The sequence below is a fragment of the Humulus lupulus genome, chromosome 6 (genome assembly GCF_963169125.1).
Source record: "Humulus lupulus chromosome 6, drHumLupu1.1, whole genome shotgun sequence".
Classification (NCBI taxonomy): Eukaryota; Viridiplantae; Streptophyta; class Magnoliopsida; order Rosales; family Cannabaceae; genus Humulus; species Humulus lupulus.
The window spans coordinates 187,782,498-187,854,586 of record NC_084798.1 but is presented as its reverse complement, the minus strand read 5'-3'; the positions used below and the strand labels follow the sequence as shown (position 1 = coordinate 187,854,586).

At 38.6% G+C, this 72,089-nt stretch overlaps 2 protein-coding genes across 2 annotated transcripts; one reads left to right on the top strand and one right to left on the bottom strand.

The window, feature by feature from the left end:
- Positions 1-61,606: 61,606 nt before the first annotated feature.
- On the top strand, positions 61,607-64,905 carry LOC133782841 (protein NUCLEAR FUSION DEFECTIVE 4-like). The gene is made up of 3 exons (XM_062222251.1): positions 61,607-62,110; positions 63,059-63,969; positions 64,082-64,905. Exons 1-3 carry the CDS (start codon positions 61,787-61,789, stop codon positions 64,566-64,568), a joined length of 1,722 nt encoding a protein of 573 aa, XP_062078235.1. The 5' UTR covers positions 61,607-61,786; the 3' UTR covers positions 64,569-64,905.
- A 1,464-nt stretch (positions 64,906-66,369) lies between these two features.
- LOC133782840 (uncharacterized) lies at positions 66,370-67,636 on the bottom strand. Its single transcript, XM_062222250.1, has one exon. The coding sequence runs from the start codon at positions 67,514-67,516 to the stop codon at positions 66,668-66,670; it is 849 nt and encodes a 282-aa protein (XP_062078234.1). The 5' UTR covers positions 67,517-67,636; the 3' UTR covers positions 66,370-66,667.
- Positions 67,637-72,089: the final 4,453 nt, after the last annotated feature.

Below are 72,089 nucleotides of genomic sequence, written 5' to 3'. Positions count from 1 at the left end.
AACCAAGCCCCAACCCCCACTGGAGACGAAGAAAAACCAAGCCCCAACCCCCATCGGAGACGAAGAAAAACCAAGCTCCAACCCCTCACCGGAGAAGAAAAACCGACACCCCATTGCGCAAAAATGTCTAGGGTATGTGTTTTTTTTAATCTCTTCTCCATTAAAAAATGTTATAGTATGTATTGTTGAATTTGACTGTGTTAAATCTGACTGTGTGACATCTGATAAACCGTAAAATTTTGAAAAAAATTTCTGGGTTTTTTTAGAGGTACGATAAGGTACGATAGTGGGTCGATATGGGTACGATAGTATTTGTGTTTCTCATAACTTCAGGTTGAAGATGAGTGTACGATAGGGGTACGATAGTGGTTCGATGGTGGTACGATAGGTTGTGTTTTCTGATAACTTGAGGTTGAAGATGGAGGTACGATAGGGTACGATGTTGGGTACGATGTGTGCCCGATAGTGGGAACAAATTGTTGTGTATGTTATAATACGATGGTGTACGATGTGAGGTACGATTGTGCACGATAATGTTATAGTTCCAGTTTTCCATTGGTGTCCGATATGGTGCGATAGATTCCGATAGTTGCTCGATAGTATATTGCAGAATATAAAATTTGATGTTTTTTTTTGTTATTCTATTTAATTGGGTATTTATTTGTTTTATGCAGAACTTAAGACCTCCACAACTGATAGTTCCAGTAGAGGAACATTTTACGGGACGTATCACTTGGCGCGGCAGTTGGTACTTTCCAAAGATTAAAGCAAAATTTATACAGTGTGGTTTATTGGATAGGGTGAAGGAATCCCCTTTCAAACAGTTCTTCATGGCGGAACCATTAAATTTTTCTGGTGCCTTAGTCCATCAATTGTTGTTGCACAAATTCAGAGGGGAGAAGACTGACGAAGTCCAGTTTTATATTGGGAAAAAAAGATGTAGATTTAGCCAATTGGAGTTCGCTTTAGTTACTGGTTTAAATTTTGAGGCCGGACCGTCTGAAGCTGAGATTAAAGCGAAGCCACTTCGGATCGGTTGATTCTTGAGTACTTCAATGGTCATTCCCCAGTGAGCATAGGGCAACTGCGCAGAACTTTTGAGAGTTGTCAAATAGTTGATGATGTGTACAAGATGGGTTTGTGCTTATTAGTTGAGGGTGTTTTGAAAGGTCGTGAGGAGAAGTTGATGGTTTGGACTGACATGCTGAAGATGGTAGACGACGTTGACTTCTTTTTCCAGTACCCGTGGGGGAAGATATCATACCAGAAGTTGTTACAAACTTGTCAAAAAGACTTTGTTGAAATGAAGAAGCATTTACAGAAGAAGATTGAGAAAGGAAAGACTCAGAAGGAGGCCAAGTACTCTATTTATGGGTATGCTGCAGCATTGCAGTATTGGGCTTTTGAGTCCATCATTGAGTTGGGTCAGGATCATGCTGTGAGATTGGGCCAAGGCATACGAAGAATGATCAACTGGCAGAGCAAGGAGAAAGTAGAGATACACAAAGAACAACTTATTAAGTTGTTTGCCAAAAAGGTGAGCTTTTACTTTACTTTTGAATGTTCTATATTTTTTTCTAGATATGCAATTTTATGGGTACTGCACGATAGGAATACGATAGAGTACGATTTGAGTACGATTATGGGGTTATTTTGTGGTTTTTTGTCAACTGTTTGAAAACTGACTAAGTGGTACGATTTGGTACGATGATGGTCCGATGGGGGTACGATATGTATTCTTTGTTAATGTAGTAGTAGAGGTACGATATTGGTACGATGTTGTACGATGATGGTACGATAGTTAGCAAGTAATTCTCACTTACGGGTACGATATTGTTATGTTATGGGTACGATATGGGTACGATAATTGCATGATATGGGTACGATATGGGTACGATTGGGGTACGATAGTTTACCATTTTTCACAGATGACAATTACTTATTTTTTATATTGTTTTACTTTCCAATCTAAATATGCATTGTTTTTTGTGGCAGTTGACAGTATACCCCTACCTGTGTGCCCGACCTGCTGAAGAACAGTATGTGAGGACCCTTACAGACAATGAAGCCCCATTGTATGTGGACATGGGGTTAGAGGAACTAGAGGTGGGTCCCGATGGACAGCCTACACAGGAAGCCTTACAGAGCCAGGCTGAAAAGCTTGCTGAAAAGTTAGCTGAGCAAGCAGAAGCAGCAAATATTTTTAAGGAGGTTCCACCAGCTCAACCTAAGGCACCTGAGGTTCCCCCATCAACACCTCATGCCAGCACCTCCTCCCAAGCTGAGCAACCAGGCTACTCTATGATTTTGGCTAGGTTGGAAAAGGTTGAAGGGCAACAAAGTGCCCTTATTAAAGGTCAGTCCGAGATCTTGGGTCAATTGCAGAAGCTTATGACAATGATGGAAGATCTTAGTAGGCCAGTTCCAGATCCACACCCTCAGTCCACTGAAGAAGGCCCTCAGTCTCCTGTAGATGAAGACATTCTCCCTAACGATTACAGACCTGATGATGTAGATGATCACATTTTTCGCACACCAGAGGATATGCAAATTACTGTAATCGGAGATACTGAAGATTCTGAAGTACAATTCTTAAACATAGCTCCACCAGCACCGGAGAAGAGGAGAGAAAGAAAGAGGCCTAGGTGGTTCGATGAGTACACTGCAATGAGGAAAAGGAATAAGAAATCGAAGACAGCAGTGAATGTGGATCCATTGAGGGTTGTTGATGGTAAATTACTTATGACCTTTCACAAGTGGTTGCTTGGCACCATTGGGAATAAATATCCGAGGGAATGCTTCTCAGGGACACACGATACTGCTTGGTTCCTGAAACTGCATACTCCGAGGACATGGTTTTCTGACTCTGTAAGTTTTCTATAACTTCATAATTAAATAATGTTGAAAATTTATTTAAATGTTTCTATATATAGTGGTACGATATGGGTACGATATGGTACGAATGTAGTACGATAATTATAAGTGTCAAATTATAAACTGTTTATATGTCAATGGTACGATGGTGGTACGACATTAGCACGATAGTGGTACGATATAATTTGTTAAGTAGTTACTATTACCATCATAATTTTAGAATTTGTAGTGGGACAATTTAGGTACGATGGTAGTACGATAATGTACGATGATGGTACGACAGTAGTGGGACGCTAGTGGGTACGATGGTGTATAATACTAGTTTTTGCCATAAAGGTACGATGATGGTACGACATTAACACGATATTGGTACGATAGAAGGTTTTATTGTTACTATATTCATGTACGATTGGGGTACGATAATGGTACGATTGGGGTACGATAGTTACTATATTCATGTCTGATAGTTTTTTGTTTGTTTATTTTGGTACGATATTGTGGTTACTGACTTAATTTTCTTTTAATGTAGCATTTAGATGCAGCATTCCATCTCATGAGGAGGCGTCTAGAATTTTATCCTAACGTGTACCCTCAGAAATGTGTTGTTATGCCTACAATTTTTCCCGAATCATTGAAGGGTCGGTGGGACGCTTTTCCAGGTTCTGACTACTCTAGATTTAGTTGGGATGACAGTATATTGGACCTGGTTAGGGGTGATGCAGTCCAGTTCTTACCGAGTTGGCAGAACAAGGAGTTCATTTATTTTGCCCTCTTCTTGAAAGACCAAATGCATTGGGTAGCTGTAGAGGCAGACCTGAATGGGTGGATGCTCAACATCTTTGACTCCAGTATTGGATCAATTTCCGAAAACGATTTGATCAGCTTGATGGTTGACTGGTGTACCATTTTCCCGTCGGTCTTGCGACAGTCCGGTTTATTTGAGAACCATGACGTTATACTCGCGCCTCAGTTGACAGCATCAGAGAGTCAGGTCAGACCCTTCGATTGGAAACTCATTCCACGTGAATTCGTACCATAAACAAAATCCAGGTGAACTTTATTAAATATCACATATTAATTATTATTTCTTAATTACAAAACTTTATTAAATTATTGTTTATTTTCTAATGCAGTGGCGATTGCGGATGTTACGTAATTGAGCATATTGAACATAAGCTTCTACAACTACCATTTGATAATGTAACTGACAATAATATGAAACTTTTTAGGCAAAGGTGGTGTGTAGACTTATTCTACCAAAACTTATGTTGAACGGTCTTAATTTTTTTGAATTGTATAATTTTTTTGATTGCTCTTTTTGTAATTACTACATTTTAATGTGCTTAATCTTTGCATCGTACTATCGTCGATCACTATCGTACTCTATCGTACCCTCACTTGCCTCACAAATTTCACGAACAGTACTGAAACCATACCATCGTACCATTATCGGACCAATATCGTACATTATCGTACCCTAATGTCGTACATTAACTATCGTACTACATCGAGCAACGTCGTACCATATTGTAAGATACATTTAAATAATCCTACAACAAACAATATCGTGCATTGTCGGTCCGGCATCGTGCACTATCGAACCAACACTGGATTATTACATATTTAAGAGTTTCATAATGGAGAAAAAAACCTGCAAAATCCAGCACATAACAAATATTACTAGTTCAAGCAGAAATAAAACATAATAGGTCAACTAGAATACAAACAAAACAAGTTAACCTCGGTACTTGCAAGACGCTTTGTTGTGCCCTTTACCACCACACTTGCTACAACATCGTTGTATCACAACCTTGTCTCCATTAGAAGGATATCGATTTTTCCTAATTCGTCCGACCTTTTGCTTCTTCGGTCGGCCTACAGGTTTCTTCTCAATCGGTACTCCAACTTGGATGTTCTTAATGTCTTCAGGCAATTCCCAATCATCCTCATCACCAACTGGCATAATTGTCCCCTCATATGTGCTCTTCCAACTCTCTCTTGTGTAATATTGAGAGCACAATGCGTACATGCTAATATTTCGTTCTTGAGCAGCAGCACATGCATGTGGACAAGGAATCTTCATGATTTGGAATAGGCCGCAACTGCATTGTCGTGCCTCCAAATCAACTATACCACCGCTCTGAACTGTTCCTCCGGGGTGGACATTAAATGTATAAGGTCCAGCTCTGTCGACGCTTAAGAACCGAGATTTCTCAAATTGACATGACAAGTCCCCCTCCATAACTGGTGATAGAGTCGTGCTACACTTTTCAGCGTTTTCCTTTCGAGTAGCAAACCATGTTTGAATAGTAAACCTGATGAATTCAACAAAATCAGTGATCGGGAAGGCTCTTGCGTCCTTAGTTTTGCTGTTGAAACTTTCAGCCCAATTACTTGTCATTACATTGTAACGGTCCCCTGGAAAGTACGCACGAACCCATCTTTCAAATCCAATGCCCTCAAGATATAGTGCAACTCGAACATCCATTGCTTTTATCTTTTCAAATTCTCTTTCAAAATCTGTCTTCTTATACGAGTATGCACAACTGTAAATATGATCCGTGAAGCAATCAGTCTTGAACTTGCTAGCCACGTTCATAATAATGTGGTGGTAGCATGCGCCATGGGGTGCATCAGGGAAGACAAGTTCCAAAGCATGAACAATGCTTTGATGCCTATCCGATACGAATGCTAAGTTCTCAACATCACCAATCGCTTGTTTCAACTTCCTCATGAAATAGGTCCAAGAGTCGTGGTTCTCACTGTCAACCATTGCGAAAGCAATCGGAAATATGTGGCTGTCTGAATCCAATGCCACGGCACACAACATTTGGCCACCATACCTAGTTTTCAAGAAGGACCCATCAATACATATAACAGGTCGACAAAACTTGAATCCCCGCCTACAAGCACCCAGAGAAAAAAAGCAATACTTGAAGCGACCCTCGTCTACCTTGAAATCAGTAATGGAATCGGGATTGTTCAACCGCAGCATGTGCAAGTACCCAGGTAACTTCGAATATGAAGCTTCAGGCGTACCCCTAACTATGTGGAGTGCTTTCTCTCTGCATCTCCAAGCCTTCTCATAACTCATTTCGATCCCGAAAGAATTCTTCATATCTTCTCTTATTTTGGAGGCTAAATAATCTGAACCGTTAACTGAGAATTTATCCTTGATCAGTTCGGCAACTACCAAAGGTGATGCTTGACGGTTATCTTTTTTTCGAACATCGAGGGAACATGTGTGTACATTTTCAAATGCTGTCACCTCGAACATGTTAGAAAGTTGCTTCTTCTTCCCTCTTAACCTCCACCCACAATCAGGATCCTTGCATGTAATATACCAAACATCAGTACCAGACTTCTTAACTATAAAGTCGAATCCCTTCTTCATTGCAAACAAGCCAGCAACCTTCTTTAAATGTTCCTTGTCTCTGAAAAACTTTCCTAAATGAATCTCCCCGCCCGATGTGCCACCCATAGATATATAGTGACTATTATCCTCAATGTCTTCTCTTGTAAACATCTGAGCTTTGAATTTACTATAATATGTCGAAGAAGAGAGTGGATCACTAAATTCTCTAGCATCATTTGTTCCGTCTGGACGACTACTACTAGTACCAGGTGTTTGGCGATCTTCTCTACGGGGTCTACTTCTACATGTTGTTTGCCTCGGTATTTGGTACGACAGTGGACTCAGGCTCAAAGCTTGAGAACGGACCTCTGTTTCTTGGTCGTCATTGCCCTCAAAATCATTTTCAGGGTCAGGACAATCAGGAAAATCATCATGAAATGGCATCTGTGCTACATGGTCAACTGTTGGTATGAAAGGGTTTGATTCAGGTATAGCAGTGGCTACCAGCACCTCCGGATTTGTTTCTGGAACATAAGTCCCAACCTCACTACGAGTATCCTTAACAGTACTTGGTGGAGGATTACGATCAACAATGATATTCTTCTCCACCAAAGTCACAAAAAGGGGAACAAATTCATCTGGCTTCTTCAAAAGCATTGACAAATATAAGCTTACACCCTTGTCATTCCTTATAAGTTCAGGCCGATACATTAACCCTTTCATGTACTTATAATTCACTTCTAATTTCAGGTCATACTGCACTTTGTCAACCTCCAGCTCTGAGTACAGAAGTTCAACAAGTTGTGAGTAAGTTATGTCCTTCTCCAACTCGAACGTTAAATTTTCGGCTCCATTAAAAACCCAATCTCTACCTTCACGCTCCCAAACACCATTATACATTAAGTACGCGAACAAAGTTGACCCTATCATGTACAAAGAAAAAAAATCAGTAAATGGCAACAAAATGTCGAAATTTAGTTCAAATGTTTGGGAATCGTACCAGTATCGGGCCATATCGGGCGGTATCGGGCAAAGTTTTATTTATGTTTTTTGATCACTTAAAACACTAATATCGGGCAAGTATCGGGTAACATCGAGTACCATCGTACTATTAGGTCAGCAGTAACTTAATAATAACTATCGGGCATATATCGGACTACTATCGATCCATTATCGTACTTAAAAGGATGTGTAGATTTAAAATAATAATCGGGGCAACCATCGGGTAGCCATCGTACCCTAATAACCATCGGGTAACCAAACTATCGGGCAACCATCGGGTTGCCATCGGACCTTCATCCCTAACCTTGAAACTCAACAACTATCGTGCCTGTATCGGGTCTCTATCGGACACTATCGGGCATTTAGAAAAAAACTCAGGGAACCCAAGAAAACGCAGATTTTCACATAACACGATTTTCACCCAAAAAAACAGCAAAAAATACCAACAAACTATAGATCCAACATATAAACAGCATTATGAATCATAAAAGCAACCAACAACAACAAGAATCAAAGAAAATCACTTACCCATTTAATATCTTCACTATGAGCAAAAATAACACAAAGCTTGGTGTTTCTCCTCAAACAATCCACAATGTCCGAATGTGTATCTTTCTTGCAAGATTTTAGTATAAAAATCTTGTGTGTAAAACGTATGGTGAAGAGAGAGTGAGAGAGAATGTATGGTGAAGAGAGGTAGAGAGGAAGAGGGAGAATAGAGAGGAAAGGTGTTATGAGAGGGGTATTTTTGGTATTAAATGAAAGATGAGCATTGATATCATATGGTGGTTAACTTTGGTTCAAATTTTAATTATTAAGCTAATGTAAGTATGATTAATCAAATTTCCCTAAAATTAATGGTCCATATTTATAGTTGTTAATTAATATTTCTAAAAATAAATTTTGATTTTTTCAAAGTTTTGAAAGGATTACCTGATGAAAAACATATCTTTATTTTGAAAATATAATATTGTAAACTTTTCATTTTTCAAATGTATGACAATTTCTAAATATATCTAGTGTTTCTCATTGGTTGGAAACACCATTAATTATGACAAAACAAAATAACTAAATAGAAAATTAATGTAAAAAAAAAATTTACTTGTTGGTGACTTGCTATACCAAGTTACTATGTTGCCACATTATCATAATTGTTAGTATCCATCTATGGATAGTAACCATTGAGAAGTCTTCCTATATCAATAATAGTTATCCACTAAAATAAGATGGACTAAAAATAAGTTAAAATTATGAATTATGTTCCTAACAAAAATATAATTTTTTCAAAATTTTATTTTAAATTAGATATTAATTTAAATATATGCATGCTTAGCTAATAACTATTAACAATATTCAATTATATTCCTCTATATATTTGTTTTCAGATACATTATATGTTTATGATATTGCAACTTAATTATTTTGGACAATTAAATTTTTTGTCTAAATCAAAATATTTTTTTAAGAAAAAAAGTGGGAGCACATGCCATGCATGTGCCTCACTACTAGTATATTTATATAATTGGAATCAAGGGCTTTATTTTCCTCAAGTTTTTTTTTTTCATATAATGACTCAAGGATATTTTTATTTTAGTACAAGCTAGGCCTAGCTATAGACTTCTAGTGTTTGTCTTTGAAACAATTATAGGTTTATATTATGTGATTGGTAGATATTTGTCTAATTAGCTAATAATAAATTATTTTAATTACTAGTCAACACTATCAAACAAAAGTTACGTGTTTTCCTTAAAAAGGTACCATATTTCAATTGTTCTTTGCTTCCTAGAAAATTCTCATAATCAGCCATCAAAAATGGAAAACTAAAATGGGAAGATACTATTTTAGTTCCTCATTTTATACAAAATACCATATAAACCACTTAGTTTTCATAAATACTAAAATAGTACCCTTTATTTGTTGTTTATACTAAAATAGTATACTGGACCTGTTTTTTGCCAAGTTTATTTTTTCAAAGACTATTTTACCTTTGCCTACCTATTTTGTCTATAATTGAAGTTATTTTAAATTCTTTTAATAAATTAATGATGCTTAAACTTTATTTTTAAAAACATATAAACTTGAAAAAAATAAAAAAAATGAGAATAAAAGACATACTTAAAATAAATACAATCAAGTATTACATTTTATTATTATTGAGTATTTGATTTTAACTTAAATAAACTTATATTATTATTATTTATTTAAATATATATTTAATTAAGTGTATAAATTTATTTAAGTTATTATTATTTACATTTTATTTAATTTATTAAAATAATTTTAATTATAAACAAAATATATAAGTGAGATGTAAAAGTGTCTTTGAAAAAATAACTTTCATCAAAAATAAGTTTCGAGTACCATTTTAGCATGAATAATAAAACAGATGATACCACTTTGGTATGAACAACAAAACATAAGATACCATTTTAGTATTTATGAAAATCAAGAAACATATTTGGTATTTTGTATAAACCCATAAAATAATTATGGGTTAGAAAAACTTATAACAAAAATAATTAAATATCATTAGTCTGTATACTTGTATTGGCAAATAGGTCCCTAACTTTATTATTTTTATTATATTTAAAAATTTTAATGTTAAACAATAGAATTGAAAATTATTGCAATAAATAAATAAAATATATAAATAATAATTTTTTTTAATAAGAATGTAAAATTATAATTAAATCAATAAAATAAATAAAAATATTTTAGACTTTTTTGAATAAAAAATAGATTTAAAAATTACTAAATAAAAAATAATATAATAAAAAACTCAATAAGATTTTAAAAATATATATTTTAATAAGGGTGCATTGAACCATTATTATGCATTACTTAATGTTCTAATTCATATGTAGTTAATAAATAAATGGTGGTGTCAGTCAGACTCAGTTTTTTTAACTGAAGGTGAAAATTTTGAATAAATATATTATTTATGTAAAAAAATATACATATTACTAAAAAAAAATATATAAATGACACAACACTGTAAGTATATAAATAAAACGCAAAATATAAATAGTATATGAAAAAAATTAAATATAAAGATTTATGTAAAAATGACTAGAATGTAATTGTATTAAATTGTAATTAAAAAAAAAAATCAATGGGCACTGCCAGTGGTGACATTAATATGAATGAATTAGTATTAACGTTAGAAATGGATGGAGAATTTGAATTACCATGAAGATGTATACTCGATTGAAGAGTTTTCTTTTAATGAGTATTTAGCAAGTATATATAAATAAATTTGGCAATTCTCAAAGTGAAATTTCAATGGTATATGCTTTATAATATAGTAAATTATTTTAAAATATCAACATAAGTTATTATTTTAAATATATGATAAATTTAACTTTTTGGATAAAAATACTTTTAATATTTAAATACTCCATCTCTCTCAGTCTGAATTCTCTCTCTCTAACGTGTCTTATTCTCTCACACTCTCACTCTCGCTCATTCTAATATAGTAGAATGAGCACTATATCTAAAAACATGTCAAATAATTTAAAATTAATAAACAATATCAAATAATTTTTTAAATAAAAATTATGATATTATTTATTTCTAAAATAGAAGTGTCTCTTACCGTAGCATGCTTTATACAAATTCATATTACAATTTTTTTTCTTCAAGTTTTAAAATCTTTTCTATGAAAAAATAAATATCTACTCTATGAAAAAGGAAACTTAAGAAGTTAAACTTATTATCAATTTACGGCCAAAACATAATCCCATCTTTTCCGGTCAATTACCTGAAACTACTCTTTTTGTCTATATAATTGACCTATGATGTAAATTAGGATTTTAAATATGGGACTTAAAAAAGTATCGAAGAAAAAATCCAACCAGAAAAATAACTATCCAAAATCACAACCTGTATAAAACGTTTGCAGTGTTTACACTCGTAACATCGAATCAATCTATACTAATCCCAACTACATCTATTTGTCACACATACATATTACATATATTATATATTATAGATAAACGGTATGTGACATTTTTTTTAAAAGGAAAGTATGTAACTTTTACTAATAATGAATTATGTAAAAATAGAGCTGTCCATTTAGTTCATGACACAATAATATGATCTACAATTTACATTAAATTGGCGAGTTTGGATATACATAAAGGGATACATATTACAATAGATTAAATATGATTAAATAACGTAATAAGATCTTGTTTGGGCCATTTGAGCGGTTTTTTTAGACATTGAAAATCCAAAATTCAATTTTTGGTTTTCACAATTAATCTGAAAACCAATCAACCAATAAAATACTCTTAAAAAATGTGAAAATTACACCTAGTGCCTAATTTAAGTTAACTTCTTTAATTTTTACCTACCTTTTAAAACTCTTAGATTAATACCCAAACTATTAATGACTCTACCCATTATACAGTAGTCTAGTGGAACTGACAGTGAAATATTATTTAAAGAGGGAAGTAAATGACACGACAGAGGCAAATATTGAGATTTTTACATTGGACTTCTAGTAGTGTTTTAAGAGTAATATGGGAAAAATGCTTTAAAAAGTGGGTAATATTCAACTAAATATTATTAGTAGCTATTTTTAGCTAACTAATCCTAAAACTGGGTATTTTTCAAGTTATCCCTTAAAAAATTGACAATTTTTAAATTGCCAAACGATATTTTTAATTTTTTTCTTAAAAATTTTCTTAAAATATGATATTTTTTCATTAAATACTCTTAAATTATATATGCCTCATTTATAATTTAAATAATAAATATAATTTTTACACTACTAACTATTACCATTACCAAATCATACATCCGAATTTTAAAAATTTTAAATTAAAAAATCTTTTGAATATGAAAAAAAGGAAAAAAAAACAATTAAACTAAAAATCAATTGAAATTAAAAAAAATTGATGGTGACAAAAAATTGGCTTAGGTGTTAGGCATGCGTCTGAGTGAGCTTGAAGTTGGCTGTGTAGCGACATCATGTTGGGTTTTATGCTCTTATAAAACCACATTTTTTATGTAATTCATTTATTATCAATACAGTAGTAGAAATCATTTTGTTCAATCAAATTGTGTTGTTTAAATGTTTTATTACATGATTAATTATTATTTATACAAACGTTTATAAAATCTCAAACATATGTATAGTTACAATTATAGTGACTCGGTCACAGTGGATTATAATTTTAATTATATGTTCAAAATAATTTTGTTCTAAGATTAAATCAGTACACTGTATTTTTACTGATTGGGTAATCTACGATAAGATCTACTTACACTTTTGGTGTGATGTCATATCCAAGACATTGATCAAGTAAATAAGATCGGATGTATTTTGTTACATTGGATTTGACTGATATTGATTATTGACAAGATAAGTATTGTTATTATCTAATCTAATTATATCACAACGTTGACCATTGGTCAATTCAATCTTAATTCTGAGTGATTAATATTCTGCTAATTGTATTATTCATGTCTTTTGATTTTTTTCGTTACCAGCTTACCCTACGGACTAGCTCATACTTACATATTGGAGATTTAGTAGTATAATTGAATGAGAGTATTTATCATAGATATGAAATCTATAGCTTCTGTTTAAGAAGTGAAATGATGATTTCCTTATAGCTTGATTCAAGTGTTAAATGATAGACTACTCATTTTTGTAACTAAATTTACGGAAATGTCATTTACAAGGAACTTAGTAGGAGTTAAGGATAAAATACCAATAATGGGGTAAAATGATAATTTGCACCTATCTCATTAGTTGATCATCTATAGATGATTGAATGCCGGTTGTGGTTATAACAATGGATAACAATTTAAATTTGGTGTAAAATGTTCTATGAATTCAAGAGTACAATTCTGAGTTTATAGTGGAGTCACGATGAATTAATAAGGTAGTGATATTATTTGTTATAAATAAACTTATGGTAACATATTGGAGCTTGAGTTCATGGATCTATGTTCCACATATCATCTCTTATCAAAATGAATCTAGTATTCTTGAATAATTAATTTAATTATTAATTATAAAAATATCATATTGATTAGTTCAATGAAAATAAATAATGTTAAATTATTTATTGATATTTTGTGAGAAAATAAATAGAAGAAAATTTGAAGTTTTTATTGCAAAGTCTCAAAAAGAGAGTATTATAGTGTTACACCCAGATTTCGAGCCTTGAGAATTGTGATCTTGAAAGCTGGATTCGTCAGGTGTGAGCTCGCAATATCTAGAATACGTGTTCGCAACCTAGGCGCCGAGTCTTCATAGTTGGTGGCAACCTCGAAGATGGGTGACCTCGAAGTCCTTATGAGCTTGAAAGACCAACATCGGAAGACGTCCATTTTCGGGTGACCTCGGATCAAGAGGTCCGAGCCTGACACGAGTGTGAGCTCGAAACAATGTGGTCTCGGGGAAAATAATGTAACTCGTAAGTTACTCAGAGACCTAGACAGGCATGATGCCGATGATGCTGATCGTTGATTTCGAACAACTTAGTGAGCCACTTGAAGAGACGCAGTCTACATTTATTGTTGTAACTTCCCTATAATAAAGGGATATTTATTAGTCAGTTATACGCCCCCTGGTCTTTATGAGACGTTTCCTTGTATATAGGAGTTACAGGCTTTAAAGCCATTAAATTTATTAAAATACAGGATAACTTCCCTGAACGTGTGGGATAGTATTATGAGACTTCCTCTATAAATAGAGAAGTCATGTACCTTTGTAAATGACCAAAATTTTGTGATCTTGAGAGAAACTCTGGAGAATTTCCAGAAATTTCCTAAGTTCTAATAATAAAGACTCGTGGACTAGACAGAGTTAACTGCTGAACCATGTAAAAAACCCTCATTGTTTTATTGTATTTTTTTTGCCATAATTCTTTACTGTTTACGTGCTCTACATTTTAAGTTGATGAAAAACGGCGTCAATATATAGCCAATTGAGACAATTTTGTTAATATTGATAAATTTGTATCAATATTAATAAAATGAATTAAATAATTGTCAAAATTATAATGAGTTAATTTTGACAAGTATTTTATTAATTATAATTATTAAATAATTAAAATAAAACATATTTTATGTCCTAGCTAATTGCTTATATATACTAGTGTTATAGAATGCATTAGATCAAATGAATTTGACAATATAAAAATTCACTCCTAATATTCTATACCTAGCCGCCCACTCTCTCTTAGTTTTTTCTTTAGGAATTCTCTTCTCATGTGTTGAGACTTGCCCACACAAACACTAGGTTGTCATAGAGAAATACTTGGAAGACCCTGGTCTTGTTTCAAAGCAGTTTGGATTCCTTGCAATACCCAGCATTCAACAAGGACAAAATGTTAGGGAATCCAAATGGTGTAATCATTGTTCCACTATGCATCTCGTAAGTACTCTAATGATTTTGTTTTTAAATTTACGTATCTCTGTAATATTCACATGCTTGTATGATTTTATGCTTTCTCCTATGTATATTGTTTTAAATATATATTTATAGGTAGCATGCATATAGATTTATATAAATGAGATCTTACACATCATTGACAGGCTGGGCACATGCAAGTTCCCTAGTGACATTCAACTTTGGTGTGCCTATGTTTTCCTTCTGCATCTCTCCATTTCACTGCCCATCTCATATCTCTTCTCTCTCTCATTTGTTGAGTGTCCTAGGGGATTTGAATGATGCAAAAATGTGAGAAAAAGAATAGAAATCTGAATTTTTCGTTATGTTGTTTATATCATATTAAAATGTGTATGAATTTGAAATATTAAAATTTTGATTTGTATATGTTGTGATAATTTATTTTGGTTGAGTTTTTGTTGTGATAAATTGACGAGTGTTGTTGAGATTGTTTGGTTAGTGCAAAAGTGAGGGAAGGTGAAAGAAAGTAAGAAAAATAAATTTTTAATATAGTTTTGTTTTTTCTTTATCTATTTGATTTTTTAATTTGTGTGATTTAAATTAATTTAAATGAATTTTTCATTTAATATTTTTTATCTTTTCATTTTAATATTCAAAATATTGTTTAAGTTTGAAAATTTTGAGTTCGAGGGGCATGATTTGGTAGTTGTAATAGTTTGGGGGTATAATCCTATTTATTGTTTAAATCATACATGTGGTAATGTCATATTAGCAAGAAAAGAGTCACGTCACCATATCATTAGCCACTTTGGATAAAATTGGACGAAAGTCCTACTTTATAACACTGTGAATAGTTCAGGGAGAATTTTTAACAGTCTAAAAAAATCAGAGGGTACGATAATGTATATGTCATAATTCAGGTGGCAAGAATCATATATAGCCTAAATTTAATCATTTAATATAAGCACATGCGTATATATCTGAAACCTGCGAGGACATGAATCTTAAAAATTATGAAATGATAATTTTTTTTTCTCTGTGTACTAATAAATAAGTAATAATTCATCATATAGACTTTACGTAATAAAACAAAAATGTGACATATAAAAATACTTATAAAACATAGATTCATCACTTTATTTTTATTAAATGTAATAAATATATATTGTATATATATGCATTCGTGTAATATGTAGAAATAAAATCTCTAGCCTCTATTTCACATAATACATTTAAGCACACATACAATTGCAGTACAAAAAGAATAAGAACTCAATAGATACAAAGAACTAAATGACTATATGCTCAAGAGATAGAGAGAAAACTTATTCTTTTTAACGACGTGAACAGTAGGCTGAGAGGGTCATACTTGCTTAATTATGTTATTAATTGGTAAAGTGCATGTATATGTTGATTATATTATGATATGATGTGAAATGCATGCATGTGAGTCCATATTTCTTATTACAGGGGTGTGATGGTAATTTGGCCCGTTGAGGGTAAATTGGTTATTTGTACGCGTGTTGGTGATATATCTTGAGACCACATTATGATGTGGGTTTGTTCGAGCCATTTAGCATGAGACGATCAAGGAATTTTAATTATCGGTTTGGTCATAACAGGCTTAAGCTCGGGGCTCTGGGTGAGTCTCGGGGTGTTTTAATGATTAGAGTGTTACCGGGCATTAAAGGGTAACGGGATGTGAATTATTGGTGTTTGAGAATATTGAGATTAGCGGGAATTGGGAAGCGTTAATTATCATTAACGGTGTAGGTGGAAAATGCCGAAATTAACCTTGAAGTGGTTTTAGAAGCTTTAAAAGACCTAGGGGTATTTTAGTCTTTTGGCTTGGATATATATGGTTTTAGATGGCTGTAGAAACTGTACAAACAGAGCAAAAATAGAGAGTGAACTTTCTCCTTCCCGTGCATCCATTTCTCTCTTTCCTTCTTTGGAGTTTTGAGCTCAAAGGGTGGAATCAAGCTAGGAGATCAAGGGGCTGAGGTTTTAGGCTTGGTTCAGCTGTTGGGGAGGATTTAATTTCAGGTTTGAGGTGAGTTTATCCATTCAGTTTTTGGTTTATCTCTGTTTTCGTTTTAAGATTTCAGCTCTAGATTTTAGTATGGAAAGTTAGAATCAAAGGGAGTTTTTGTGGTATTTTACTTGGGTTATGATGGGGGAGAGTTATGGGTGATGTTTGGAGGTTTAAATGGGTGTTTGAAAGAGGTTTGGGTGGTGTTTAAATTGGGTTTGAAGGGTTGGTTCCAAGAGAAAACGTAAGGGAAGAAAAACAGGGGTTTTGGCTGAACTGGGGGTTGCGCCGCAGCATGGCCAGGGTGAGTTGCGGCCCTTGGGGAATGCTGAGTTTGGGCACCTCTGTTTGAGGGGCGGGCCGCGGCATGGCCAAGGAGGGCCGCGGCCCTTAGTGGCTTTTTGGCCAGAAATGGCTTTTTGGCTCGGGGATGCAAGCCTAAGGCCTCGGGGTTGAACCTACTACCCGGTTGAGTAGTGTTTGATGTCCCGGAGGTTAGGTTTTGGTTTGGGAACCTTTTATTGTTCATTTTATTGATGGAATCCCATAATTGGTTATGACCAGGTAACTGCTAAAGGACCAAAAGGTTGATCGTTCTCAGGGTTGCTCTTGTGTTCGATCTTGCTCGAACCAGAGGTGAGAAAACTGCACCCCAAGTGTGACATGCATGGATATTCGTGAGGCATGTTGGTTGTGTAATATGGACATGGGTTGAATATAGAATGCTTAGCACATGTTGCTCACTTGTGCATGGTACTGACTCATTAGTCAGGTTTGGCAAAGGTGCTAGTATCAACTGTGAAGTTGTGACTCATTAGTCAGGTTCGGCAGTGGTACTGGGCACTGGTCACGTTGCACTGACTCACCAGTCAGAATTGGCAAAGGTGTTAGTATCAGCTGTGAGGCTGTGACTTATTAGTCAGGTTCGGCAGCGATACTGGACACTGGTCACATAGCGCTGACTCATTAGTCAGAACGGCCATAGCGTGGATCACGCAAGCTAACAGAGATTAGATCTAATCGACTATTAGCATTGAATGGCTCAAAGAGCATTAATGCCAGATCGACCCCGAGGGTCGATGAATGAAATAAGCACTTGGAGGCTAGTGGCTTACCTAGCAGCCACTCTCCCTCTTGAATCACGTGGTGTTCACTCGTTTGTTTGAAAGCTTTATGTTCAGTGTGATTATAATGATAATCATTTGATAATGTTATTGAAAAGTATTATGTTTTCTTACTGGGCTTTGGCTCATGGGTGCTATGTGATGTAGGTAAAGGGAAAGAAAAGCTCACCTAACCTTGAGTGGAGAGCTGATGTGGTGTTGTGTACATATGCGGCCGCTTGACCACCACGACCAAGGAGTTCTCAGAGGAACTAGGGGGTTACCCTAATTTTTGCCGCTTAGGTCGGCGGGATTGTAAATTTGAAACAGTAGTGACCATTTTGTACTGAGAACCACTTGTAAATGTTTTGTTTAGCTCTGCAGAGCAGTTTGTAATAAAAATCTCCATTTCCCTTTTTATTGGCTTTATGCCTTAACCTGTTAATTACACTTAGAGCACGTTTTTGACCAAAGGACTCGGGTAGCAAGTCAAATTTCCGGTCCACCGTTCACCGTAACTGTTCTGGGGTAGCCAGGGCGTTACAGAGGAGGTGCCCCTTAGCACCTTGCCAGCCTTGCAGAACCCGTGGTACAGGGGCCAGCCGAAGGAACGTCTCCATTCACTGAGAGCAAGACTTCAACATATCGATTAACAACGAAAACATCGAGTCCGAAGGGGAAACCGAAATAGGGTATCCCAAGCATAGTGGTTGCCACCAAGGTCAGCCAGACCTGAGAGATGGCTTAAATGCTCATAAGGGTATAGTAGCCTTCGAAAAAAAACCCCAAAAGAAAGGTCAGCCAGCCCTCCAAGATGAGCTTAATGCTCGGGAGAGAAAACGCCTGACACAAAGTGCCAATCAAGACCGCAACCCTCTTCGCATGGAATTGGAGAGATTGAAAAGTATTGTGTTTAGGATGACCCGAAGACAAGGCCAGGACTACGTCTCAGAAGACGAGGATGGAGAGCCATGTGCTCCCAACATAGTGGAAGCCCCGCTGCCACAAGGCTTCAAGATGCCTGCCATCACATCTTATGATGGCAGCGTGGAACCCACCGACCATCTATCAAAGTCCAATCGATTGATGTCGATGCATCGTGCCTCCAAGGATGCAAAATGCCACATATTCATGTTAACCTTGACAGGCCCTGTGGACGAATGGTTCAAGAAACACAAACCAGAGTCCATTCACTCGTTGCACCAACTCTCCTCTTCATTCCGAAGACAGCTCATAGCAGCTAGAAAAGTGAGCTTTGAGTTCAACGCCTTGGCCAACATAAAGAAAGGACCCCTCAAGACACTCAAGGCCTACATCAAACACTTTAAGGAGGAAACCACTAGGACCAAGAAGGTTGACGACGACCAACAATTGATGGCCCTACAGGCGGGCATCCAGGCAGGGTCTCCTTTGTGGGATGTCCTTCAGCGGAGAGGATACTGAAGGCTCGATGACTTCATTCGTCTAGCACAAGAGTACATAATCTGTGAAGATGCCCATATTGGGGCATTTGGTGGACCTGTCGCTTTCCCTGCTCTGTTGGCTTTGAGCCCGGTGCCTCCAGGGACCCGGTACCCCCATTTCACTCCCGTCCAACAAAATGTGGTGGGCACTCCGCAGTTCAGCCCAGCTGTAACGCCCTATGATAACTCTACAAAATAGAGTTATTTTACCACATTTTTATGCTAATTATTGCTTAGTCTTTGAGTTTTTACATAATTTATTAAGTTTTTAAGTAATTTTTAATTTATTAGTCTTATTGTATTTTTTTTATATTTTTATATGTTTTTATAGATATTTTATTGTAATATGTTGTAGTTTAATTATTTGAATTAGTGTTGTGTGATTAGTGGTAAAAAATGCACATTTATTAATATTAAATATCAAATTAAATTAAGTCTTAGTTAATAGTTTCAATAAATTAATGGAATAAATGTTACAATTTAAAATATTTAGTTTAGATTTAATTTGATTTATTTTTGCAGGAATTATGCTGCATTTTGGTACTTTGAAAAGAAGAGAAAAGAAAAGAATTAAAGCTGAAAAGAGAAGTGAGAAATGTGGAAAATCTTAAAAAAGGAGGAAATAAATTGAGTTGGAGTGCCAAGCCCAAAGCTCAGCCCAGGCTCGTGCTTCCAAAGCCCAGCCCTGCGCCCAACAGCCCCCAAAGGCCCACACACTCATGTTGCTTCCTCCCCACTTGGGCCTACTCCCAACAGCCCCCAAGACCCAGCCACCTGCCATAACCCAACCAACAACTGCAATTTTTCTTGAGCCCACAATTGTCCCCTTGTCCCAATGTCAAAAAATGCAACATTTTTTACCCAACTCTTCTACATATTTCACCACAAAATCATCATTACACCCTAAAATTTACCTCTACATGTCATATTTACTTTATTTAATTGATTTAATGAATTTAAGTTGATTATTTTAATACTCTCATTTTGGCTATAAATATGTAATTTCAAGACCATTTTTGGGTGCTTAATTTTTGGGTTGCTATCATCTTTTCTACACTTTCTCTCTTCCTTTTGGAAGACCATTTTGTGCCAAGTATGTATTTCTTTTGTAATATGTTTTAGATTCTAGTTAAGTGCTTCTAATCTTTTTCATAAGATTATTAAGATCATGATGAAGCAACTTGTAACTAGATAATATTTATTGATTGTATGTTGATTTCCCTTGTAATGCAACAAAGGTAATGGATTTTTCTTCTTCATATATTTCTTTCATCTTTAATATCTTGTATTTTTTATTGTTGGATAATATTACACTTTGTTCTTCATTTTGCAAAACATAATATTCTTTGTGTAAGATGTGTCATTAAATTGTACACATCCAATGCTTAGAACAAAAATATTATGTTTTGCCTTATAAATAATGTTATTTGATTTTTTGTTGTTTCATTAAGTTGATTCACATTAAATACTTTGAAATTATAATTTTTTTAAAAGTGTAGAAAAAATCCTATCTTGTTATAAATAATTTGTGCTTAAATTATAAATCTATTTGGAAAATGATAGTTTGATTTATTTTAACTATTACTAAAACTTGGGAATCAATATACTAATAAATATTATTAAACTTACATTTTGTGGATTCTAGTATCTTAATAATCTTTTTTTAACAACTTATTTACAAATCATAATTGGTTCATTTTTATTCTCTTAAATAGATTTATTTTCAATCTTTTATTTTATTTTCTTGATATTAAATCTTATCAATCATTGGAGTTGGGTTAGAATTAATTTAATTTTGGTTTAAAATAGTTTCTTTTTTATTTTAGTCAATTCCTTTGGGTTCGACCTCGTGCTTACACGAACGTTGTACTCCATATACGATTTGTGTGCTTGCGAGTTATAAATATTTAAAACATACCCATTTTGGGTCCATCACCTTGAATAGCCAAGACCGTTACACGGTATATTTAAATAGTGCTAGACTCTCTAAATGAGTCATTTGGCCATAAATGTGTAACTAAAAGTGATTAACGGATTAGGGTTAAAATTTTTGGTGAAAAGGATTGATCATTTCAATAAAATGTTTAAGTTCGTACATGAGATCCCAAAATAAACATTTACAAATTCATTTACAGTTCAAAAGGGAAATTACAACACAAGTCGGCCTAAGCAGCAAAATTAGGGTTCAACCCTAGTTCCTCTATGAATCCCTGGTCATTGTGGTCGAGCAAGCTGCATATGTACACGCTGCCACTGAAGCTTTCCTACTCAACTTCCCTTTCCTCCTACCCGCACCATATAGCACCCTTGAGCCAAGACTCACCAAGAAAATTTAAACATGCTCATAAGTAGTTAACATCATATTACAGAATCATAATTAGCATGCCTAGCAGTAATAACCCAACTCATGCATGCATTCAATTCAGATAAGTGACTATAAGGTCACACTGGGGGCCTGTTGCCCTAGATAAGTGATCATAGAGTCATACCGGGGCCTGTTGCCCTAGGATAAGTGTCTATAGAGTCACTTTGGGGCCCAATGCCCTATCCTCTGTATAACTAGCCTTAGGGCTAGCCAAGCATACCCGTCGAATTATTTTCCAAGAGACCATAGAGTCGATCAAGTGTATACCACACTCCTAATTAGGCCTAACCATATCGTCCTGCGCTCATCACACAATTGTCGCCCTTAACTTATAAGTCAATCCTTTCGAGCAACGCTCAATGACTTATTGCCACCCTTGACTTATAAGTTAAGCCTTTCAACCAGCGCTCAACGCGCTATTATCGTCCTAAACTTATAAGTCAAGCCTATTCAATCAGATAATGCACACTAATCACATATATCATGTATTGAGTGCAGTTTTCTTACCTCTAGTCCAAACACTAGCTCAGTAACATATACACCCCTAAAAACAAATCCAACACATCACTAAAGGCCAAACTCCAACCCTTGAGTTCAAAACTCAAAAACATCAAAAACCCAACTTGAAATTCAATAAAAACAGAGAAAGTTACTTACCCCCACTGCAAATTTCAACCCTAAGCCAACCCTTGATTCAACCCCAAGCTCTATATCTCTTCCAAGCTCACTAAATCGTAACTTTTACTTAAAAAATTCAAAGAACTCCAAGGCACACCATGGGAGAGAGAAGGATAACGAGAGAGAGAGAGAGAGAGAGAGAGAGAGAGAGAGAGAGAGAGAGAGAGAGAGAGAGAGAGAGAGAGAGAGAGAGAGAGATTGGGTGATGTTGCCTTTTTTTTTCTTTGCTTTCCTATTTTTGAAGCATTCTAGTGACTAAATCACTCCCTTGGCACAAAAAGACTAAAATGCCCCTTGATCAAGCTTTGCTTCTTTAATGCCCCCAAGAGCAATATCATCATTTGCCACATATCCCGCTAATCTCAATTAACATGTCATAATTTCCCAATTAATTCCAATATTCTCAAGTAATCACCAAATAATTTCCCATCACCCGATAATCCCCAGTATTGTACTAAATTACCAAAATACCCCTAAGCTCACCCCGAGCTGGGTATTTGACCTTGTTGTGATTAAACCGCTAACTTACTCGCTAGGATAGCCTCGTGTCGAATAACCCAAATATATCCACATAATAACGTGGTCTCAATCATAAAATGTTTTATTTACAAATATGCCCTCAACGGGTCAAAATTATGAAAATGCCCTTCTAATAAGAAAAAGGCCCACATGCATGCTTAATACACCTAAACATGCAAACATAGTCATATTATAATATAACTCACATAATCATGTATATAATCACACAATTAATTCAAGTATGGCCTTCCTAGCCCCCCAATCAAGGCACTAAGCCTTATTAGGGAAATTGGGACGTTACACCAGCTGTCCAGTCAGTCGGTTTTAGTGTCATGTATCCTACTGACTTCACTGTCACTCCGATGGGATATCGAGCCACGCCCACTGGATATAGTGCGTTTTAGCCTGTTTAGTGCTGGAACTGTGGCTCTAACCTAGTCAGTCACACCAAGCAGGACCCCCAGCAAGAGTAAGTGCGGGGGCAAGGGCTGAAGGCCCAAGGGAACTGGGGCAGCGTCGACAGGACAAGGAGCAGCCCCCGAGGATAAATATGTCTCACAATACTCCAAGTACACGAATGTGGTGGAGTCTCGGGAGAACATCTTCTTGGTCATGGAACAACAAGTGCACTATCTGAAGCCACAATCCATCTGAAGGGACAAGGAGAGGAGAGATACCAAAAAATTTTGTCGGTTCCATAATGACGTGGGGCACCACACCAACGAGTGCTGACAACTCAAGGATGAGATTGAGAAGCTCATAAAGTTAGGGCATCTGCACAGTATGCTCGGGGCAGAGTACGACCAATTTAGGCCCTGATCGCAGGAGCACCTCCACAGCAGACAACTTTCCAGGCTCCGAGAACAGTACCTGCAACCCCACAAGAACAAATAGTCCACGTACCTCCCCTAGTGACTGGGAGAATGGGGACTATCTGATGAGGATCTCACTTGGGGGGCACCTCCTAGGGTTCACAGAATAGATATGTACGAGCCTTGTATCACGATGATGAGGTGGTAGCGTTAGCTCAGCTGCCAACACATATGCCTAGGATGATTGACCAAGTCATTACATTCTCCGAGGACGATGCTCGGAGGGTCCATTTCCCCCACCAAGATCATTTGGTGTTCGAGAGCTAGATTTCCAATATGATGGTGGCTCAGATCCTGGTGGACAACAGGAGTTTGGAGAACATCCTGTTTAAGTCAACCTATGAGAAGATTGGGCTGACCACGAGAGACCTGTCCCCGTGCACCTCGTCTCCATATGAGTTCTTAGGGGAAAGGCTCATTTTGATGGGGAAAATTAAGCTTCCCGTGACAATTGGAGAAGATCCTCATTAGGCCTTCAAATACTGCATCGTCGCTGTAGTGGACTGCTCCTTGGCATACAATGCCATCTTGGGGCATCCGCCCTTGGTAGAATTTGGAGCGGTCACTTAAATTCGCCACCTATGCATGAAGTTCCCTGCAGAGGTAGGAATTGGCACAGTCCATGGAGACTAGAAGGAGGCCATGCAATGCTACAATGTATCCCTCAAGAAATGAGTATTGGTTATTGAGGCAGTAGCCCCAGAGCAGCTTCCTTCCGAAGAGATGGAGGTACAAATCGTTCAAGCCAGGGAGTCCGATGAATTGGACCCACGGGTTCAAGAAGAGAGTGTTATTGAGCCCATCGAGGAGCCCAAGGAGGTAACTCTGGACACATCCCTCCCAGACAAAAAAATAAAGGTTTGGAAGAACCTTAAGGCGGAGGTCCGAGAATCGCTGGTGAGCTTTCTCTTGGACAACCAAGATGTTTTTGCTTGGTCTCGCTCTAACATGACAAGCATTGACCAGAATATCATATGCTAGGCTTTGAATATCGATCCCAATGTCACTCCATTCCAGCAAAAGCATAGGACTATCGACCCAACCCAAACACTGGCTTTAAAGGCCTAGGTGGACAAGCTTCTCGCGATTAGGTTCATCCGAGAGGCTCCGTATCCAAAATGGGTATCTAATCCGGTCCTAGTGCCCAAGCCAAATGACACTTGGAGGACCTGTATAGATTTCTCCGACCTCAACAAGGCATGCCTGAAGGATTGTTTTCCTTTACCGAAGATAGATCATATGGTCAACGCCACCTCTAGATACGAACTCTTGTCCTTCATTCAACCAGATTTCCATGCATGTCGCGGACCTAGAAAACACCAGCTTCCAAACTTACAAATGAGTGTATTGCTATAAAGTGATGCCTTTCGGGCTCAAGAATTCTAGAGCTACCTATTAGAGGCTGGTAAACCGTATGTCCAAAAACCAATTAGGTTGGAACATGGAGGTTTACGTGGATGACATGCTGGTTAAATCTATAATGACCCTCGATCACGTAAAAGACCTGGCAGAAGTGTTCTCGGTACATTGTAGGTTTGAAATGAAGTTGAATCCCCAAAAGTGCACTTTTGGATTCACCTCTAGGAAGTTCTTGGGTTTTATTGTTAGCGCCCGATGAATAGAGACAAACCCCAGGAAGTTCAAGGCTTTGGTCGATATGCCATCCCCCCATAAGTATAAAGATGTGCATAGTCTCACCAAGAGGATAGCAGCCCTAAGCCACTTTGTCTCCAAGGCAATAGAGAAGTGCATACCATTCTTCAACATACTCCAAGGGAGTCGGAGGTTAAAATGGACGGAGGAGTGTGAACATTCGTTCCAGCAATTAAAGGCGCACATGGCCAACCCACTGATCCTCTCGAAGCCCTTAGATGGCGAACCCCTCCTCCTCTATATGGTCATGTTGGATAGTGCCACCAGTGCTGCCCTGGTGTGCGAAAAAGGTCAGGTCCAGCACCACGTGTACTATACAAGTAAAGGACTCCTTGGGGAAGAATCCAGATACCCACTTGTGGAGAATTTAACTTTTTTTCTAATGGTGGCCTCTTGGAAATTACGACCTTATTTCCAAGCGCATCCCATCAAGGTCCTCACTAACCATCCCTTGTTCTAGGTGCTTCAGAAGCCGGAGTCATCAGGGAGACTCCTTAAATGGGAAGTTGAATTGAGTTAGTTCGACATCACCTATCACCCGAGGACAACCATCAAGGGGCAAGCATTGAAATATTTCATCATCGAGTGCAAGAGAAATCACAAAAGACCTAGGGATGCCCCACTGGTCAAGCCTACATGGAAGCTATACGTGGACATATCTTCCAATGGGAACGGAGTTGGAGCGGGTCTGATCTTGGTCTCCCTCGAGGGACACAGGGTCCACAATGCGCTGAGGTTTGGGTTCAATGCTTCAAACAATGAGGTTGAATACAAAGCACTCATCGCTGGACTTTGAATGGCCCTAGAGCTAAAGTTCGGGGTCTTGAAATATTCAGCGACTCATAGTTGGTGGTCAATCAGGTGCTAAGAGAGTACCCGTTCTGGGGGACACGAATGGATGCTTATCTGGTGAAATTCCAAGAAATGCTAAACAACTCCAAGAAGTTTACCATACGAGAAGTACCAGGGGAACAAAATTCTAATGTTGATGCCCTGGCTAAGCTTGCTACTACCAAGGACACTGAGTTAATCAATGTAGTCTCTATTAACTACTTGGCTGCTCTGAGCATCTAAGAACGGCTGGATGTAGCCCATTGTGAAGTACCTTGTATCCAGGGAGTTGCCACAGAACAAGAAAGTAGCTAAGAAGCTGATTTACCAGGCGCCTCGATACACCATCATGGACGGTAAGCTGTACAGGTGAGGATATTTGTTTCCCTTGCACCGATGTGTGTCCAAGCAGGAAGCCAGTCTTATACTCCAGGAAATACATGAGGGCCTTTGTGGGGACCATACTGGGGGGCAGAGCCTCACCAAGAAAATGTTTAGATAAGGGTACTTCTGGCCCACTATGAATGGTGATGCGATAGATTATGTCAAGAAGTGTGACAACTGCCAACGCTTTGCCAACATACCCAGAGCTCCTCCAACTGAGCTCACTCAGATGACTAGTCCATGCTCTTCGCAGTCTAGGGCATCGACCTTATAGGGTCATTGCCCATAAGGAAGGGAGGGGTAAAATATGCAATTGTGGCGGTCGACTACTTCACAAAGTTGGTCGAGGCCGAACCCATTGCTACCATCACCTCCAAGAAGGCACTGAACTTTGTCATCAAGAATATCATTTACCGCTACGGGATCCTAAGGAAGATTGTCTCTAACAATGGCCCACAGTTTGATAGTGGGTTGTTCACGAATTTCTGTCAAAGGCATGGATTGGTGAAGAACTTCTCCTCCGTAGCCCACCCGCAGGAAAATGGGCATGTGGAAGTAGTCAACAAGATGCTTAAAGCCACCTTGAAGAAAAAATTCGAGCATGTGAAGGGATCTTGGCTTAAGGAGCTGCCTAGAGAACTATGGAGTTATCGCACCACTGTCAGGACCTCCACCGGCCACTCGCCCTTCTCCATGGCCTACGAGTACGAGGCCATGCTCCCAGTTGAGGCAGAAATTTCCATACACTGAAGAGATACGTATGATATGACCATAAATCATACTTTAGTCTGAGAGTCTCTCAACCTAGTGGAGGAGCATCATGAAGCTTATCAAATTCTGATAGCTTCCTACCAGAAAAAAGTAGCTAGATATTTTAACTCCAAAGTGATGGATAAAAAATTTGGGGTCGGAGAATTGGTGTTGCGAAGAGTTTTCTTAGCCACCGAAGACCCTGGTGATGGGGTTCTGAGTCTTAACTAGGAAGGTTCGTACCAAGTCAAGAGCATTGTATGTCCTGAGACTTACAAGCTTGCCCGATTGGGTGGAGAGTTAGTACCCAATACCTGGAATGCTTAGCATCTTTGCTGGTATTACCTGTAATGCCCTAACTCCAGGGACCGCTACGGTGCACATTGCAAACAATGCTGAACTCGCTAATCGAGTCATTTGGCCATAAACGTGTAACTAATTATGATTAGCGGTTTAGGGATTAAAAATTTGGTTAAGATATAACGTTTCACTAGAACGTTTACTGTATACATTGGGATCCCAAAAATATAATTTAAAGGTCTATTACAAGAAGATATTTACAACCAGCCGATCTAAGCGACAAAATAGGGTTTAGCCCTGGTTCCTCTCCTTCAAACGTCGGTCGTGGCGGTCGAGCAGTTGCATATGTACACATCGTCACCTAAGCTCTCCAACTCAAGGATGGTCCAGCTTTCTTTTGCCTTTACCTACACCACATAGCACCCGTGAGCCGAAGCCCAGCAAGAAAACTCATATGCTCATAAACAGTCATATCATGATATCAAATCATATCTGGCATGCCTAGCAAGCATAACCTTATCCAAGCATGAAAATGAGTTCAAAACAATGATAGGGTATCCAGGATAAGAAATCCTGCCCTTCTGATTGGATGACTATTAAGTCAATCCTAATAAGATAAGTGTTTCAACACTTGAGGTTCTGGTAAACCATACTGAGTGACCAAAAAGCAAGTCACTACGGGGTTCAGCACCCAAAGCCATGCATATGATGATCAAAATGATCATACAGAGTTTATAGCTCTGAACAGATGAGTGATTATCACTTTGAGGTTCTAGAAAAACCATACTGAGTGACTGACAAGCAAGTCACTACAGGGCTCGGTGCCCATAGCCGTGTAACGAAACTGTTACCTTGGCTTTCCTGCAATGGCTCTAACCAGATGAGTGACTGATGGGTAGTCACTAGCTCAAACAGATGAGTGACTGATGGGTAAGTCACTAGCTTAAACAGATGAGTGACTGATGGGTAAGTCACTAGCTTAACACAGATGAGTGACTGATGGGTAAGTCACTAGCTTAAACAGATGAGTGACTGATGGGTAAGTCACACAAGCGCCTATAGTATTCATCGAACTTGAGGTCGGTTCAGCATTAATGCTCTTTGAGTCATTCAATGTAGATATCGATTAGATCTAATCTTTATTGGCTTGCGTTGAACACGCTAAGGCCATCCTGACTTATGAGTCAGCACTATGTGACCAGTGTCCAGTACCACTGCCGAACCTGACTAATGAGTCACAACTTCACAGTTGATATAGACACCTTTGCCAATTCTGACTAATGAGTCAGTACCATGCACAAGTAAGCAATGCAACCAAACATATGTCATATGTCAAATATTCAAACGTAGGGCATTCAGCATGCTTACTTAACAGTTGCTAGCATAATTATGATCATGCACAAACACAAAGACTTAAGTTCTGATCATTCTCATAATCATCATTCATGGCATGCCCTAATCACATGTTTCTCGTGCATCACATGCATCATACTTAATTATCCAGCATGCCTCAATAATAATCATATACAAATAAGCAAGATTGCTAAGCATTCATTATGCTATCAATTTTTACATTTAAACATCCAACATGCATCATAAATAGCCATGCATGTCACACATGGGGTGCAGTTTTCTTACCTTCGGTCCAAGCACAGGTTACCAACAAACAAGCCATAAGAACGATCCCGATTCCAAGCCTCTAGTGATAATCTAGTCACAACCACAAATGGTGACCCAATGAGTTCAAGTTCTAAAACCAATCTTTGAACCAAAACTTAGCCTCCAATACATCAATCCTCACTAATCCGGGTAGTATGAATGATCCCGAGGCTTAAAACCATGTTCCCGGGGTCAAAACACGCAAACGGGATCAAAAGCCTGCCTGAGCTGCGGCCTTGGAACCTTGAGCCGCGGCCCCCAGCACAACCTGAAGCAAGCGCCGCGGCACCCAACAACAAGGGCCGCGGCGCCCAACACCAAGGGCCGCGGCGCCCAGCAAGAACAAAACTGGGGCACCTGCTTCATCGAGCCAGGGCCGCGGCCCAACTTCGGGGCAGCCATTTTCCTTCGTTTTTAACCTTTTAAAACCTCCCAAAAACTTGTCTAAATATTCCCAAATCATCAAATCAAAGTTCCCAAACTTCCCAATGGTCCAAAACCACCAAAACCTGAAGCTTAAACGAACCAAGAACTCAACGATTCACAAAATCCAATTCAAGCTTAAAACTTTTAAGAACTTAAAACTTGAATTACCTCCGATTGAGTTGTTTTCAACTAAATCCTCTAGCTAATAAGCTTATAATTTTCCTTAGGATTTCTATACCTCGATCCTTGCTTGAATCCGAGTCCTAGAACTCAATATACCTTCGAAAACACGATCGGGAGACGAAAGGGAACTTTTAGGGAGAGAGAACGTACATAACGTTCTTTTTATTTCTTAAAAGGATACTTCAAGCTTAAGTAGCTTCCAATAAAACCTAGAGTTCGGGGTCCCAAAAACACCCCCGAGGATATTATAGTCAAAACTTCCAGAATTTCCCCCTGATCTTACTAACTCCCAATTTATCACCAAATGTTAATTCCCATTACCCAATAACTCGGTAATGCTCTAAATACCCCTTGACTTACTCCAAGTCAAGCTTAAATCCCGTTGTGACTTTCCCACTAGCTTACCTCCTAGGATCGTCTTGTACTGGGTAACCCTGGCATAACCAAATAATAACAAAGTACCACACCCATTTCACATATATGCCAAACATGCCCGAAATGGCCAAAATATGAAAATCACCCAATTAATCACAAATGGGTTCACATGCATATTTAATACACTTAAACATACATATTATCATTAAATAGCATAATAAATCAATTATGGCCCTCCCGGCCTCCTAATCAAGGTCCTAAACCTTATTAGGAAATTTGGGGTATTACATTACCAGTGATGTGAACATTGTATTTTTTTTTTTTTATCAATTTGTGTAATCATTTTGTAGCCTCCAGGCACAAGTAATGGAAACCATGTACACAAAACACGGTGGAGAATTTAAAAGAATCTACTTAGATTTTAGTTTCCCTTTTTATGCTATTTGTACTACTCGTAGAGTGCCCGCTCGCTGGCCCGGACAAGTGAACGCAGACTAGTCTCCCATCACTTGGGGGCATGGGGTTTGGGCAACCTCGCATGGTATAGTGTCTAACGGAGGATGACCTAGGAAACTAAGCTTGTCATGAAATAGAGTTAGCTTAGTGTCAATACCCAGGGAATAGAAAAAGCTATGGAACTAAGAAAAGTATGGGGAAAGTCCATGACTTAAAGATCCTAGTAGCTCGAGAGCGAACTTGGGACACCTCCCGAGGACATTGAGCCCAAGGAGCCATGAACAAGTTTTTATATCTTGAGATGCGAATGGAATCCTGAGTCATCTGTACTCGGGCCCAGAACCTCGAGTTGCCAAAACTTGAGCACCGTAAGGTTAATCCTAACACTGGGAGTCAATGACCTGGGAAGCTAAGCTAGTCGATGAGTGAAGCAACCTAAGTATCATGGGACCCCTAAGCTTAGACTTGGGAGAAATCCCAGCATCAGAAAAATCCAAGTGAAGCGAGGATAGACCTAAGGTATTCTCCCAAGGAGAGTGCACGCCCAAGAAATAAAAAAGATGTCCCAATCCTCGAGATGTGAACGGAATCTCGAGTCATCTTTACTCAGGCATAACCCCAACATATTCACCCCAGCGATGAGAAATCCAAGTAACACGAAAGCTGACTTGAAATGTGACCAAAAATCTAATGTCGCGAGGTCCGGCCTAAGGACGTGAAACTTGGTTGCATGCTTTGGGGACTTAGAGCCCATAGACAACGAGTTGATGACTTCCACGTGGTGGAGGTCAGAGTAGCTATACTCGGGGGCTAGGGCAGAAAGCCCAAAATAGCATCCCGGGGACAGTGCACCCCAGGGCACGATTATCTTTGTACATTTGACCTCCTAGAGCCTGAGTGATTGGCACTCGAGGATACCAGATGGCGTTAAAGTTACTCCTGAGGACAATGAGCCTAGGAATAAACACTAAATGCCCACAATGTCAATTATGAGATAGGAAACCTAGATCCCTAAGTGCAATAGACCTCCTAAGGCCCGAGTTGTTGGGACTTGGTGGCCTTGGACCATCAAGTTCTCCACTTGACGAGGAGTTAAGGTTTACTCCGAGGACTGCGCGCCTGGGAGACTACACTAAACACCCGAAACGTCTAAACACAGAGGGAGATCTTCAAGCTCTAAGTATAATGGATGGATTGAGCCCTGAGTCGTTGGGACTAGGGGACATAGGGCAACATTAAGTGATCCCACTTGGCATCGCACTAAAAGTTAATCCCAAGGACTACGCGCCAGGGGGACAACACTAAATGCCTAAGCCTATCCAAATACTAAGAGAAGTTGATAAAGACTCGGGCTACTAAGATCCGAGCACAAGACCTAAGTCTAAGACTCATGGCCCATAAATTGTGGATGGATTTTGGACTCTCGTGGCGTTACGTTGCATTCAGTGGCGTGAAAACCCAGTTAATATAATGATACCAAATTGCATAATTATTATATGTTAGCATGTTAATAAAAAAGAAATATTGGTAAGAAAATGAATGCAAGCTCCAGAGGTTAAAATGTATTTACAATTGAGCTCGGGGGCTTGAGCATTTAAATGTTTGTACACCAAAAAACAAAGGCACACTGGCCTACTTAACACAAAGAAATGAAATAAAATCACTTTGGGCCCTCTCCCAGAGGAACTTCGACCACCACCTTGACGAAAAGATCCACCTCGGGAGTATGTTCGGTCGCTATGGCTTTCCTTTCCTTAGCTGCCTCGGCCTCCTCGGCATGGAGACGCTCCTCTAGCATCATCCGCATGTTGGGCTCCTCAGTGAATGACATGTCCATATCCCTGTTGCTTTACCACACTACAAACAGGGTGTCATCTGCCATCACATCGAGATCCCCCTTTAACTCCTCTGCTCGGAGCCAAAAGTTCTCAGCACGTGATATGGCGTGCGTAACTTCTTCTCTAGCCTTAACTACCTCCTCCTGGACTTTACCAGCTCGGTGACACAAGCTGAGGACTCCTCATGGCTCAGGCGGAGTTCCTCCTAAATAGTTGTGAGTTCCGTCGACAAATTGTCTTTGGCCTCCTCCACGGACTGGGTTTGACTCGCGGCATCTTCCACCAGCTTCACGTAAGTGTCCTCAAGAGATGAGAGCTTTGACTGCTCCATGGCTAGCTGAGTCTCCAACTCCAAGGCAGGGCCTTGCGATCCTCATAGTCCTTCTAGAGCAGCGAATGCTCCACCCATGGGACCGCAGTCTCCTTCAGTTTGAAGGACCTCATGGTCATGATCTCCCTGAGTCGTTGATTGAAAGTCACGTTCTGCACCAGAAGAATACTTTTTAGCTAAAAAAAACTAAGACAAACAAAAGGGGAATTGAAGGTTTTTGGGCTATACCCTCAAGGAGATGTGGCGGTTGGCAGCTATCAATGAGATTTTGTTGTCACTGCCACAGGGAGCAAAGCTGCGAAAAGGCATCTCGCACAGGGACCCCACCAATCCCTGGAGCACATCCGCGGTGAATGGGGTCGTCCTTGCGCCGACTTCCCCGCGAGTAGAGGCTTCAACTCCTCATGGCTAGGGGGAGCAATTGGCCCCTGTCTTCCCGCAGGCTCTTTGCGAGGACTTTTAAATCCCCATTGCCTTCGTCGAGACGGGCGTTGAAGTATTTGACTACCCACCTGTGCTTTTCCAGGTCTTCTCCCTCGAAGTGTTCGGAAAAACCACTAGGTGAGGTGTCCTGACCGAAGGATGGTCAAACACCCTAGAAAGGACTTCTTTTCCCTTCCAAGATGGCCCCTCATCTAGAGAGGGGGAGACCTCAAGGTCAATGACCTATTTTGTAATCGTTGGCCCCAGAGGAGTGGCCAACAGGGCAACTTCTGGGACTACAGAAGCCGCATGAGCTAGAGGACCGGCCATCGGGGCTAAGGGGATGAGTGCCAAGGGCAAGGGCACCGCGGTCGATGCCTCTAGGGTGTCTATTTGAGATGGCTCCGTCACTCTCTATCGCTTTTGCCTAACCAAGTCGAATAAGCCCATGTTTTCTGCGCAAAGAAATAGAAAGGTCAGTCTTTGAAAGAAAATAAAAGAAGCTCTATAAAATTAAGCATGCATGCAAGGCACAAAATAAATCACCTCGAGAGCCCACCACAATAAGGTTCCTCCGGGTGAAGAATTGAATGAGTAAACTCACAGACAAATCGACCCATTTCTTGTGTTGTGTTGGTGTCGTATTAACAAAACCATATCGGGTGCATGGACGTCACCTCGTCCAGAGGCATGACCCCTTGGGGGTGTTTCCTCCACTTCAAATTGTGGAGAAAAATGTTGATAAGGTCTTGGTAGTCCTGGTACACCTCATCGGTCTAAGGACACTCCAAAACTTGCCCACACTCAAGGAGTGATGGCGAGAATAATGAGTGGTCGGGGATAATTCCCTCACCTACGTGATGGGCATAGTTAACAACTATTGGGGATTTACCTTGAGGAACGGAGGATGATTCGATCCCAACCTAGAGCTCGGCTTCGAGTTCCTCGTCTTATTTTGCATTTGTGGCGGCTTGATAGCGAGTACACTCTATATACGCTCCTCGCGGAGACGCTGTTCATATTCGTATTAGGCCTTCACCATGATATACCATGTTTGGAGCCTTTCCTTGTTAAGTGATTTCTTCGAATCACAAAATCCAATGAGGGCCACGAAGTTTCTTTGATTCTCGCGAAGCAGGTCGTACTGCTGAAGATTGGCCTCGATGATGAGAAGACCGAGATTCATCTTCTACTCAGGTAGTGCTGATAACTCCATTTTAGTGTCGTTTTATAGTGTGTTTTTGTGGTAATCGTGAGTCTTTATGTTTTTTTTGTGCAAGATTACGATTTTTTTTATCTTTATTGTAGGTCAGTGTGTTGAATCGTGAGTTAAATGCTAAAAGAAGAGGAAATGGTGGAAAATGGAGCTTTTGGTGGTTGTTCGACTTAAATTGGTGCTAAGGATGAATAATAATAAGTTCTGATGAAGCAAGGATGTCAAAAGGTTAAAATCTGAAGAAAAAAAATGGAATTAAAGTCGTGACATGGGCTTAAGGGTTGCGACTTTTGTAAATTCATAGGCTGAAGGGATGCTAAAAAGAATTAGAGTCGCGACTTGGTCAATAGAGTCGCGGCGCTAGTAGAAGTCAAAGGAAAAACCCAGGAGGTCTACATAGAGGTGAGCCGTGACTTGGGTTTAGAGGGTTGCGGTGTCTGGAGGGCTAACCAGATTTTGAAGAGCTTTAAAAAGACATAGGCCGCGACCTAGGAAAGGTCAAGTCGCGGCCCACTAATAAAAAAAGAGGAAGTTGTGTTTTCTTGAGTATAAATTCAGACTTTATGTTTAATTAGGGTAAGGTCAGATTTTAATTAAGAGTTTAGAGATTAATTTTGATTCTGAGATTAGTGCTGCACTTTCATACTTTTTATTTCTTCTTCAAGTCTTTGAATTTTATGTTTCTGAATAATTATTTTTTTGTTTTAGTCTTGTTTGATATGAACCAAACACTTCTATCTAGGGTTTAATGTAGTCACTTGGATTTCTATTTAATCTTATAATGATGTTCTATTGATTCTTCTTCTTTATTCTAATTTATATAATGTTTGCTTAATGCTAGTAAATACCTGATCAATATTGGCTTGATTTATGATTTTGATTCAAAATTTGAAAGATGAGAATTGAATATGTTATCGTTATATAGACATAGGTTACATATTTTACGAAAGTACCTGTATGGCTTATGTAGTAATTAGGTTTGTAGGCTTAATGCCTGCTATATGTTTAAGTTTATCATAGAGATGTAGAAAATCTGCATATAGGTTGAGTTCTTATATCTTCAAAAAGAATAGGAATCGATTTATGTTAACCTGCTATTAGAATAGGAAGAAATAAATTTAGAATTGATTAATAAAATTAATAGAATGAAAAGTTGATGAAGTTAACACCCTATGTTTTTAATTATTGAATCAATCTTTATTTTTGCAAAGTTTATTTTAATTTTAAGTCTTAGTTTAAAAATCACTCTATTTTCAACAACCAAATAGAAATTTAAAAGCATTTATTGATAATTGGTTGATAGTCTTTGTGGGAACGATACTTTATTTACTATCTATATTACTTGAATCGATTACATATACTTAAGTATCATACTTTTGCGATCAAGTGCGTTCAATTTCTTCAACCTTTCATTGTATGCATCAACGAAAGGTGTGCGGCGGAAATGACCTTAAAAAATAATGGTTGAGACTAAGGAACAACTATGGGTGGAAGACTAATAAACTGAATAACTTGAGAGGCGACACTTACCAACCCTGGCAAAGTCCAGGAGAAGAGTCGGATTGGTCTGCGTGGGGAAGCCATTGCCCATAAGAAGTTGTCCTTGTAGTCCCTAGCATGGTTCTCGTTGCCGCACATGGCCTTGTACTTCATCTCCGGGCACGTAGGCTTCATTAGCGTGTAGTATAAGTCCCAATTGTCCTTCCTCGGACATGGTCGGAAGCTGTAGATGTACAGTGTCTCAGCTGGGGAGGGCACGAGCCCATTTTGCCTCTTGTACAGAACATACAACTCGGCCATCACACGATATCCATTCGGGGATAGCTAGAATGGAGTTATGTCGATGAACTTAAAAAAATTGACATAAAATTAATGCAGTGGCAACACTACACAAGCTTGGAGATGAGACGCGCTCCAGGCCCTGAGGCTGTGGACACTCCCATGCCCCCTCTCGTCCTCCCGATCTAGGGAGACCCACATTGTAGTAGTGTCCACCTCATGGTGTGCTACAATCCTATCCAGAGCTCCTCAGTGTCTGAGCTTGCTAGGGTCACCTCGGCCTCCAACCCGGGGCAGCAGCATGTGTCTTGTCCGATAGTAGAGGGCCACAATTTGCCTCTTCCTCTGAGATTTTGTGTCAGAGAGGCCTCTTCGCGCGCCAAGGGATTTTCTACCCTTACCACGAGATCTTGATTGTTCTCCGCTTGCTTTCTCTTCTCAGGAAGTCTTTCTACTTCTCGGGCCATCTCTAGTATCTCGACATCGAACACGTAGAATGCTTACTCGTGTAGCTGTTGACACTCATCAGACATCTGAAACAAGAAACCAAGCAGTTAGTGTCATGACCCAAAGAAAGATGGCAAAAAAAGAGAACCCCTAAGACTACTACTCGAGAAGATGAGAAGGAAAATTTCTAAGGGATTGGGGTGTCTTTTGGACGAAAGGATGGTCACTGGAGAACACCACCAGAAACTATGAACATCGCCGAAATATGAGAATTTTCCATATTCTGGTCAGATGTCCTGAAATGCGAAAAGTCGAGAACAGAGCGTAGGGGACCATTTTAATGTCAAAATGTAACCAAAAATATCTAAAATGGTAAAAATGACCTCTAGAGTGCCAGTAATTCAAAATCCTAAGCATGCAACTAAAACCCTTAATAGAATTCGAAAGTAAACACAAAACCAAACAGGAGACAAAAGTAGAACTTACTCGAGATGAAGCGCTTGTACGTACTAAAGCGAATCCTGGCTCTGAAAAACTGCTTGCCGCCTAACTAGAAGTACAATAATTCTTGCCAATCGTCCAGAGCATGGAGAACTCAGGAAATGGGGGAAATATTGGAAGCAGGGAGGAGAAGAAGAAGAAGAAGAAGAAGAAGAAGAAGAAGAAGAAGAATAGAAGGTTCGAGAGTTCAGGGGTTTTGAATTTTGAATGCTAAAAGTGATTTCTAAGAGGCGGTTGCTAAGGTTTTATACTCGAACAACTTGGGGTGGAAGCATCTCAACTCTGATGTTAATTACCTATGACATAGGCACTCGAGAGTGATCCAACGGTCAGAGTCCAAGAGGCATGGATTGTGATGGTTAGCAAGGGAAAGTGACGCCTTAGATATGGAGTGAAAGGACACCTAGCGTACGGATTAGATGTTTTGGGTAGTGGAGTGAACTCCTCGTTAATGGCACAGATTGATAGGCCCAGCAATAAGGAATCAACATATGTCACTACTTTTTCCAGAACTGACACCATGAAGAGCCCAAGCATCTCCTCCTGAAGACCTTTCAAAATTACTCCTCTCAGACTAAGTCTCCACTGTCTGAGGACAACTGAAGACTTGGAGGCAAATGTTGTCTGTGTTTTCACCACAGGACACGTGACATCTGTAGAGGAGTAATTAAGCTCCTCGAGCGCTAATGAGGTTTTGTACTTTGACCTAGTCAAATGTGGATGTATCAAAGTGAGGCCACGCCCTGAGGTTTGTCCTCGAGGCGCGGATGTCTCAAGGTGAGGCCATGTTCGGTGACCCATCCCTAAGGAATGGGTACTTCAAAGTGAGGCCACGCCCCGAGGATAATCCAGATGGTCATCGCTCTCTTCATTCGCCAATCTCTCAGAGCTAGGATTCTTGTCCTCGAACCTAGAGTTGTTTCCAGGTGTCAGTCGTCGTAGTTATGGCCCACCAGATCATCTGACAACTTTTGGCAAGAATAGTGTCGTCGAGTCTGTATCCTCAACAATCGGATTTTCCACAATGCTGCCTGACATGGACAAACATGCGGCATATCCTGACATGGTCAGATACCTGTTCCCCATGAAGTTGGTGGACAGCTTTATGCAAATGGCCTCCGTGCAATCCACATGGGCTTATGGTGTAACGTCTCAAATTACCTAATAAGGCTTAGGGCCTTAATAAGGCTAGGATGAAAATTTATGGAAATGATGTGCTTATGTGGTATATTTGTGTGATTATGTGAGTTATACTAGAATATGACTAGATATGCATGTTTAGGTGTTTTGAATATGCACATGGGCCATTTCTTATTAGAAGGGAAATTTTCATAATTTGGCCCGTTATGGGCATAATTGTATATATATGCATATATGTGATATATGTGAGAGACCACATTATTATGTGGGTTTATTTGGGTTACTCTGCATGAGATGATCCTAGGGAGCAAGTTAGCGGGAAAGTCACAACGGGACCCAATACTTGACTCGGGGTGAGTTAAGGGGTATTTTGGGTAACTGGTACATTACCGGGTTATCGGGTAATGAGAATAAATATTCGAGGATATATTTGGTGTTAGTGAGATTAGGAGGAAATATCAGGGATTTTGACCATTTTTCCCTCGGGGACGTTTTTGGTACCCTGAGCCTCGGGCTTAGCCTAAGTTACTTGAACCTTAAGTAAACCACACAAAAGAAGAAAAAAAACACAAAACACTCAGCTCTCTCTTGCCTCTACCAACCGACTCTCTCACTCTCTATCAACTTTGGTGTGAATTTCTTGAGAAAACTAAAGGAATTGAAGGCTTAGGTTAGGATTTGGAATTTGATGCAGCTAGGTGGTCATTAAACACAGCTGAAGTAAAGCTTTAATCCTTGTTTTAGCTGAACTCTGTAATGATTTTCTAGAGTTCTTGGAGTGTTCTTGAGCTTTGTGGTTCAAGGTGTAGGTTTTGTGTTTTGGTAGGATTTTGGCTGAACTTAATGTTGGGTTTTGTTGCTGGTATCATGTTGATGTTATCTTGGGGATGGAATTACAGTTCTAGGAATGATTTGGGAGGATTTTGGTGGGTTTTTGGCTAAGGAAAAACAGGGGAATTCTGGGTTCGTAGGGTCGAGTCGCGACCCTGTTCTTGGGGTTCCGCGACCCATGAGAACCCAAGGCCAAGTGGGGGGGCTTTTGTTTCAGAGGCGCGCCGCGACTCTCAAGGGAAAGTCGCGACCCGTGTCTTGTTTCCAGGCAGGAGGGGCAATCTGTTCTGGGTGGCGTGTTGCGACCCTTAGGGTCAAGTCGCACCCTGCCTGGGCATCTTTGGCCACCTTAGGTCTTGAGTAGTGGGAACTCAAACCTAAGGGCTCAAGATCGATTCTAATACCCGGTTTAGTAGAATTTGATGTTTCAGAGGCTAGGACTCGGTTCAGAAGCTTTTAATTGCTCATTACTGACAAGATTCTATATTATGTTTGTGGGTAGGTTATCGCTACAGGCTCGGAACTGGGATTGTGCTCGAGGGTCATTCTTATTATACTTTACACTCAGACCTGAGGTAAGAAAAATGCACTCAATACGTGATATATGTGATTAGGGCTTAGCCCGGTTGTTGATTATACTTATGAATAGGGCTCGAGTTCCTAAGAATGAATGTGATTGTGTTATGTTTATGCTCGTTGATTAAACATGCCTTAATACTACGTTTATGGCTAAGTGATATATGATTGTTCGCATGGTCTGCATAGTTAGGGATTGGCCCCGTTAAGGAACATGGATATTACTATGTTTGCATTTAATTTATGATGTTATATAATTAATATCTATGCATACTTGAATTATCTGAAGTATGCTTATTTGTATTTGTATATCTATCTTTATCTAAATACTTGGTTTAGGGCTTGACTTATTAGTCAAGGGCGGTAATAGCGCCCTAGTCAAAAGGCTTGGGCCCAATCAGGAATGTACTATTACGTTGGCCGACCCTATGGTTGTTGGAAAACAAAGCACTTGGCTAGCTCTATGGCTAGTTACTCAGAGCTAAGGACAAGGGCCCTAGGTGACTTTATGGTCAACTATTTAGGGCAGCGGGCCCTAGTATGATCCAATGATCATTTATTTGTTGTTGGGTGCATGCATGATTAGGTTATTACTGCTGGGCATGCTAGATATGTATTTGGAATATGTATTTACTTTTCATGCACATGTTTAAGTTTTCTTGCTGAGCCTTGGCTCACAGGTGCTATGTGGTGCAAGTAAGGGGAAAGGAAAGCTAGACCAGCTATGAGTTGGGTAGCTTCAGTGGCGGTGTGTACATATGTGGCTGATCGTCCACCATGATAGAGGATATCTTAGAGGAACTAAGGTCGTATCCCTTATTTTGCTGCTTAGACCGTTTGATTGTACTTTTGACTTGTGTATACCCTTTTAAACGTATGTTTGTAATATTTTGGGATCCTATGTATGTATTAAACTTGTAAATGAAAAATCAACAGTTCCTTTGACCAAAATTTTTAACCCTAACCCTTGACATTAACCTTAGTTACACGTTTATGACCAAATGACTTAATAAACAAGTCTAACACTATTTAAAGTACAAAGTGTAATGCTCCTGGATTAGGAGGACGTTACAACTTGGTATCAGAGCTGCCAAGGTTTAAGGGTTCATGAAGACTGGACGGGCATGTACATTCACCACAAAAGACAAGCTCGACTCAGGGTTTGGTAATTGCTTATGTGATTTAGTGCTTAAATATTTAAATAAATGTATATGCCTTATCTGCATGCCGGATTAGGGAGCATGAGATATTCTAATATGGTCTGGCTCTTGATTGTTGCATGAATGATAAAGAACATGCTTATTAGCATTATTATTTCGACATGTAGGTCAGCACACACTTATTAGCGTTGTTATTTGCATATAGGCCAGGAAATGCTTATTAGCATTGTTAATACTGGCAAAGATTAAAGAACATGCTTATTAACATTGTTATACATGTATAAATGTTTGAACAAGCTTGTTTGCATCATTAATTGCTTATAAAGGTCATAAATGCTTATTAACATTGTTATTTGCTGATGAATATCAGGAAGTGCTTATTAGCACCATGATTGTATGTATGATATGTTGGCATGCTTATTAGCATCACATTTGTTTGTTTGTTTGATCTTGGACCGTCAGGCAACAAGAGGTATAGTTATTACTTACCTAACGACCGATTTGATTACTGTAGAGTGGGATAGTAATCAGTATGCTTCCTCGAAGGTCAGAAAGGGTGGCTGGCCAAGAGATACATGCCAGGGAAGAGAATGACTAGGGCTAGGCCCCACCTCCAGCTCTAGAGAGTTGTGGCAGCAGTTGCTTGTTAATATGCAAGTCAGGTTACCGAGGCAGGAAGATGAGATTCGCCTCTTGAGACAGCATCAAGTTCCAGCAGGGAACCTACCACCCACAGTACCAGCAGTGATACAGCCAGGCGTGTTAACGACAATACAGCCGCAGACATGGGGGATAGATGGGAACCCCTGTATGAGAGGTTCAGGAAACAACACCCTCCAGTTTTTTAGAGCAGCTCAAACCCACTGAAGACTGAACAGTTGATGATTATAATAACCACCATCCTGGATTTCACGAGGGTAGGTGGTAATGAGAGAGTGGCATGCGCCACATACATGTTTTGGGAGGATACCCGAATATGGTGGGAGGTGGTATCCCAGACCAGGGCAGTAAATAATATGGAATGAGAAGAATTCAAAACTCTGTTCAATGAGAAATACTACAACGATGCAGTTAAATCTGTGATGGTTAAAGAGTTCAGTAAGTTACTTCATGATAACATGACAAAGATTGATTATGCCCTAAAGTTTGACAGATTGGAAAAGTTTGCTAGGGATCTGGTGCCCAATGATGGGAGCAGAAGAGAGAGGTTTCTCCAGGGGCTACAGCCTATGATAGCCTGGGATGTTTGTATTACTACTATGCCAGGATTGACTACCTATGCACAGGCTGTAGAGAGGGCTCTTACAGTTGAGAATGCAGAGAACAAGATCTGGCGTGAGAATACAGCCAGAAGGGATTCTAGGAGGCCGGGACCTCCATTTGTAGGTTTTGGTAAGGGTGGAGGCCCTAGTGACCAAATGAGAAAGACTCCAGATACAGTTGCAGCTCCAGGGCCAGAGAAGAGGCCATGGGGTATACAGATAGGTCGCCAGGGTGGCGGTGAGACGTGGAAAGCATTCCCAGATTGTACTCAGTGCAGGAGGCACCATATTGGGGAATGTCAGGCAAAGGCCTACTTCATCTGCGGGAGTGTGGGACACTTGAATAAGGACTGCCCGAAAGCCAGAAAGGAAGAGCCCAAGAAGGTGGACAGCCTAACGCCAGCTCGAGTGTTCACCTTGACCCAGGCTGAGGTCGAGGCTAGTCCTTCGATGCTTACAAGTCAGCTTTCTAGCGTTGAGACCCTTTTATACTATTTTGATTGATTCAGATGCCACTCACTCTTTTGTTGCTAATAGGATTATAGATGGATTGTGTAGACCGTGTGACTTTTATCCTGGGGATTTGGTACTATGCTGCCTACTAGGGAGTTAATGGTTTCCAGGAGATGTGTTAGATCACTACCAGCGACAGTGGATGGCAGGGAGTTGTCAGTTGACTTGGTAGAGACTTTGATAATATTCTGGGTATGGACTGGCTAGAGAAGTATGTGGCAACGGTAGATTGCAAGAAGAAGATGATAACCTTTGAGCCTGAGGATGAGGACCCCTTTGTATTCATTGGAACTATGCATGGACCTCGTATACCTATGATATCTGTACTTAGAGCTAGAGACCTATTGTAGAGGGATGCATGGGGTTCTTACCTAGTGTGGTGGATACCACTCAGGTCGTGCCAGTGGGACCTAGATAGACCAGATTGGTCAATGAGTTTCTGGATGTGTTTCCAGAGGATCTGCCAGGGTTACCTCCACACAGGGTTATAGAGTTTGTGATTGAATTGGCGCCATGGATGTCTAAGGCACCTTATAGGATGGCTCCAGCAGAGCTGAAGGAACTGAAGGTTGAACTACATGAGTTACTAGACTTGGGTTTTATCAGGCCCATTTTCTCGCCATGGGGCGCACCAGTTCTCTTCGTGAAGAAGACAGATGGTTTTCTAAGGATGTGTATCGATTATAGAGAACTGAACAAGTTGACTATCAAGAACATGTCTCTCTGCCAAGGATTGATGATCTGTTTGATCAGCTATAGAGTAGGATAGTATTCTCCAAGATAAATCTTCGATCTGGTTATCATCAGTTGAGGATCAGGGAGGAGGATATACTGAAGACAACTTTTCGCACCAGGTACATGCATTATGAGTTTTTGGTGATGTCATTTGGACTGACTAATGCCCTAGCAACATTTATGGATCTGATGAACAGGGAGTTCAAAGATTACAGGGATTGGTTTATGATTGTCTTTATTAACAATATATTGGTATACTCTCAGTCAGAGACAAAGCACAAGCAACATCTCAAATTGGTACTACAGAGGCTGAGGGAGCATAGGCTGTATGAGAAATTCAAGTAATGCGAATTTTGGTTGCCACATGTGACTTTCATAGTTTACATAGTCATTAAGGATGGAATTATGGTGGATCCAGGGAAGATTAAGGCTGTCAGAGATTGGCCAAGGCCAAAGAATGCTTCAGAGATAAGAAGTTTCTTGGGATTGACAGGTTATTACAGACGCTTTGTGGAAGGGTTTTCCAAGATTGCGTCACCATTGACAGAGTTGACATGTAAGAATCAGAAGTTCATATGGTCAGATAAGTGTGAAGACGGCTTCCAGAAACTGAAGAAGAGTTTGATCATCGCTCCGGTTTTGAGTCTTCCTACAGATCATGACAAGTTTGTAGTTTATTGTGATGCCTCGAGGCAGGGCCTGGGTTGTGTCCTTATGCAGACAGGAAAGGTGATTGCCTATGCATCACGTCAGCTAAAGGAGTATGAGCAGAGGTACCCCACACATGATCTGGAACTTCCAGTAGTGGTTTTTGCACTGAAGGTGTGGCGACACTACTTATATGGTGAGAAGGGTGAGATATACACTGACCACAACAGTTTAAAATACTTCTTCACCAAGAAGGATTTGAACATGAGGCAGAGACGTTGGTTAGAGCTAGTAAATGATTATGATTGTGAGATCCTCTATCACCCGAGGAAAGCCAACGTGGTAGAAGATGCCTTAAGCCGGAAGGGTCTGGGACAGTTATATAGTGCCAGACAGATATCCAAGGAGTTGGTTGACGATATGACTAGAGCAGGTATTGAGCTAGTGGTGGGCCAGTTAGCCAACATCACCCTGCAGTCTACTCTTTTGGAGAGGATTAAGGAGAAACAGTTGAGTGATCCACAGTTGGGGAAGATCAGAGGGGACATCCTAGCTGAAGTAGCTAAGGACTACACAGTGTCAGGCATGGGCTTATTGAGATACAAGGATCAGATCTGTGTTCCAATAGACACTGAGATCAGACGAGAGACTCTGGATGAATCTCATACTACCCCTTATTTTCTATATCCAGGCATCACGAAGATGTACCAGGATCTGAAAGTTTTATATTGGTGGCCTGAGATGAAGAGGGATGTGACCGAGTACGTGGCAAGGTGCTTGACATGTCAGCATGTCAAGGCAGAGCATCAGAGACTAGCAGAGTTTTTGTAGCCTCTTGATATCCTAGAGTGGAAGTGGGAGGACATCACGATGGATTTCGTGGTAGGATTTCCCAGGACAGTGGGCCAACACAATTCAATCTAGGTCATCGTGGATCGGTATATGAAATCAGCTCACTTTCTACCAGTGAGGACAAATTACACAGTTGACCAATATGCAGATCTCAAAGTGAGAGAGATAGTTTGCCCTCATGGGACTCCGAGGTCTATCATGTCTGATAGGGATCTTATCTTTACTTCCAAGTTTTGGGGAAGTTTCTAGAGGGCAATGGGTACACAGATGAAGTTTAGCACAACTTATCATGCTCAGACCAATGAGCAGTCTGAGAGGACTATCCAGATATTAGAGGACATGCTGAGAGCATGTGTATTTGACTTTGAAGGGTCCTAGAGTAAATATTTGCCTCTGATAGAGTTTTCCTATTATAACAGCTACCAATCGACTATTGGAGTGACACCTTATAAGATGTTGTATGGTAGGAAGTGCAGATCACCCATTCACTGGATGAGATGGGTGAGAGGAAATATTTGGGTCTCGAGCCAGTTCAGAGGACCACTTTGGCTGTTGAAAAGATTAGAGCTTGGATGCTCGTGTCTCAGAGCAGACAAAATAGTTAGTCAGACCCAAAGCGGAGGAATGTAGAGTTCCAAGTGGGAGACTATGTCTTCCTTAGGGTTTCACCACTGAGAGGGGTGAAGAGATTTGTAAAGAAGGGCAAGTTGAGCCCTAGGTTTGTTGGACCATTTGAGATCCTGGAGAGGATCGGTCAAATGGCCTATAGGTTGGCTTTACCCCCTGCACTCTCTAGTGTGCACAACGTATTTCATATTTCCATGTTGAGGAAGTATGTATCAGATGAGACTCATGTATTGAGTTATGAAGATCTAGAACAGGAGGTGGATTTGTCCTATGAGGAGCAGCCAGTTCAAATTTTAGACAGGAAGAACAAGGTCCTCAGGAACAAGACTATACCTTTAGTTAATGTATTATGGAGGAACAACAAGGCTAAGGAAGCGACCTGGGAGCTAGAGGCAGATATGCAAACTCAGTATCCCGAGCTGGTCAGATAAAATTTCGAGGACGAAATTTTTGTAAGGAGGGGATAGTTGTAACGTACCAAATTACCTAATAAGGCTTAGGGCCTTGATTAGGGGGCCATGATGGAAATTTATGGAAATTATGTGCTTCTGTGGTATATTTGTGTGTGATTATGTGAGTTACATTATAATATGACTAGATATGCATGTTTAGGTGTTTTAAATATGCACATGGGCAGTTTCTTCTTAGAAGGGCAATTTTCGTAATTTGGCCTGTTATGGGCATAATTTTATATGCGTGCATATATGTGATATATGTGAGGGACCAAATTATTATGTGGGTTTATTTGGGTTACTCAACATGAGATGATCCTAGGGAGCAAGTTAGTGGGAAAGTCACAACAGGACCCAATACCCGACTCGGGGTGAGTCAAGGGATATTTTGGGTAACTGGTACATTATCGAGTTATCGGGTAATGAGAATAAATATTTGAGGATATATTTGGAGTTAGTGATATTAGGAGGAAATATTGGGGATTTTAACCATTTTTCCCTCGGGGACATTTTTGGTAACCCGAGCCTCGGGATTAAATTAAGTTACTTGAACCTTAAGTAAACCACACAAAAGAAAAAAAAACACAAAGCACTCAGCTCTCTCTTTCCTCTCCCCACCGACTCTCTCTCACTCTCTCAACTTTGGTGTGACTTTCTTGAGAAAAATAAGGAAATTAAAGGCTTGGATTAGGTTTTGGAATTTGTTGCAGCTAGGAGGTCATTAAACACAGCTGAAGTGAAGCTCTAATCCCTATTTTAGTTGAATTCTGTAATGATTTTCTAGACTTCTTGGAGTGTTCTTGAGCTTTGTAGCTCAAGGTGTAGATTTTGTGTTTTTGTAGGATTTTGGCTGAACTTAATGTTGGGTTTTGTTGCTGGTATCATGTTGATGTTATTCTGGTGATTGAATTATAGTTCTAGGAATGATTTGGGAGGATTTTGGTGGGTTTTTGGCTGAGGAAAAACAAGGGAATTCTGGGTTCGTAGGGTTGGGTTGCAGCCCTGTTCTTGGGGCTCGTTGATTAAACATGCCTGAATACTCCGTTTCTCGCTAAGTTTTATATAATTGTTCGCATGGTCTACGTAGTTAGGGCTTGACCCTGTTAAGGAACATGGTTATTACTATGTTTGCATTTAATTGATAGTGTTATATAATTAATATGTATGCATACTTGTATTATCTGAAGTATGCTTATTCGTATCTGTATCTGCATCTGAATACCTGGTTTAGGGCTTGACTTATTAGTCAAAGGCGGCAATGGCATGCTGCGCAGTGGTCGAAAGGCTTGGGCCCAATCAGGAACGTACTATTACATTAGCTGACCTATGGTCGTTGGAAAACAAAGTGCTTGGCTAGCTCTATGGCTAGTTAATTAGAGCTATGGGCAAGGGCCCCATGTGACTCTATAGTCACATAGCTAGAGCATAGGGCCCCAGATTGACTCTACGGTCAACCATTCAGGGCAGCGGACCCCAATATGACCCACTGAGCATTTATTTATAATTGTATGCATCCATGAGTAGGTTATTACTGCTGGGCGTGCTAGATATGTATTTGAAATCTGTATTTACTGTTCATGCACATGTTTAAGTTTTCTTGGTAAGCCTTGGCTCACGGGTGCTATGTGGTGCAGGTAAGGGGAAAAGAAAGCTAGACCAACCATGAGTTGGAGAGCTTCGGTGCGGTGTGTACATATGGGGATGTTCGCCCGCCATGGCCGAGGATATCTCGGAGGAACTAAAGTCGTACCCTTATTTTGCCGCTTAGGTCGGCTAATTATACTTTTGACTTGTGTATACCCGTTTAAACATCTGTTTGTAACATTTTGGGGATCCCATGTATGTATTAAACTTTTAAATGAAAAGTCAACAGTGCCTTTGACCAAAATTTTTAACCCTAACTCTTGTCATTAACCTTTTGTAACGACCCAAAATCACTAATAAGGCTTAAGGGCCTTGATTAGTGTGTCGGGAGGGCACGATTGGTTTATGTGTGAATTAAGTAGTTTAATGCATGGTTTTATGATAAGCATGCTTGTATGATTACATGAACATATATGAAATCCATAAATGTCTGTTTTTCCCTTAGAGTGGCTAGCGGTTGTTTATACCTTGAAATTTTGTAAACTGACTTTCAAACGCTGTTTCTTTTGGGATTCCTTGTACAAAACGTTTAATTATATGAAATGTACCTTTTATGACCAAAACCTTTTAACCCTAGTTCATTAGTGGTTTCAGTGACACATTTTTAACTAAATGACTTGATTAGCAAGTCCTGCACCTTTATAAATACACAGTGTAACAGTCTTGGCTACCCAGGGCGTTATAACTTGGTATTAGAGCGTCCTAGGTTTAAAGGTTCCTGAAGACCGGCTTGCATGTACATTCGCTACTGGAGACAAGCTCGGTTCAGGGTTTGGTAATGTGTATATGTACTTATATGCTTGTGTGCTTGGAAAGAATTATGAATGTTGCTATCTGTTGGATTAATATGAAGCATGAGATACAGATAGGGCCTGGCCCTTGACTGTTGTGTGATAATAGTGAGGCATGCTTATTAGCATTGTTGTGCATGCAAATGAATATCTTAATGATTAATTGCATATTGTGTATGTATGGGTGAATGTACGGATGAATGCCTACATCTTGATTGTTTGTGATTGATTATGTTCCATTGGTGGATTTTGGAAAATCTTTTACCCTGTCATCATGGTCTAATTGCCGAGTCATTGATTTCAGATTAACTTGGATAGCAATGCGTCCAAGGAAATCGATGCGACTAGCCGGCACTAGGTTTGGTACCGGAGGTGATGACCAGGGCCATATTCCTCCACCAGTCCCTGAGAACTGGCAGTAGATTATGGCAGAGATGCAAGTGCGACTTCAGAGTTAAGATGAATAGATTCGTCTTCTATGACAACTTGCTCCATCAGGGAGTGCTGCACCTATTGTGCCACATGTAGTGGCACCGGTTATTCACCCAGTAGAAGTTGGGAACATGTGGGAGCCATTGTATGAGCGGTTCTGAAAGCAACATCCCCCAACTTTTGAGGGAGGACCTGATCCACTGAAGGCCGAACAGTGGATGAGTATGATTACTATTATCCTGGACTTCATGAGGATAGAGGGATATGATAGAGTGGCTTGTGCCACATATATGCTGAGAGAGGATGCCCGCATTTGGTGGGAAGTGGCATCACAGACCAGGAACGTCACTACTTTGAGTTGGGATGGATTTAAGGATTTTTTCAGCCAGAAATACTACAATATTGCCATTAGAGCAGCAAAAGTTAATGAGTTTGTGGGGTTGGTGCAGGGTAATATGACAGTTACTGAGTATGCCCTAAAGTTTGATAGACTTGCAAAATTTACACCAGATCTTGTGCCTACAGATGCAGCTAGGCAAGACAGATTTATTAGAGGGCTTAATGCTATGATATCCCGGGATGTGAGGATTACAACAGTACCTGGGGGGACGACCTATGCTCAGGCTATTGAGAAGGCTCTTACCGCTGAGGAAGTGGAGAACAAGATTTGGAAAGAAAGTGCAGCGAGGAGTGAGAGTCGCAGAGTGGCGCCTCCATATTCTGGGTCAGGTAGGGGTGGAGGCCCCAGTGATGTGAAGAGGAAGACTGTAATGCCCCAAATTTCCTAATAAGGTTTAGGACCTTGATTAGGAGGCCGGGAGGGCCATAATTGCTTTATTATGCTATTTAATGATAATATGCATGTTTAGGTGTATTAAATATGCATGTGAACCCATTTGTGATTGATTGGGTGATTTTCATATTTTGGCCATTTCGGGCATTTTTGGCATATATGTGAAATGGGCGTGGTGCTTTGTTATTATCTGGTTATGCCAGGGTTACCCAGCACAAGACGATCCTAGGAGGTAAGCTAGTGGGAAAGTCACAACGGGATTTAAGCTTGACTTGGAGTAAGTCAAGGGGTATTTATAGCATTACCGGGTTATTGGGTAATGGGAATTAACATTTGGTGATAAATTGGGAGTTAGTAAGACCAGGGGGAAATTCTGGAAGTTTTGACTATAATGTCCCCGGGGGTGTTTTCGGGACCCCGAGCATTAGGTTTTATTGGAAGTTACTTAAGCTTGAAGTAACCTTTTAAGAAAATAAAAAAGAACGATCTGTACGTTCTCTCTCCCTAAAGTTCCCTTTTCGTTCCCGATCACATTTTCGAAGGTATCTTGAGTTCTAGGACTCGGAATCAAGCGAGGATCAAGGCATAGCAATCCTAAGGAGAATTAGAAGCTTATTAGCCAGAGGATTTAGTTGGAAACAACTCAATCGGAGGTAATTCAAGTTTAAGTTTTAAGTTTTTAAAAGTTTTTAAGCTTGAATTGGACTTTGTGAATCGTTGAGTTTTTAGGTTGTTTGAACCTCGGGTTTTGGTGGTTTTGGACCATTGGGAAGTTTGGGAACTTTGATTTAATGATTTGGGAATGTTTAGACATGTTTTTGGGAGGTTTTAAAAGGTTAAAACGAAGGAAAAATGGCTGCCCCGAAGTTGGGCCGCGGCCCTTGCTCGAAGAAGCAGGTGCCAGGATTTGGCCTTGCTGGGCGCCGCGGCCCTGGATGGTGGGCGCCGCGGCCCTTGCCTCAGAGAACCCTGGGGGCCGCGGCCCAAGGTGCTAGGGCCGCAGCCCTTGCCCTGTTTTGACCCCGTTTGCTCGTTTTGACCCCGGAAACATGGTTTTGGGCCTCGGGATCATTCCTACTACCCGGATTAGTGAGGATTGATGTCTTGGAGGCTAAGTTTTAGTTCAAGGGTTGGTTTTAGAACTTGAACTCATTGGATCACCATTTGTGGTTGTGACTAGGTTAACACTAGAGGCTTGGATCAGGATCGTGCTTGTGGCTCATTTGTTGGTAACCTGTGCTTGGACCAAAGGTAAGAAAACTGCACCCCATATGTGACATGCATGGTTATGATTGATGCATGTTGAATGTTTAAATGTAAACATTGATAGCATAACGAATGCTTGGCAATCTTGCCCATTTTCATATGATTATTGTCAAGGCATGCTGGATGATTAAATGTGATGCATGTGATGCACAAGAAACATGTGATTAGGGCATGCCATGAATGATGAATATGAGATTGGTCAGAGCTTGAGTCTCTGAGTTTGTGCATGATCATAATTATGCTAGCAACTGTTTAGTAAGCATGCTGAATGCCCTGTCCTTGGATAATTGGCATATGTTACACATTGATAGCATTGTTTACTTGTGCATGGTACTAACTAATTAGTCAGAATTTGGCAAAGGTGTTAGTATCAATTGTGAAGCTGTGACTTATTAGTCAGGTTCGGCAGTGGTACTGGGCACTGATCATGTTGAGCTGACTTATTAGTCAGGACGGCCTTAGCGTGTGTCACGCAAGCCAACAAGATTTGATCAAATCGATTATCAGCATTGAATGGCTCAAAGAGCATTAATGCCAAACCGACCCCGAGGGTCGATGAATGAAATAAGCGCTTGGAGGCTAGTGGCTTACTCAGCAGCCACTCTCCCATTTGAATTAGTGACATGCATGGCAGTCACTCAGTGCGGTTTACCAGAACCCGTTGGAGGCTAGTGGCTTACTCAGCAGCCACTCTCCCATTTAAATTAGTGACTCGCTTGTCGGTCACTCAGCGTGGTTTATCGGAACCTCAAGTGTTGTGACACTCAATTGATGAATATTATAAGCGCTTGAAGGCTAGTGGCTAACCTAGCAGCCACTCTTCCATCTGGTTAGTGACTTGTTTGGCAGTCACTCATCTGATTAGGATTGACTTGATAGTTCTCCAATCAGAAGGCCAGGATTTCTTATCCTGGATACCCCAGCATCTGTTTGAACTCATTTGCATGCTGAATAGAGCTATGATAGCTAGGCATGCCAGATATGATTCGATATCATGATATGACTGTTTATGAGCATATGAGTTTTCTTGCTGGGCTTCGGCTCACGGGTGCTTTGTGGTGCAGGTAAAGGCAAAAGGAAGCTGGACCATCATTGAGTTGGAGAGCTTAGGTGATGACGTGTACATATGCAGTTGCTCGACCAATACTTGGGCGAGGTTTGAAAGTGGAACTAGGGCTGAACCCTGTTTTGCCGCTTAGTACGGCTTGTTGTAAATAATCTTTTGTAATAAACTCTGAAATTATATTTTTGGGATCCCAATGTATACAGTAAACGTTCTAGTGAGACGTTATATCTTAACCAAAGTTTTTAACCCCTAAACTGCTAATCACACTTAGTTACACGTTTATGGCCAAATGACTAGATTAGCGAGTTTAGCACTGTTTGCAATGTGCACTGTAGCGGTCCCTGGAGTTGGGGTGTTACAAAGACCCCAGACACTTCGATCGCTGCTGCTCCTGATAGGAGGGGTCGGGGTGCTCAGGTTGGTCATCAGGGCGGCGGTGAAGCATGGAGGAGTTACCTGGAGTGCCCGAGGTGCAGAAGACGCCATAAGGGTGAGTGTTGGGCCAAGGCCTGCTATGTGTGCAGAACAGTAGGGAACCTCAAGAAGGACTGCCCAGCAGTGAAGAAAGGGGAAGCAGGAAAGGTGGACAGCTTGACTCCAGCTCAAGTGTTCACTTTGACACAGGCAGAGGCCGAGTTTAGTCCCTCGATGGTGACAGGTCAGCGCTGGCTCTCCTTTTACTGTATTGATTGACTCTGGTGCTACACATTCATTTGTTTCTAGCAAGGTGATTGATAGATTGTGTAGACCTAGTGAGTACAGTACTGCGGGGTTTCGGACTTTATTGCCTACTGGGGAACTGGTAGTTTCTAGGAGGTGGATTAGGGCACTGCCAGTGATGGTTGATAGTAGGGAGCTTTCAGTAGACTTGATTAAGCTAGACATGGAGGATTTTGACATGATCTTAGGGATGGATTGGCTGGTTAGGTATGGGGCTACTATTGACTGTAAGAAGAAGATGGTAACTTTTGAGCCTAAGGGCGAGGAACCTTTCATTTTCGTGGATACGGTATGTGGACCCCGCGTACCCATGATATCAGCACTGAGAGCCAGAGACTTGTTACAGGGGGGATGTATAGGTTTTTTGGCTAGTGTGGTAGACACTACCAGGGTTTTGCTAGCAGGGCCGGGAGAGACCAGGTTGGTGTGTGAGTTCTTGGATGTATTTCCTGAGCATCTACTGGGATTGCCGCCGCGCAGGGAGATTCAGTTTGTTGTTGAGTTAGCACTGGGAATAGAACCAGTATCAAGGGCACCATACAGGATGGCACCGAAAGAGTTGAAGGAATTGAAGATACAGTTACATGAACTTCTGGATTTGGGATTCATCAGGCCTAGCTACTCTCCATGGGGCGCTCTAGTTTTGTTTGTGAAAAAGGACGGGTCTCTGAGGATGTGTATAGATTACAGAGAATTGAACAAGTTGACCATCAAGAACAAGTACCCTCTACCAAGGATCGATGACTTGTTTGATTAGTTGTAGGGAAAGACGGTGTTCTCAAAGATTGATCTTCAATCTGGTTATCACCAGCTGAGGATCAAGGACGAGGACATACCGAAGACAGCCTTCCGAACGCGGTATGGGCACTATGAGGTTTTGGTCATGTCTTTTGGTTTGACCAATGCCCCGGCAGCTTTCATGGATCTAATGAACAGGGTGTTCAAAGATTTCTTGGATCAGTTCGTCATTGTCTTCATCGACGACATCTTGGTGTACTCCAGTTCAGAGGTAGAGCACAAGCAACATCTTCGTCAAGTCTTGCAGAGGTTAAGGGAGCATCAGTTATATGCCAAGTTTAAGAAGTGTGAGTTTTGGTTGCCAGAGGTGACTTTTCTTGGGCATATAGTTGGCCCAGAGGGGATTAAGGTGGATCCGTCCAAGGTGGAGGCAGTGAGATATTGGCCGAGGCCAAGGAATGCCTCATAGGTTCGGAGTTTCCTTGGGTTAGCAGGTTACTACAAGCGGTTTGTAGAAGGATTCTTGAAGATTGCTACACCGATGACAGAGTTGACAAGGAAGAATCAGAAGTTCGTTTGGTCAGAGAAGTGTGAGAACAGTTTCCAAGAGTTGAAGCGACGAATTATTACTGCACCTGTACTGAGTCTTCCTTCAAAGGAAGGAAAGTTTGTGATATATTGTGATGCATCAAGGTTGGGTTTAGGTTGTGTTCTGATGCAGAACGAGAGGGTTATAGCTTATGCATCATGGCAGCTGAAGGAGTATGAGCAGCGGTATCCTACCCATGATCTGGAACTGGTGGCAGTGGTATTCACATTGAAGGTGTGGTGGCATTACCTGTATGGGGATAAGTGCGAAATATATACTGACCATAAGAGTTTGAAGTATTTCTTCACCCAGAAGGATCTGAACATGAGGCAGAGGCGTTGGTTGGAGTTGGTAAAGGACTATGACTGTGACATTCTTTACCACCCAGGAAAAGCCAATGTAGTGGCAGATGCATTGAGCCAGAGGGGCTCAGGGCAGTTATGAGAGTTAGCAAATGAGATGACCAAGGCAAGGATAGAGCTAGTGGTGGGCTGATTGGCCAATGTTTCCGTGCAGTCGACCCTACTAGAGCGGATCAAGGAGGGTCAATTGGTGGATGCACAGTTAGAGGAAGTTCGATAGAATGTCTTAGCGGGGGTAGCTAAGGATTATTCTGTTTCAGAGGTTGGTATGCTTCGATATCAGGGACAGATTTGTGTTCTGGCAAATGAAGGGATCAGACGATAGATACTAGATGAGTCTCACACTACGGCTTACTCGCTTTATCCGAGTACCATGAAGATGTATCAGTATCTATAGACATTATATTGGTGGCCCGCGATGAAGAAGGATGTGGTGGAATATGTGGCCAGGTGTTTGACATGTCAGCAGGTGAAAGCTGAGCATCAGCGACCTGCGGGTTACTTCAGCCTTTGGGTATCCCCGAGTGGAAATGGGAGGATATTACTATGGATTGTGTGGGAGGTTTACCCAGGACAGTGGGACTTTATGACTCGGTGTGGGTGATAGTGGACATATACACCAAGTCAGCTCATTTTCTGTCAGTAAAGTCGACTTACATAGTGGAACAGCATGCAGAGTTGTACGTGATGGAAATAGTCGTCTCCATGGGGTTCCTAAGTTTATTGTATCTGATCGAGACCCTATCTTTACCTTCAAGTTCTAGGGAGCTCTGCAGAAAGCCATGGGGACTCAATTGAAGTTTAGCACAGTCTTTCATCCTCAGACTAATGGACAGTCTGAGAGGACGATTCAGGTGTTGGAGGATATGCTTAGGGCGTGTGTAATTGACTTTGAGAGATCTTGGAGTAAGTATCTCCCATTGATTGAGTTTTCATATAACAACAATTCTCAGTCTACGATTGGAGTGGCTCCTTATGAGATGTTATATGGGAGAAAGTGTAGGTCGCCCATTCATTGGGATGAGATGGGCGAGAAGAAATATTTGGGGCTAGACATGGTTCAAAAGACAAATGAAGCTATTGAGAAGATCCGAGCCAGAATGCTTGCTTCGCAGAGTAGACAGAAAAGCTACGCTGACCCTAAGCGTAGAGACGCGGAGTTTTAGGTTGGGGACTATGTGTTTCTTCAAGTTTCACCATTGCGAGGGGTGAGAAGATTTGGAGTAAAGGGCAAGCTGAGCCCTCGGTTTGTAGGACCTTTCGAGATTCTAGAAAGGGTTGGACAGGTGGCTTACAGACTGGCCTTGCCACCGTCGTTGTCTGGAGTTCATGACGTATTCCATGTTTCGATGTTTCGGAAGTACGTCTCAGATACGACTCATGTGTTGAAATATGAGGATTTAGAATTGCAGACAGATTTTTCCTATGAGGAACGACTGATTCAGATTTTAGATCGGAAGGACAAAGTTCTACTAAATAAGACAATTCCGCTAGTTAAAGTTTTATGGAGGAATAGCAGGGTCGAAAAAGCAACCTGGGAGCTTGAGTCGGTGATGCGGGATCAGTATCCCGAGCTATTCAGGTAAATTTCGAGGACGAAATTCTCAGTAGGAGGGGATAGTTGTAACGACCCAAAATCACTAATAAGGCTTAAGTGCCTTGATTAGTGTGCCGGGAGGGCACGATTGGTTGATGTGTGAATTAAGTAGTTTAATGCATGGTTTTGTGATAAGCATGCTTGTATGATTATATGAACATATATGAAATGCATGTCTACGAGTATTAGTATGCATGTAGGCCCTGTTTAACTTAAATGGGTATATTTGTAATTTTAGCTCGTTGATGGCGTAAATGTGATTATATGTTATAATTGTGAGGACCACATTATTATGTGGGTAAATCTGCAGCATGCGACTTAAGGCGATCCTAGGGAGCTAGTTAGCGGGAAAGTCACAACGGGACCTAATACTTGACTCTGGGCAAGTTAAGGGGTATTTCGGGAACTAGATGGGTATTTGGGTTATCAGGTTATGGAAATAAATAATTGGAGATATATTTGAGGTTAGGAAGCTTAGGTGGGAATACTAGAGGATTTTACCATTTTTCCCTCGAGGACGTTTTTGGTACCCCCAGCCTCGAGATTAACTTAATTGCTTAAGGATAGACTATGTAAAACTTAGAAAGTGGTAGAAACACCAAGAACCGACCCTTCTCTCTCCCTCTTTCTCTCTCTCAAGGAAAACTATAGAAAAACTAAGGAAAACTTGGCTAGAACTCAGTGAATTGAGTAAAGGTTTTGGAGGATTAACTCAGTCGAAGCTAAGGAATCTAACCAGGAACTGAGGTAAGCATTGAATTATACTTTTGATCATTTGATTATGTAGCTTTGGGGCTGAATTTTAAGAGTTCTTGGGTTTGAATTTAAGGTTAAAATGAAGCTAAAGACTTGGGAATTAGCTCAGTAATTGTTTGGAGGATTGACTCTTCAGTGAAGGTAAGCTTCAATTCATGATATAGTGTTTGAATTCTAGGTTTTTTTTCTGATTGGTTTTGGTGTTCTTGAGCTTGTGGGTTTCAAAGATTGAAATGTTGTTTTGGTGAGTTTCTAGACTAGGTTTCTGTTGGGTTATATTTTCTGAAATCATGTTAGAATGTTTGTGATAATTGGATTATATCATTAGGATGGTTATGGGAGGTTTTGAGTGAGGTTTGAATGTTAAAAATGGTAGTTTTTCTGGGTTCGAAGGGGTCGGGTCGCGGCATAGTTCTTGGTGTACCGCGACCCTCTGAAGCAGAGAGGAGCTGAGAAAGGAGGGCGGGTCGCGGCCTGTGTCTGTTTTTAGGCGAGGCTGGGCCTCTGGTTGAGGGCATGCTGCGGCATAGGGAGCTTGGGCTGCGGCCCTTAAGGACATTTATGTCCTTTTGGAGTTTTTAAGCGCGGGAACCTAACCTAGGGTGCTTGGGATCGATTCCACTACCGTGTTTGGTGGAATTCGATGTTTTGGGAACTAAAACTCTACCTGGAAACCTTTTTACAATTATTAATGGTATCCCTTATTTTGGTTGTGACTAGGTATAAGCTAGGGCTCGGGAAACAGATCGTGCTCAAGAGGCATCTCTTGTAATCAGAACATTTGGAAATTCAAGGTAAGAAAACTGCACCAGGTTGTGAATTCACAATGGGACTAAGGGTTCCCTGTCTTGTATGCATTGTGAAGGATGGTATTATGCCATGTGAATAATAAAAAAATGGCCTAAGAGTGCTGGAGTTTACATTGGCGCACAGGGCGCGGCTCAGCCACTGGTAGCTGAGGACAGCTTATTATTCATTGAGCTCGGTTTAAGTGGACTAGAGTCAGTGAGGTAAACAGAGGGTGCGACCTAAGGGCGTCGACCCTGATTATCATGTGATTTGGTTATCATTGTTAATTGATGAATTTGTTATGCTGAATAGCTGAATATTGGTTTGTAGATTCTCTGGTTATGTCTATGGGCTATGTGATTAATGTGGGAGGTTAGGTGTATGAACATGCTTAAAGAGTTATTTAATTATTATCATTGTTAGTGCTATAATGTTATATTTTCTTGTTGGGCCTTGGCTCATGAGTGCTACGTGGTGCAGGTAAAGGCAAGGGTAAGCTTGATCAGCCCTGATTCGGAGAGCTCTGAAGGCAGAATGTACATGACCAGCTGCTCGGCCGCCGCGGTTGAGGAAAAACAGGAACAGGAGGACCATAAATGTCTGTGTTTGCCCTTAGAGTGGCTAGCGGTTGTTTATACCTTGAAATTTTGTAAACTGACTTTCAAACGCTGTTTCTTTTGGGATCCCTTGTACACAATGTTTAATTATATGAAATGTATCTTTTATGACCAAAACCTTTTAACCCTAGTTCATTAGTGGTTTCAGTGACACATTTTTAACTAAATAACTTGATTAGCAAGTCCTGCACCTTTATAAATACACATTGTAACAGTCTTGGCTACCCAGGGCGTTACACCTTTAGTTACATGTTTTTGATCAAATGAATTGATTAGCACGTTTGACACTATTTAAAGTACATAGTGTAAATGTCCTAGATTAGGAGGACGTTACATATGGTCTTTGTTAGTGCATCCATATGTAATTAATTAGCAGTTTACTCCCCGAATAATAGGAAAATGTGTATTGAATGTTCATTAAGGGCATTAATAACCCAGACCTCTATAATTAGGGCTGTGATATGTCATTGTAAAAGGTTCAGAATTTTGACTAGTTAATTAATTACAAACTCAGAGTAATATATACGTTGTCTGGGACTCCATTAAAGCTTGCTCAAACAAGCTTCAAACTCACTAATATCACAAACTTGTGGACTATGGCTCTTTTATACCCTAAACCACGTAAAATCTCTGTGTTATTTTCTTATAATTTCTGTGAAGTTCTTAGATTAGGTTGATAGCAAAAAGTCAGTCAACAAAATATTTTAATAATTATATGTCAACATTTAAAAAAATATATGCTATATAAATATAAGTTAAATATGTTTAAAAATTATTAAATTTTGTTGGATTAACTTCTTAAATGATAAAATATAAGCAATTCTTATCAAAATAATAACAACTTGAACATGACTTATTAAATTAAAGTTTTTTTATATATATCTGCATATTTATTAAGCATAATATTTAAGTAAGTTGATGAATACTCACTATATTGTATGTCGCGACACAACTTTGTGACAGCAAATACTAACATCTCCATCTCAATATTATATATATATAGAAGAGTTTATACATTTTTAGACCCTGTGTTTTGTCTCATTATCTGTTTGGACCCTGTGTTTTGACAAATTATTTTTTGGACCCTGTGTTTTGTAAAATAGTTCAAATAGACCCCTAAACCTGATTTTGATGAACATAAAATTGAATATAACAACACAATTCTTAGGCAAAATGACTATATTTTTGTTCTGAGTTGTTAGTTTGATAAATTATTTGTGATTTTAGTTCAAAATACTTTGATCAAAATCAGATTTAGGGGTTTATTTGAACTATTTTATAAAATACAGGGTCCAAAAAGTATTTTGTCAAAATATATAGTCGAAACAGGTAATGAAGCAAAACACAAAGTCTAAAAAGACATAAACCCTATATAGAATTGATTAAAAAAGAAGAATAGAATTTTACATGAAGTGACAAAAGTGACACAATTTTACCATTCTTTATGAATATTAAAATTTAATATTAAAAAAAATAAAAAACATTAAACTTAAAATTTATTTAAATTAAATTAAATCATACAAAATTAAAAAATTAAATAATTAAAAAATAACAAAACTATATTAATTTTTTTTCCTTCACTTTTTCTTACTTTCTTTCACTTTCCCTCACTTTTACACTAACAAAACAATATCAACAACATTGCCAATTTATCACAACAAAAACTCAAAAAAAAAAAAAAAATTTATTACAACATATACAAATCAAAATTTCAATCTCTCAAATTCATACACATTTTAATATGATATTAACAACATAACGAAAAAATCCAAAATTTCTATTATTTTTCTCACACTTTTGAACCATTCAAAAAATCTCATAGGACACTCAACAAATAAGAGAGAGAGAAGAGATATGAGATGGACAGGGAAATTGAGAGATGCAAAAGGAAAACATAGGCGACACCAAAGCTGAATGTCGCTGGGGATCTTGCATGAGTCCAGTCTATCAATGATGTCGCTACCCAGTCAACTTCAAGTTCACTCAGACGCGTGCCCAACACTTAAGCTAATTTTTTGTCAACATTAATTTTTTTTTAATTTCAATTGATTTTAGTTAAATGTTTTTTTAATATTAAAAAAAAAGTTTAATTTTAAAATTTTAAAATGAGCATGATTTGGTAATGTTAATAGTTTGGGGAGCGAAAATCTTATTTATTCTTTAAATTATAAACGAGACATTAACAAAACAATACAACATCGACTCCCAAATTGTCGGAGAACACGATTTGAATTAGTAATAGTTCGGGAGAAAAAAATCTTAATAAATCTTTTATAAAAACACCCTACTTATCATATTCTAATAATATTATATATAAATATATTTCTTTTTAAATCTTTAGGCATACAAAACTAAAAAAAAACAAGTAAAAGTTTATGCTTATAGACATATTTTTTCACGCAAGAATGATAAAGAATAAAGATTGAACTCAGCACAAAAAAATTAAAAAGAAAAGAAAAAGTATTAAGAATATATTAACAAAATTAATTAATTAATTAATTTTTGCCTATGTATATATATTGCTGGGTATAAATAAATAAATATCACCTGATATTAAGATTTTTTCCCCCGAACTATTACTACCATCAAATTGTGCCCCTTAAATTTTTTGGCTTGTTAAAAATTCTTCCTGAACTATTTACGTTAGTGAAATGTGGGACTTTCATCCAATTTTGCTAACAGAATGGTAATATGGCGACACTAAATTGCTGATGTGGATTGCCGCATATATAATTTTAAAAATAGATAATATTTTACTCTCCAAACTTTTACCATTACTAAATAATGTCCCTCAAATTTTAAAATTTAAAATTTAAACAATATTTTGAATATTAAAAAGAAAATATAAAAATTATTAAACAAAATAAAAACTTAAAGTGACATAGGCGACACTAAATTGAATGTCGTCAGGAACCCAGATGAGCCCAGTATGTTGACGATGTCGCTACCCAACCAACTTTGAGCTCATTTTGACGCATGCCTAACACCCAAGCCAATTTTTTTTCACCATCAATTTTTTTTTTATAATTTTAATGGTTTTTTTCATTTTTTTTAATATTTAAAAGATTGTTTAATTTTAAATTTTTAAAATTCAGGGGAACAATTTTGTAATGGTAATAGTTCGGGGGGCAAAAACTATATTTATTCGTTGTATTATAAATGAGGTATTGACATGATAATACCACATCGGCTACCAAACTGCCACATCACCATTCTGTTAGCGAACTTGGACTGAAGTTCCACATTTCAGTAACGTGAATAATTCAGAGGAATTTTTAACAAGTTGAAAAATTCATGGGGTACGATTTGAATTGGTAATAGTTCGGAAAAAAAAAATCTTAATAAACCTTTTAATAAATATGCTAAATTGTCATGTTAATATTAATTAATGTGGGTAATTTTTTAGGGAATATTTTTCTTTTTGTTTGCACATATGTTACTCAACGACTAAAGGCAATTAGGAAAAGAAAGGGCAAAACGAAAGAACAAAACTGCCCGAGATCCAAAATGTTAAATGCCTTGTCATCCCAAAAATACGTTTTTTGATTCTCTGTCTATCTCTTTCTTACATATAGATTCTCTTGCTGAAAAATCTTCTAAAGAAGCAGACTTGGACTTGTGAGCTTAGAATCAGAGTTGAGCAGCAATGGTAAATGTGAAGGGAGGGACCAGACCACCATGGGTGGGTTTAGGAGCTGCGGTTTGGGTTCAGATTGCTTCAGGGAACGCGTACACTTTTCCCTTGTACTCTCACTCCCTCAAAACTGTTCTGGGTTTCAACCAGCGCCAGCTAACTATGCTTGGAGTCGCTAATGACATAGGTGAAAACGTTGGCCTCATTCCGGGCATCGTTAGCAACAAGTTAGCTCCATGGGTTGTTTTGTTGATCGGTGGTTTGGCTTGCTTCTTTGGCTATGGTGTTCTATGGCTTGCTGTCAGCGGTACTGTTACGTCTATTCCTTATTGGTTGGTAAGTTCTTTCATTTATGTTATTTTATTTTTGCTTTTTCTGGTTTATTTTATGTATACCCTTTTGCTAATTTGGTTGCTTGAATACTTGATGTGAATTCTAGGTAGATTAAGTTGTGAAGTTTTTGGTTTGTATAATGAACTTTAAGCATACCCCATCATAATTTGGTGCTTGGAAACTTTTGAGTCATGAATTCTATGTCGATCATATTGTGAAGATCCTGGTATTTCTGATGAATTGAAGCATACCCTTTTGCTGATTTGGTTGCTTGGATACTTGGCTTCCGAATTCCAAATTGATCATATTGTGAAGTTTCTGGATTTTCGGTGAAAATTAAGCTTACCCTTTTGCTCATTCTTTGATTGGAGACTTAAACTATGTTTATTTACAATGTATGTAATCGATTTGACAAGGTTAAGATGATCTATGCCTCTGAATAGTTCTTTTATTCTGTTAACAATGGTGAAATTTGTTGCTTTTCAGCTCAATTTGGGATCATTGGTCATTCGGTTTAGCTGATCGAATTTCAGGTTTTAAGAAAACACGGAATATGTTGCTAAACTATTACCTCTTTGAAGTGGTCTTTTTATTTTAATTTGAAGGAGATGATATTTTTTCCACAGTTGATTAGATTTCTATCCCATTTGAACATATTTTGGAGTTAGGACAAAGCAAACTAATGCACTCCCCTTATTTTATTTAACAAATCAGGAAACTAATGTCAGAATTCATGTGGATCTTGTCTTTCAAATTACTTGTTAGAAAAATAAGTTCCTTTACATCACAGAAAATCAAGTTTTTCAAGCCATAGACAGCTTTCATTTGGCAATAACTTTCTGAAAATTGATTGCTATACAAGGAACAGATATTTTGACCCATAAAATTTACTTTAAAAATTATTAATTTTTTTGACCCATCATTATAAATTTTCTCTTTATGGTATTGTAGTTATGGATAGCCCTCGGTATAGGCACCAATAGTTCTGCCTGGTTGACTACAGCTGTGCTTGTAACCAACATGAGAAACTTCCCTGTTAATCGAGGCACTGTTGCCGGTATTCTCAAAGGCTATGGGGGGCTCAGTGGGGCTGTATTCACAGAAATTTATAGTGTGCTGCTTCGGAATTCTTCTTCTGATCTTCTATTGTTCCTTGCAATTGGGGTTCCTGTCCTTTGTTTCATTATGATGTATTTCGTCAGGCCTTGCACTCCAGCTTCTGGTGATGACTCTGCTGAACATGGCCATTTTCTTTTCGCCCAAATTGCAAGTTTTGTGCTTGGCTTGTATCTTCTGTCAACTACAATATTGGATGATATGCTTAATTTAAGCTCTCCAATTTCAAAATCTATAGTTGTCGTAATGGTTATACTTATTATGGCCCCACTTGCAATCCCCATCAAAATGACACTGTATCCCTCTCCAGCCAGCAAATCAGGGACACTTAATCAAAAGGTTGGTTCCTCAGAAAGTCTGATTCATGCAGAAGGGAATGCTGATAAAGTAGAACCCCTGCTGACACCGGCTTCATCAGCAACAAACCAAGAATCCTCTTATGATGACGATGACGAGTCTGAAGTGGCTATGCTTCTTGCCGTGGGTGAAGGAGCAATAAAGAGGAAGAGAAGGCCTAGAAGAGGGGACGATTTCACATTTACTGAAGCTATAGTGAAGGCTGATTTCTGGCTTTTATTCTTTGTCTACTTTGTAGGGGTTGGTTCTGGTGTTACTGTTCTTAACAATCTTGCTCAAATTGGGAGTGCACAAGGTCTACCTGATACCACGATTCTGTTGTCTCTCTTCAGCTTTGGCAATTTTCTGGGTCGTCTTGGTGGTGGTGTTGTGTCTGAATACTTTGTGAGGTGAGTAATCTTTTGTTCCAAATTGCTAATTCATGAGATAGCAGGACTGAACTTGGTATCCTGACATAGAATGGCGGCCTTAATATTCTAAGACGAGTTTTATGCTTTTCAGGTTGAAAACACTTCCGCGGACAGTTTGGATGACAGTTACTCAAACAACCATGATCATCAATTACCTTTTATTTTCTTCTGCTATTAAGGGCACCTTGTATCCAGCTACTGCTTTACTTGGAATCTGCTATGGTGTTCAATTTTCTGTCATGATTCCAACCGTCTCTGAGCTTTTTGGATTGAGAAATTTTGGTTTATTCTTCAATTTCATGTCCTTAGGCAATCCTCTAGGTGCTCTCCTCTTTTCTGGTCTGCTAGCAGGGTATATATATGACAACGAAGCAGCAAAGCAGCACGGTCTTCATCGGTCTGATCCAACTGTTGCTTGCTTGGGTCCAAATTGCTTCAGACTCACATTTTATGCATTGGCTACTGTCTGTGGCATTGGCGTCATCATCAGCATTGTTTTAACCAGGAGGATAAAGCCTGTCTACCAAATGCTGTATGCTGGGGGGTCCTTCAGGTTGCCCCAAAGCACAAATGGTTAATTTTACTTTGCGGAGTGTGATAATTTGAGCTTTTCGAGTCACTGCCCTATATGGTTACTTTGGCTTTTGTGAGTTTTGCTACCATTTGACTCTTACCGGCTCCATGCATATAAGAGTCATCTTAATAAAAAAACTAATCCCTAGTTAATTTTTGGTTATTGTTGTTACTGTACTTAATAGAATATGTTTGTGCATCTAGGTGCCAGACCTTGCTCCTAACCCATCAGGGTAATTGAGCTGTAAAATTAGTCAGATATATACACAACCAATAATTTATTAGGTGTTGTTGGGGATTGTCATCTTTATTGAAATTTATATACGAATATTTATTCATTCAGCCAGCTTATTGTTTGGTACAGTTGATAGATACACTCACTCATTACTAATATTTCAAAACTAGAATAGACTAAAATGAATACATGATACATATGCCTTGTTGGGATGAAGCTATGTGTTTTTGTTGCCTCATATAAAAAAGCATTTTAAGATGAAGCCATGCATGTGTCCCAACCCAAGAACACTCCTATAAGAGTTTCAACTTTGGGTTCAGAGATCTACCGACTTGAAGATATCTTAGTGTCAAATGATGTCAGAAGCCAGCTAGAGTGGCTTATGTACTTAAGAAGGGAAATCATTTCAGTTGTGATTCTTTTGAATATATTTTGCTGATATACAGGGCATGTGAATTCAATATTTTATTTATTTGAGTTAAATCAGAATGGCTGCTAATCAGGAATTTCAGGGGACAGCCTGTCTTCTAGCTTATCTAACTTTTTCATTGTCTAATAAAAAAGTATATGTTACTATTTCCTTTTATTAGAATAAGAATATATTAAAAAAAGGAAAGCCAAAAGAATAAGCACTGTCAAGATTGGAATTTGTGGAATTAAGTATAATACTGTAGTTTCTTGATTCAAAAGCACATTGATCCTGCAAATTATACTATTTTTTTTTTGGTTTGTCAATCACAGCAAATTAGACTTAAATCAATAGCTTCCTTGTTTACCATAGCACAAACAACTGCAATAAGCATATAAATATATAACTATACATGAAAAAAATTGATTACATTTACATAATATAAGGATATTTGAATATTAGAAAACAATCTGCCTTTTTTTTTTATGGAAAAAAATGCTGTTATATTAATAATTATTGAAATCATAATTAGACGTGAAACACCCTCTACCCACACATAATCAGTATCCAACATTAGAACAAACTTGGCCAAAGCATTCGCCACATGACTTTGCTCTAGTAAAATTGAATACAAGACTTCTATTATTAGACTAAAGAGAATGAAACTTATTGAGACAAGCATGGCCTTGAATGACTCCATGTGCAACTAATCAAAGAATGAATTTCAAAATAAGCAACTGTTTGTTGCAAGTCAAGGAGCTACATTAAAACAAGTAAATTTATTTTTTAAACAAAACAAACTTATAATGCATGACATAAATTTTATTGTCTAATTTTCTCTCTTTTGTTAGTTATTCTGACAATCTTGAACAGGAATGATTATTTTATTTTCTAAAATTTATTTTTATGATTTCAGTTCTCTGTTTCTTTCTCCGTTACCTATTCTCTCCCACCCAACATAATGAGGGGTGTAAATTAAATAAGTGAATCTTTAATGAATAATAATAACAAAACTGATACCCAATGAGCAGTTGAAACAAACATTAAGTTTCAATCAAGCCTAACATGTCAGAATTTTCCTTTCATTTAATACCCAAATAAATGCCTCAATAACTAACAAAATCAATAGACAACCCCAAGTTTGCAAAAAATACAAGGGAAATACATAAATACATGCATACATTTGTACGTATATATGTATCAAGAAACTTCTAATGATACCATGACATTAGAAACCATGACATAAATACAAGGGAAAGTTATTCATACATAGATAAACCGTGACATTTTAAATGCACTAAAAATGACCATATATGCAGTAAGAGGTCAACACTAGTGGCACTGTAAATTATATATATATATCTATGGGGAAATATATATATATATATATCTGAAAGTTATACATAATTTTAATTCCAACTCAAACCCACTATTTGAAAAGAAACCAGAAAAAATTCTTTCTAAGTAGGTTTCATGTCCTGGAACAGTGCTGGCCAAAGTGAATGTTCATCATACTCAACTTCCTCCTTTTCCTTCTCGTATGGGCTACAGAACTTTGGGCTTAGAGCTCTGCCATCCAACGGCCCAGATATCTTTGGGCTTTTACTTGTGACCAGTAACCTATCTTGGCACATTCCATCCAAAGGCCCAGACAATCTTGGGCTCCTAGTTGTCGTAATCATCAACCTCTCCGTGCCAAGAATTTTCCCATCAAGCGACCCAGTCGTCAACCTTGGGCTTTTATTTGGGTACATAAACCTCTCATTAAGCTTACCATCTAAAGGCCCAGATAACTTCAAGCTCTTAGTAGTATTATGGGCCATCAACCTATCATGGACCCTCAAATCAATGGGCCCAGAAAGAGCTAAGGCCTTCTTGAGGGCAGGCCTGTCATCTCTGACCATCTCATCACTGCTTTGCTTTCTCAGAAAGGCTCCTCTCAAGTGCTCTTGGTACTGGTAGTGGTGGTGGTGGTGGTACCGGACTTGCTCAGGCGAATCCTTAGACGACATGACGTCTTGAACCACCAAACGACTAAAATACTTACTAAACGACTTCTTGGTCTTGCTTATGGCCACAAATAGCCTTGAAATGGATCTGGGGTTGGCCACATTACTACTTTCCTTCTTGGCTAACTTGAGAATCTCTAACCTATGTTTGGCCACGGCTATTCCCATGCTTTGAAGACACTCATGGTTTAGGGAAGCTATGTCTTCGTACTGAAGTTCGTTTTGGGCGAAAGAGAGGCTATATTTGTGGACTAGATGAGGTTCGAGGCCGGTTTTGGACAGCCATGAGGACCAATCCATGGCTAAGTAGATTGGTTATTGGGCAAAAGATGTTATAACATATAATATAAGAAGAAGAAGAAGAAGCTTTGAAAAATATGTAAGGTTGTGATAAAGGAGATGTATTTATAAGAATTATAGTTGATAAGAAAGGGTAAAAGTGAGAATGTATTGATGAAGCGGTAGTTATATTCTTAAGTTATGCGTTTTTTATTTTTGGGTGGTGAAGAAAAGGGTCTCTGTAAAATTTTGTTTTGTTCTAAACGATATCTTTTATGGAGATTTTTGGATGGTAGTTGGGTTTGAAAGAGACAGAAGCAAGTAAGAGGAAATAGAGGTTAATATTTGCATGAGAACCCTAACGACCTCTTTTGTGGTCCTTTAAAAGGTAGAATGTGGTGGGGGCTTTAATGCTATTGGATGTGTGTGTAGTGGTACTAGTACTGCCTGTACTAAGTAGCGCATGTGAGTAACTTTATCTCCATATTCATTTATAAGAGGGGGCCATGCCTTTCATGAGATGAGAGTACAATTGATATTCTGAGGAAAAAAATAAGAGTACAAATATGTATACATACATATATGCACACTCAATATTCTTTTGACATGTAATAATTGAAATTTACTTGCAACATATTTAAGGAATATGCGAGATACATACATACACAATGATATGTGTCATAATACTAATGCTCTCAATTATTATTTGTAAGTGTCCTAAGCATTATATATCGTATTTATATATTGTTAGTGATGAAATTATTTTACATATATACAGATCATGCATTAGAACTGTACGTAGTCATTTTTCCATATGTTAGTTTTATACATTATTAATATGCTAAAAAAATATGGTTAGATTTTGAATAATATATAAACAAATAGTAATAATAATAATGCTTGATGAGGAATGTTATATGTTAATTAAGGTATTGAAAGAACAGTCAATTTGTAGGGTTTATAGTAACATTTGTATTATGCTCAATAAAAGAAGTGGGAGTAGAGTATAGGACATGTATTATTCCTTGGATACCACCAATCAATATTGGGATATTATAAATAAATTTATATAAGTATGGTACAGCCTGAGAGGAAGGTGGGTAACTTTGCTCTTTTCTGGTTAATCTTTAAGACTAAAGCATTTATAATATACCAACAGTATTAGGCAGTGGATCATTAAAAATCTTAATTTGCTAGGAAGAAAAAGTTGAAATAAATCAGATTGAGCCTAGACGAAAATACTTCTACTTTTGAAAGGAGACAAAATACTTTAAGAAAAGCATATAGTATATAAGCATGTACAAGTGTTCCTAATTATGGGTACAGAGGGCAGGTAAACACTAAATTGAAGACTTAAAAGTTATTGAGCCCCAAAGATTATGGTAGACAGAGTAGTTAAGCATTATTAAATTGAATAACCTACTACCATATTGTGAAGAATCATTTAAAAAAAAAAAAAATATATAACCCACTTTTTTGGGGGGACCCTATGACTTTTCTGCCCCTACTAGCTCTGGTATTTTACCTGCCCATTTATTGATCATAATCTCTTATCTCATATCCAGGCCGACTGATAAAATAATATAATATAAGAATTTACTATCGCATTGTTCTATTGACCATGTTATAATATCCAAAATAGTATATATGATTTCTTGAAAGTCAAATACCACGTTAGAAGTCCTTTGTTGATACTAGAACTAGATCACTATATTATGTGCTAGATTTTAAATTTTCTGAAATTAGCCTGATTTCAGTCATTGTAAATTATTATTACTACAAAAAACGTCATTTTTGCATGGACAGAATCCTTCATTTTGCGTTGATATTAAGATGTAAGATTTTTCCTGCTTAAACCTTTGTCGTTGTGTTTAATAATGTTCCAGAGTAACTTCCTTTTTTTTGGCAAGAAAAAAGCTTCGCGGTATGTGCACACTGTGTTGCAGCATACTTTTACAGTGTTTGTTCTAAGATGAACTCCAACTTAGCACCATTTTACCATTTTAGTGCTGATTTAATATTATATCACACTCAACTAGAGTGCAAATGTCTTATTTTTATATTTATTTATAAAATAAAATAATATAATAATATAGAATATACGTTTTGGTATAACTTTTAGCACTATAATTGGAATTAAAAAAATATATAGGGCTAAAATTTCAGCATTTTAATGGCGATTCAACACCAAAATAATTTTTGCTATTGGAGTTACTCTTTGCGCGAACAAATGATACATTTTGGAACACAATTGGCTAGATATGCCATATGCCAAAAAAAGTAACAATTCTTAAAGTGTATATAAAAAAATCTTATAAATTAGTGTTTTGTTTGTATAATAAAATAATTGGTCGGTGATAAATTTTAACACACAACATGAATAATTAGAACAATATTCAATTATTTGTTAAGATTTGTAATAATATATTTGGATAATGAGTTTTTTTCGCCTAAAACTAGTATTCAGCTCCTATTGCTATTTATTCATTCTAAACTCAATTAACTCCATTCATATAGCTTCAAAACCCCCAAGAAAAATAACTATATGGGGTAGAGCTTAATTTCGAATGCACAAACAATATGGAATAATAACTAAATAAATATTACCAACTCATTAAAACCATCTATAGCTAGACTCCAATCTTTAATGGTTTTTAAGTTTTGGAAACAAGTTGTATAAGTTGGTTGAACTTGGACATGACAACATACCAGAAATCTAATTATAATTAAATTACGTCAAACTTAAATTCATTTTTTGTTTTATATCATAAAATTTTGGTCAAATAAGAGAAAAAGAAAAAGTTACTCAACACCACCCATCACATCTGATGAGATCTCCTCAAAATCTAACTGTTTATATAAAATGTGTACTCAGCAAAAAATATAAATAAGTGTCTGAAATCTAGGAATTAGATAATGGGTTATTGTCAACTTTTTTGGTGAAATCTTAGAAATTAAATATTTTGCATGATCAATCAATAGATCTTTTATATGCCGTATATTTTTATTATAAGAAACTAAGAAAAGTTTGTTAGCAATCAGTGCATGCATACTGTATATGGTCAAACAAAAAATAATTTGCCCATATAAATTTATTATGAGATACCATCACATGTTATAATATATATGATGATAATGGTAGGTTTAGGAAGGTGGAATAGACCTTCAAATTCAAACTTTCAATTAACACACACAATATATATAGGTGTATCTCTAAGAACATTAATAGAACAACATTGGTTTTCAGCTTTCTTCAGTCCATAATGAAAGTATTTATTCTGTTGAGAAAAAGCTTTATTTACAGTAAGTCTCATAAGTAAGTAAATTTCTATTTATAGCCAATGTCGGTTGTCACCTCAAAATTGTCGATGCCTAATCTTGGTCGACACTACACATGTTGTAACTAACTCCTTTTGCCCTTTAGGACAATAGTCAATTTTTTAAGCTGTTAAAAAAATGGTTTCTTTAGTTCAAATCCAAATATACAAGTTAATTATACACGCTAACACATCATATATAAACGAATATTTCTTTTAAAAAAACCAAATGTCCAAAACGAACAACACTTGGTTACTGGGAATTCCTTGGCATGGTATTTGTAGATTTTACAATATTTGAATGAGTCAATTTGATTGAAAAAAGGTATGAACGTGTAATTATTTAAAAATGTCAAAGGAAATGTTGATGATATAAAAAAGGTTGCTTCTATTGCTATATATATATATATATATTTTCTTTCAACTTCTAACCCTCTCTCTAGTTTATTAAATTACAATATATTTGATTTTCATGTTTTAAATAAATTAAATTATATATTTTTTAACTTTTATAGTTTATTTTATTCTTGTCATTTAGTTTATGGGTTAAAAGTTTATGTAAATAAATATAATTTTAATGTTAAATACCTAATGATATTTGTGTAAATATATATTTAGAAATAACTCATTTAATTCAGAGGGTGTATAGAGAGAAAAAAAACAGGTGTAAATAGAAACATCCTAAAAAAATACAAGATATAAATTTTAAAATTCAATGAAATGAAAAAAGTACATTCAAGAAAAACACTATAGGTGGCTTGGTTTCAAGAGAAGTTGTATCATCCATTATGGCATATGTCAATTATCAATAAGATTTGACAGACATTTTTTTTCCTCCCAACTTTTTTCTATTGAGTTTTGCTCTTGTAGGAGTTTTAATGAGGTCTTTCCCCTAAAAAAGAAGAAGAAGAAAAACACTACAAGTGTTCAATGTCACACATTAATATAGGTGAACTCAATGAAATCAAATTATCACATCACACGATCCACTTAACATTATTCAATTAAAAACCACTAAACCATGAAGACTTGTGTCAAAGTTTCAAGCATTAAAACCATAAGATCTATTGCCTAAAATAATTATGCAATTTGCTTTACAATTGAAAAGGGTTTTGTATATGTGATTCTCAAAGAGAGAGAGAAACTAAAAAAGTTGATGAGTTTAGATGGCTCAAGTATACGTGCATACTTTCTATTCTTAGCGTGCAGTGTAGGAGGATATAAAGTTATAAACACACATACATAAAACATTTATGTACACATTACATAATATTTCA

Excerpts from the sequence above, each read along its gene's own strand:
- LOC133782841 (XM_062222251.1), top strand. The coding sequence starts at position 61,787 with ATGGTAAATGTGAAGGGAGGGACCAGACCACCATGGGTGGGTTTAGGA. Across the intron at positions 62,111-63,058 it reads CGTCTATTCCTTATTGGTTG|TTATGGATAGCCCTCGGTAT; the intron begins GTAAGTTCTTTC and ends ATGGTATTGTAG. Across the intron at positions 63,970-64,081 it reads GTGTCTGAATACTTTGTGAG|GTTGAAAACACTTCCGCGGA; the intron begins GTGAGTAATCTT and ends TATGCTTTTCAG.
- LOC133782840 (XM_062222250.1), bottom strand. The coding sequence starts at position 67,516 with ATGGATTGGTCCTCATGGCTGTCCAAAACCGGCCTCGAACCTCATCTA.